The sequence below is a fragment of a genome, unplaced genomic scaffold, assembly GCF_019419815.1.
Source record: "Pyrus x bretschneideri cultivar Hongxiangsu unplaced genomic scaffold, Pyrus_bretschneideri_v1 Contig10, whole genome shotgun sequence".
In the NCBI taxonomy this organism is placed as follows: domain Eukaryota; kingdom Viridiplantae; phylum Streptophyta; class Magnoliopsida; order Rosales; family Rosaceae; genus Pyrus; species Pyrus x bretschneideri.
The window spans coordinates 6,282,811-6,354,899 of NW_025999391.1; the positions used below are offsets into that span (position 1 = coordinate 6,282,811).

The 72,089-nt window shown below is 36.6% G+C and overlaps 5 protein-coding genes, 2 long non-coding RNA genes and 1 pseudogene across 10 annotated transcripts; 5 read left to right on the forward strand and 3 right to left on the reverse strand.

Moving 5' to 3' along the window:
* Window positions 1-6,827: 6,827 nt before the first annotated feature.
* On the forward strand, window positions 6,828-8,561 carry LOC103961409. Its single transcript, XR_007250691.1, has 2 exons — window positions 6,828-7,704; window positions 7,865-8,561. It is a non-coding gene; the product is annotated as an uncharacterized LOC103961409 (long non-coding RNA).
* A 4,756-nt stretch (window positions 8,562-13,317) lies between these two features.
* Window positions 13,318-16,337, forward strand: LOC103960044 (MDIS1-interacting receptor like kinase 2-like). The gene is made up of 3 exons (XM_009372431.3): window positions 13,318-14,542; window positions 14,624-15,676; window positions 15,755-16,337. The coding sequence occupies exons 1-3, from the start codon at window positions 13,387-13,389 to the stop codon at window positions 16,123-16,125; spliced, it is 2,580 nt and encodes an 859-aa protein (XP_009370706.2). The 5' UTR covers window positions 13,318-13,386; the 3' UTR covers window positions 16,126-16,337.
* On the reverse strand, window positions 16,051-20,123 carry LOC103928752. Of its 4 annotated transcripts, none has more exons than XR_007252014.1 (6): window positions 18,965-20,123; window positions 18,427-18,559; window positions 18,003-18,237; window positions 17,850-17,888; window positions 16,981-17,114; window positions 16,051-16,893 (listed from the first exon to the last, which is right to left on the reverse strand). It is a non-coding gene; the product is annotated as an uncharacterized LOC103928752 (long non-coding RNA). The 4 variants fall into 4 exon arrangements; XR_007252015.1 differs by having other exon boundaries at window positions 17,998-18,237; XR_007252013.1 differs by having other exon boundaries at window positions 16,981-17,157; window positions 17,998-18,237; window positions 18,965-20,122.
* A 7,721-nt stretch (window positions 20,124-27,844) lies between these two features.
* LOC125480440 lies at window positions 27,845-28,837 on the forward strand. Its single transcript, XM_048591330.1, has one exon. It carries the CDS (start codon window positions 27,845-27,847, stop codon window positions 28,835-28,837), a length of 993 nt encoding a protein of 330 aa, XP_048447287.1.
* A 242-nt stretch (window positions 28,838-29,079) lies between these two features.
* Window positions 29,080-32,235, reverse strand: LOC103959963 (WD repeat-containing protein 70). Its single transcript, XM_009372349.3, is given in 9 exon segments — window positions 29,080-29,515; window positions 29,569-29,621; window positions 29,624-29,885; window positions 30,097-30,221; window positions 30,224-30,347; window positions 30,463-30,607; window positions 30,754-30,857; window positions 31,032-31,253; window positions 31,390-32,235. Coding segments are annotated over 9 exon segments (2,034 nt in total). The 5' UTR covers window positions 32,221-32,235; the 3' UTR covers window positions 29,080-29,347.
* A 4,906-nt stretch (window positions 32,236-37,141) lies between these two features.
* On the forward strand, window positions 37,142-43,904 carry LOC103959952 (pleiotropic drug resistance protein 1). Its single transcript, XM_009372341.3, is given in 25 exon segments — window positions 37,142-37,550; window positions 37,642-37,762; window positions 37,876-37,964; window positions 38,053-38,137; window positions 38,240-38,399; window positions 38,495-38,571; window positions 38,708-38,761; window positions 38,844-38,934; window positions 39,018-39,319; window positions 39,411-39,692; window positions 39,782-40,098; window positions 40,179-40,339; window positions 40,426-40,529; window positions 40,617-40,773; window positions 40,851-40,913; window positions 41,018-41,172; window positions 41,269-41,601; window positions 41,731-42,021; window positions 42,128-42,211; window positions 42,294-42,427; window positions 42,533-42,760; window positions 42,848-43,019; window positions 43,125-43,379; window positions 43,504-43,699; window positions 43,702-43,904. Coding segments are annotated over 25 exon segments (4,386 nt in total). The 5' UTR covers window positions 37,142-37,224; the 3' UTR covers window positions 43,851-43,904.
* A 3,428-nt stretch (window positions 43,905-47,332) lies between these two features.
* Window positions 47,333-48,726, reverse strand: LOC125480448. The gene is made up of 3 exons (XM_048591336.1): window positions 48,180-48,726; window positions 47,747-47,874; window positions 47,333-47,617 (listed from the first exon to the last, which is right to left on the reverse strand). The coding sequence occupies exons 1-3, from the start codon at window positions 48,724-48,726 to the stop codon at window positions 47,333-47,335; spliced, it is 960 nt and encodes a 319-aa protein (XP_048447293.1).
* Window positions 48,727-51,184: 2,458 nt separating this feature from the next.
* Window positions 51,185-56,913, forward strand: LOC103961370 (annotated as a pseudogene).
* The last annotated feature ends 15,176 nt before the right edge of the window (window positions 56,914-72,089 follow it).

A 72,089-nucleotide genomic window follows, 5' to 3' on the forward strand; every position in this document is an offset into this window, starting at 1 on the left:
TTCTACGAGCATAATGTGGTCCTTAGGAAGTTACGGGTCCAAAATATGATGTGCGAATCTTCCGGATTAAATTACTAGGTTGTGGAACGCACCTTTGACTGAGAGTTAACCTTTGGTGAACAGGACTTGAATCATTTGAATTACTAAAAATTAGTATTACTAGAGACTCAGTGAGACTTACTTATCTCGATGAGTGACTTTAATATACGTGGTATGGTTATTACCCTGTTTTCCTATATTTGTATCTTGTGTGGATATGACTTGGTTTTATAAATATGTTTTCTGTTATAATGTGGTTTTTATAATTGGCCATTGATGTGTTTTTATTAAATGTGATTTGATTCATGGATTGGAAATATTTGTGAAAAAGTGATTCGAAGTGCATATTGAAATGTTTGTTAAACTGAGGGCTAGTAAAGGACCGTAACCCTAGTGTCATGAGGTTAGGTGACACCGAGTCTACACCATGTAGCAGTGGTACATGGATGGTCCTGCTTGTTTAATCAGCGATAGGGGACCATACTATTTATGGATCGCGCTTGGTTAATCCGCGATGTGTGATCACTGCCTAACAATTCCGTAGGTGTGACTCTGCTTGGTTAATCTGCGATGGGGGTCACTACCTATTTGGTTATCTTGGTCTTGCTTGGTTAATCTACGATAGGGGTCCATATTTTCTATAGATCGTGCTTGGTTAATCTATGATAGGCGATCCTTATATCTTTGGGATAGCCACACACACACACACACACACACACACACACACACACACACACACACACTTAGGGGTGATCATGCTTGGTTAATCCGCGATAGGTGATCACTGCCTAACAGATGCGAAGGAGTGACTCTGCTTGGTTAATCTGCGATAGGGGGTCATTGCCTACTTGGTTACTGCAGGGGTGGTTCTGCTTGGTTAATCCGCGATAGGGGGCCACTTCCTGTTTGGTTACTTATGTAGGCTTCGGCCGAACTGCGTCCCTTTAGCCCTAGATTTTAGTATATTTGTGAATGATAGTTTTTAAGAATCTTTGTGGTTTAAATTGGAAAAGTCGTTGGATGTCTGGGTGACTCCTTCGGAGTTTTTAGAGACTTGACTGTGTTTTCATAATTACAAACTTATATTTGAGGTTTATAAACTGTGATCGATGGTCTTTCTTTTTATTGATTATCACAAGTATATTGATTGATTAACATAGTTAAAGTTAAAATCGTGCATCTTTGATTCATGAATGGATTAATTGACGGGATTGTGGAATGACGTTGGATATAATTGTTAGTAATATGATTAAATTAGTTAATGAATGTGACTAGAGGAAAATATTGTGCTTGGTTGATTCTTTGATATGTTACATGCTTTGGATTGTGATATTACGTTGAAAATATAGTGATTTTATGATTGATGGAATGGAAATCTTGAATTTCATGTGGGTTCGTTATGTAGCTTGAATCAATGAATTTGTGCTTGTCAAGTCCAAATAATTGATTGAAGAATGATACGCTTTCCTATTAAAACGTATTGGAATAAGTGTCAGAGTGTAGTAAATGATGAACTATGAATGGCTTGATCTCTATTTAAGGTACGTAGGCAGTCTAACGAGGAGGTTAGATGCAGTTATAAAGTATACGAAAAATACTATGAAATTCAAATCTTGAGCTATGCTTTGTACATATCCCGGAGATGGGGTATGATAGATATACGGATACTTGATGACGTCACGTGTCGATTTTGGACGTATATCGGGATTGGGGCGTGGCAACATGAGTACATATAATGCTTGAGGGACAAAGAAATTTCTTTCATGAGGAATTAAGAATATACTGTCGGTGTTTTGTGAAAACAGTCTAGGGTATAGACGAAACGCTTTCGAGATAACCTCTTCAATGCAAGAGTTAAATGTTTTCTGTTCTATGATGTGCATGTTTTCGTAGGGCCGCGCCATAATCCATTCTTTGTGAACGTCAGAATGTTGGGATGATGAAAAGTGACTGAATGTGTGGATACCTTTCCTATTTGGGTGAGTGGGAGATGTTAGTTTTATTTGACGTAGTTAAACAATATAATCGACTCAAATAGGAGGTGGATTATGATAATATGTATTTGGTAAATTTTTTTAATTATTTATTACTTGAAGGATATGGAATATGCTTGGTAAATCATTATCGATTTCTAACTTTTATATCATGCATGTCTCAGGTGGGCGTCGGGAGGGCATTTATGCTGAGAGACTTAGGTCAAGTGTTTATATAGCAACTAGACTAAGATTCCTATGACATAATAGTGTTTGTTTCAGACAAAGTGATGCTCATATTTGAAGTAAGAGAATACATGATAGCATACATGTTGGAGACTACAACATATGTGCTTTAGTCAACCAAAATAGTGGAATTAATGAATGAATCCCTTCTTCATTACTGTGTGAGCCATTGGATTTTCGAATCCAATATTTGTACCCTTCGGGACTAAGTCAGAAAGAAGATACTTGACGACTGCTACTTTAGCAACTTATATATGGTGATCAACAATCATTATCATCTAAAGGAGTGTGTTTAAGAAAGCGGTCAAGTCTAGTAGGATTGGTATGAATGTTTAGGGAAAGCAGTTTGTCATTACATCACATTTAAGTTAGCTCATTAATTGGCCAACGTTCACATAAAAGATGAAAACATGAGCACATATAACGCTTGAGGGACAAAGAAATTTCTTTCACGAGGGATTAAGAATGTACTGTCGGTGTTTTATGAAAACAGTCTAGGGTATAGACGAAACGATTTCGAGATAACCTCTTCATTGGCTACGCAAGAGTTAAATGTTTTCTGTTCTATGATGTTCATGTTTTCGTAGGGTCGCGCCATAATCCTTTCTTTGTGAACGTCAGAATGTTGGGATGATGAAAAGTGACTGAATGTGAGGATACCACTCATATTTGGGTGAGTGGGAGATGTTAGTTTTATTTGACGTAGTAGAACAATAGAATCGACTCAAATAGGAGGGCGATTATGATAATATGTATTTGGTAAATTTTTTTTAATTATTTATTAATTGAAGGATATGGAATATGCTTGGTATAGTGGCTTTGGCTTAGCCTCCAAAGCCTCCAACCTAACCCTAGCCAGCCAATTCCAAGCCACATCCGAAAATCCTCAGTGGAATTTCCTCTTCGATCACTACAAATCCCTCGATCGCAAACGCTCGGTTCACCAAGATGGAGGCGGAGACTCAAGGGATAACTCTTCAAACCAACTCTAGGTAGCTAATTCACCGCCTTATGTCCCAAACCTGTACACGAAAGCCCCAATTCATGTGTGTTCGTAGTTCCTTGCTCGGGACGGTTGTAAGAACAAGACGGTTGTTCGACTCAAGGTTTTTCGCTATGTATAATATCTAAATCTTGAGTATTTATATATGTTGCACGCTCATATATTTCTAACAAAACAAAATTGTAACTTAAAAAAACAGAGTTAAAGAAATCAAGTTGAATAGTGATAACCCAATTGAAAGAAACTGGAGCAAAGAAATTTTAATGAGAAAATTCTAAAAATTCTGAGTCACAATGATAACCCCAAATGAAGGTAACTGAAGCCCAACTAAAATCATAATCAAAACCCAATAGGAAGTATAGGCAGTCAAACCCCTTTTAACGATATCGAGTTCATGCAAGGAAAAACCAAAGAAGATCCACTGACCGAGAATTTGGAGGGTATTTTCAAGTAAGTTTGTCGGATAGGATTAGCATTAATTTATATTTGATCTGTTAACTAACCGGTAATCGAATTTGGATCATAAACGGACGCTTGGGTGGAAATCACAAACCTATATCCTACTAATTACACCGGATCCATTGATTGGTCTAGTTAGAGCACCCCTAAAACTTTAAACCCTAACCCTCTTCCTCCCCCTGCCCACTCTCTCTCTCGCATATATAAAGAAAACCTAGAAATTACGTAGGTTAGGGTTTTAAACACTGTTTCTCGTTGAATTCGCTGTTATAGTGATCATGGAGGTGACAATGGCGAAAGTCCTGTGGGTTGCTAAAGCAGCAAACAGGAACCACATCAAGAGCGGTGTTTCACAACTCATAGTAAGATTGATGGCGTCGGCTTCTCATAGTTATACAACTGTTACTCCATATCACATGCAAGAAACTGACATGGCCAAGAAGGATGAAGAGGAGAAGCAAGATTTGAACTGGCCGTGCAAGGCTTTTTGTCCAAAAGAATATATAGAAGATATTCCCGCGCGACATGTTTTACTCATGCGAACAGGTCGGCATCGAGATCTGTCCGTTGGATCCCGCCAAGTTTATTGGAAATAAGGATGCATTGAAAGTTTTTGACCCTTAGGTTAAGGTTCAGAGGCCTTGTGGTTTTTTACCGTTAGGAATGATGATGTTTGTGCTTCTTTTCTGTATGCGAGAATTTGGATGCAGTAATAGCCTTCATTTTTTTTTTTTTTTTGGTCTAATGAGAATTTTATTAAATTCTAATATAAACGTTTGCATTTTCAGCAAGAATATTAAATAGGAAAGCATTCCAACTGAAAGCACTTCCATGCAAGGTAACACATGAGGCTACAACATGAGTAGTGACATTTCCTTTTCGCTTTACAAACAAAAACCTCACGTCTCCTAATTGAGACACCAAATAACCAATATCATGGATAAAACACACCAAAGTAGCATCTATAGCTTACTCAACATTAATCATACTAATTATCACCTGAGAATTAGACTCAATATCCACCGCACCACAATGCATCTCGATACATACCATTAACGCTGCTCGAATCATATTAATTAAAAACCAATAAGCTTCCAATGTTCTTTGATTGGAACCTTATTGGTTTTTAATTTTTTTTATCAAAGTCCTTGATACGCCTAAAATTTGTTTGTATCATTTGGTTTGTAAATTTGATTTAAAAATTTGGTCTCCCTAGCATTACCATTATGGTTAAGTTAATTAGCACGTGACACTGCATTAAGGTGGTGCACACATTCGGACTTAGTTTAAATGCTATCATACCAGTTGAAGATATAGATAATCCTAAATTTTAGGGAGAAATAGAGAATCCTCAACTTTAGGGATTGTATTAACTTAATTACTCTCTTAAGTTTAGGGTAAACTTGGTACGAGAAAGGAAAAAAAGACTGCTTACTTTTTTTGTCAAAAAAAAAAAAAGGGAGTTTTAATGAAAATGGCCTAGCACTATTCATTTTTAATCAAAATGACATTTTGTGTATGAAAAGTCTATAATGGATCAAACTCTTTTCTTTATTTACTCTTATGCCATTAAAAGGTGTCCACAATGATGTTGACATTTTTGTTTGGAAATACATTATTTTACACGATGCTATTCAACTTATGCTAATTTACTGCCAGTTCTTCATGCTTCCATTATGTTGTTGATGTTATGTAGCTCTTCTTCTGTCAAATTATTCCAGTACTGTCCATCACCTTCTACTAGCTCTGCATTTCTTTCTCTATCTTCTTTCACCTTGTAATACATATCTTATGTTTATTTTTTGAAATTTTGGAGCTTCCAGTATGACTGATGACGCGCTTTTGACTTGCTATAAATATACATTTCTTCTTCTTCTGCTATTAATATCATATCATATCATACCTAAAATCTTCAAACTCATCTAAGGCTAACATTTGGATCCCTCGAAATCTTAAAATATTTTTGAATGAAGGAGTCCACCTGTGTGGGGAGATATGAGATAGTCTAAAGGACTATTTATTAATCATAGTTATATGCCTAGCTTTCTCCTTATGCATATGTACATACCAATCTGGAGGACTACTAATAAAACTTATGCAAATTTCTTTCCATTTTTCTTTATAATCTTCTGCTACTTTTATAAGTTTTTTAGGAAATAATTCTAATTGGGAAATATGCTTGATGAATATTTTATCAAGATAACCAAATTCTAATAGTAAGGCTAGGGTAACTTCTATTACATTATGCATTTTCTGATGCTCATAACTAAAATGTCATGGTCTAAAATCTCTCATGTTAATCCTGGCTACATCTATACTAACTTTTGGTTTACAAATACAACTCTTTGTATTATCACAAAGACATGATGGATACATCTTTGTAATAATATCCATCCCTGGTTTTGGATCAAAGATGGACTGATACAAAGCACATTGTAATTGTAATTGTAACTCTGTCATGGATTGTGATGCTCTGCTCAGGATCTCATTTTGCATATCTGGTGTCATTATTCTTAATTTTGCTTTTGAAATTTCTTCTAATAAGATATCATCTATTATCAAGTCTAAAGATATATTCATAAGAAAACTTTCATATCTTTCTTGTTTTTCTTTCAATTCTCTTTTTAGGGTGTCACTTGCCTTTTGTTGCATTCTAAGGGATTGAAGTTCTTGGTTCATTTTGATAAACTTACTAAGTAATGACTCATGGTCTCTAGAAATGACTTAAAGGTTGTGCTTAAGAGAATGAATATGATGTTGTCTTTGATGGAAATTAAAATTAAAACTATCAAACTCTTGTTCTAAGGTTCTAATTAGTTTTTCATGACCTAACCTCGTATTTGGCTGTTTGATTTGGATATTCCAAAAATTATCTAAGAGAACTTGTTGCCTATCAAAGAGTTTTGGTACCCTTAGCCTATACCTTAGAGTTGGATTTCTAATTCCTTCAACAATACTGTCATTAAAGTTGAAAGTAGGTACTGGTGGTGATGTTGATCTGCCTAAAACGGGTGGAACGTGCTATTCCATGGGACGAGTTTTGGGTGAATTTTGGTTCTGCCTCATCCCTTGGAACGACTCGTTCCACATCCGTAGAACACAAATTTATAACATTTTAAGACAAAAATTCCCATTATCTTTTTCAATATTTACACCATCCAAAAAACAAACCCTAAAATTTTCTTCTTCGTTCCATCTTCTTTGCATGCTGCTGCCTTTTCCCATAGTCTTCCTCCTCATCCTTTCCCATAGCAGTTGCATCTCCAGGTTCAATCTTGATCTTTTCCCATAGCCGCTGCATCTTCAGGTTCAATCTCGATCTTCTCCCGTAGTCGCTATATCTCCAGGTTCGTTTTCTTGATTTTTCCATGGAAAATTTCAATTTTCTGGGAAAATAGGATGGTTATGAGAAAATAAGTTAGTTTTCTTGGTTTCTCTGGTTTAACTTATTCTGGGGAAAAAGAACAAAGTCTGAATATTAAGGTTTATTATGGTTATGGTTTGTAAAGATTGGATCTGGTTCCGAGCTGTGAGATTTAGTGGGTTCCGTTGTGAGCTTGGCTTTGAGAATGTGGGGGAAAGTAATTGCAATTTTAATCTTGTTCTTGGTTTTTTTTTTTGTTTTTTTTTATTTTTATCTTTGACATGCTTAGTTTTAAGTAAATTAATGGAGGATTAATGACAAATGTGTTTTGTTTTTGTTGGGTGGGTGTTGAATTGCACAAAAATGCCAGAGATTTGTTGCTTTGAAATTGCAAAAGAGTTATGTTGACCACTACATCGAGGCGGCCATAGATGAGATAACCATCTTGAAACAGATTGCAGAGGGAGACCCAGATGATAAAAAAATGCGTGGTGAAGCATCTAGACCATTTTAAGCATTCTGGTTCGAATGGGCAACATGTTTGTATGGTTTTTGAGTACTTGGGTGATAATCAGTTGACGCTTAAGTACAGTGATTACCGAGGAGTGCCACTACATAAGGTTAAGGAGATTTGTTATCATGTTTTGGTTGGATTGGATTATTTGCAGAAACAGCTGTCTATTATACACACTGACTTAAAGCCAGAGAATATCTTATTGATGTCAATGATAGACCTGCTCAAGGATCCAACAAAGTCAAGAGCACCTCTTATTCTTGCAGGTGGTAAAGACAAGGATGCATCAGAATCAGGGTATGCAAAAGCGTTAAATGGGGAAATGAGTCGGAACTAGAAGAAAAAGATTAGAAGAAAGGCGAAGCGTGTAGTTCAATAGTGCGTGGATAGAGATGAAGCTGATGCTGATGTAGAAACATCCACTGCGGTAGAGGCATCTTCTAACACAAGATTGAATGTGCGTTCTGTCGAAGACCAATCTACTAGTTCTGTCAATGCAAATAGATCATCAGATGCTGGTGGGCCAAATGGCTATCGTCCAGGAAGTCAGGGTAGTAAGAGAGGCAATTGCACTACAAGGCATAAGTTGTTGGCATCAATTGATCTGAAGTGAAAATTGGTTGATTTTGGGAATGCATGTTGGACGTGCAAATTGGTTGATTTTGGGAATGCATGTTTTTACCCATTGTGATAGCGCTAGCAAAGATGACACTAGAGAGGATGAATACGATGATTGATGCTCTCTTTAGAATTGTGACAACTCAGTATGGCTCTACAGACACATCAGCAAGGCAGTTAGTTTGTTGAGATTGTAGGAAGGCTGTTAGTTTGTTGGGATTTGTAGGGATATAAGGAAGTTGGTTAGTAGCTCATGAGTGAAGCAAAGAATACTTGTATAAATAACAAACAACTCCCTCTCTGTAATTCATTCATTGTTCAAGGAATACAATCTTTAGTCATTCACTTTCTCTCTCTAAATTCTCTGCCATTGTTTTTCATTTTGCTTCTTCTGCCATGTCTTCAGTCAAGAAATGGCATAACATATCTTCAGCCATGTACTACTGTCAAAAATATATCATAGATAAGCATATATGTGTTCAAATATGAACAAGTTTAAAAAAAAAAAGAAAAAAAAAAAAGAAAAGAAAGAAATCCTGTCCCATCCCCCACATAAACATTGTACCAAACAACAGACGGAACATGAGTAAGTTAGTCATTCAATCTTTTGGTTTCGTTTCGTCCAGCGCGTACCAAACGCAGAACGGAACAACCGTCCCGTTCCATCTTGCACGTACCAAACATAACACGAAACCTTCGTTCTGTCCCGTCCTGTCTCGTCTTGTCCTGTTCCGTTTGCGTACCAAACAGTACCTTATATCATAGATGATGAAGAAATAAAGAAATTAAATGCCACTTTGGATGAAAAGTTCATGTTGATGAAAGTACTATTGCTGATATCAAATGTTTATATATATATATATATATTAGGGTGGTGAAGTGCCGATTTAGTCACCTCAGTGAAAATTAGGTTCCTGAATTATTTTTTCGGCAAAATAAGTCCCTAAATTCATTAGAATTGCTAATTTCATCCATACTATTATATTCAAAGCTATTTTATCCAATTTTTCATCAACTTAAGTCACTTGACACACTTTAGAGTGTAATACCATCATTTTCTCGTCTATAAGTGCTTAATATTTCATATAGGTTGCGAATTTAATGTCTAATTTACCCTCAAAAGTTAACTTACACTATTTCTTTATGAAAAACTACATATTTCTCCTCCAAAGTTAACTCCATACACTATTTCTTTATGAAAAACTATCAATCTACCCTCCAATGTGTACGACATACAAGTAGCGTGACTTAAATTGATGGAAAATTGAATATAGTAGCTTCGAATATAACATTAGGGATGTAATTGGCAAATTTTTATAATTCAAGGACTATTTTTTTTTCAAAAAAAATAGTTTAGGGACCTAATTTTCACTAAGGTGATAATGCAGGGACTAAATTGGCAATTTTCCCTATATATTATGTAACAAGTTTTCTATCAGTTTGTTAATATGCATAAACAATGCAGGTTTTTTAACGCTCACACAGGTTTGTATTTCGATGAAAAAAATTCTAGGAAAAACAAAAGGAGGTTGAACCGATCTACATAGTGGGTCGAAAGAAAAATTAAACTCAAGAGCTATAGAATGAGAACTGGTCTGATAAAAAATAGGAGGTGAACACATATCATGATAATCTCACAAGGTTTCAATATGAATTTTTCATTGCCATACTGATTGCTACTTTTAAACCAATCGGTATAGATTCTATTTTTAGTTTCCTTTTGTTTTATCAATTTACCTTACTTCTTTGAACCAAATGCAAGTTCCAATATTGCATTGTTAACAAAATAAATTACATGAAACTGAAGCTTTCTCTAATTGAGAAATCTCTTTTTGTTTAAGTAGTGTTACATGTTTGTGTTTATTTTTTTCCCAACAGGTGGCCTTAAAAGGAATCAAGTATGCAGGGGAATGGTAGGATCAACATATCAGAGGTAGAGATCGACTCCTTCTCTGATGGTAGGATCAACATGTTTGTGTTTAAGTAGTGATGTTTTTTATTATTAAATTTTGGTAAAATCATTGCTTGTCATAAACCTTATCACAATACCAAATAACAGGGAGAGGGATGAAAAATAGAGAGGTGTATATTTGAACATATGCTTACTTTGGAGATTTTGGATAATGATCATGAATTGTGGTGTTAGTGCATCTCTAAATGATTCGTATTTGGGGTCTTCCAAATTCTTTAACTGTTACTCTGTATGAAGTTTTATTAATTTTTGATTCGTTGGTTTCAAGTCTTCTGTTTCGTTGTGTCTATCTTTTTTCCTCCCCTTCAATGCACCAAAAGATGTGCCCTTTTCTGTAATGTTGTTCTTACCCATGCTCTTAATAAGCTGCTGAGCTATTTTGGTATGTTTTTGTGCTCACCTCTCAGGTTTTAGACATTACTTTGTATACAGGATGTTTCTTTAATTAATCTTTTTTTTTCTTTTCAGTTTGGCCAAGATGATTTCTCTTTTTCTTTCGATTCAATAAAAGAGGGCATTTTAAGCTTTTGTGATGTTTTGGTATATATGTTTTCATGAAGGGCCCTGAAGAAATATTATAGGACCAATTTCAGGAATCACATCATGCAATTTGTTTTCAAATCACTACGGTTGTTTTTTTACAACATTGTTGAGAGTGTTGGTGAAGGTGTTAAAAGAGAAGTGTTCTTTGTTTTGCTGAAAATTCTTGCAGATTTTGGTGTTTAATTTTATTTGAATTTTTTAATTTGATCAAAGGATGCTTTGGTTAGTAGCCACTTTTATTCATTGGGTTTTTATTCGAATTTATAACACTGAGGGTATAGTTGAATGATGAAGCAATTTGTTTGGTTTCGGAGACGGTGGTTTTAAGATTATGTGCCTTTTTATTCAAGGTGAGCAATTTCAATTACTTGAATTATTGAATAATTTATGCGAATTATACGGAGTTGGTTTGAATGATTTTTGCGAATTTACATTTAGACCTTCTGGAATTTCAAATTTTTTCATGGTCTGTACCCGTCTCCCTTCTTTATCGTTTATGAAGCTTTTTAATTTTAGTGATTGCCCAAGTTATTTAGTTTTGACTGTGTTGGTTTTTTATTTACTAATTTTTTTTTTAATAAAGTCGTGTATTTTATTGAGTTGTAATATATAAATTCTTGCTGGATTAAGGGTTTATTTGTGTGACGATTACAGAACTACAATTCGATTGGTTGAGCGTCAGTCTTTTCATCCTTGAGTTGTTCTCCGAGCATTTGCTTTATCAATGCTTCCCTGCCTTCTTTTGTCCAGGTAGAAGCAATTGTGTTGCTGAGCTTCTCCCACATTCCACCACCACGCAGGTAGACTTTTCCAAACACGTGAATTACCATCGTCTCAAGCTATGTTGTATTTTTCACAATACTCACTTTGAAAAGGTATATTCTATAGCTTCATTCTATTTCGTATGAAAAATTAGTGAATGGTTTGTTGTTTTTAGGTTTTTTTTTTTTTTTTAAATGGATTTTTTGTATAATTAATTTATTGTTTTAACTTGACAAGCGTAACTCATACCTTTGCAACCTGTCCTACATTGGCATCAAGTATGATATTCATTTCTGTATTGCAGCTTCAGATTATTCTAGAGCCATAGTTATGGAAGGAAAAAGGATTTTCCACCTATGACACCCAAGAAAGGTAGTAGTCTTGTCTTTCTTTGTTAATTTATTAAGAAATGATTTCCTAAGCATTCTTCTTTTAACTTATTCATTTGAAGTGTAGAAAGGTTGATTATCTCATTGACCCTGGCCTTTGTTGCTAGCACAAGTAGTGGAGATCCCTAATCACTTTATCTAAATAATGTCTTTGTCTTGGTGCACATTTCACACTGAGTTGTTAATGAGATTGTTCTTTAACTAGACAATTGTTTCCCGAAATCTGTTTTTATGTCGTTGCCATGCATTGAGCTATCTTGTGAATCTTATGTTTTCAGTAATTCTTTTGTGTTGCCATGTGACCTTCAAACAGATGCACCTGCATTCTTTTCCGGATTTATGGAACATAGAGAAAAGTTCCAGGTTTTCCTTTTTCTTTGTTAACAAAGATAATTGTTGCTTACTGTTTTCCTTGGCTATCCTACTTTTAGTGTAGGTTGTGGGAAAATTCCCAAATTACTGCTTAGGATATTAGAATAGGCATCATGATTCTCATTTTTTCTTTCATAAATATCTATTCGATTGGAAAATAGTCCAGTGTTTTCCTTACCTACTCATTGTTCATAGACTAACCCGAGTGTTTTAAGAGTCGGTACTTTCTATGACTTTTTGTGAAGTGAGCAGATCAAGCTCCACTCTCAACTTGATCAGCCTTCAATCTACGAGTTACTTTAATAACCTGTTTTCTAATTTGTGTTTGTTCAGGATTTCAAAATGAAGGTCTGATTTCTACCATTTTCATTATTGTTCTATTATTTTAAGCTACAGATGAAGTGTTAAGTGTTATACATGTTCGGTAGAATTAATAAATGAATTAGGTCCTCTTGAGGATGCAGGGGATAATTCTATAGGTGTTAACTTGGTTTTTAGTTTGATTGTTTAGCTATAATATAAAATCTCAATACTTACATTTACAATATTAGAATGCACTGATCTAAACAAGAGACTATTAAATCACTGAAAAAAGTCCTCTCTAGCTGGTATAAAACCAGATTATTTTCCACCAAAAAAAGACTATGTAACCATACTTTATACTTTTTTTTTATAGTATAAACTTGTTGATGTGTAAATTAATTGCATGTATTTTAATATTTCATATTTTTTTTTCCTTGCCTAGGTTGCTTTTTTGACAATCAAGAGTACCGGACGGAAACTTTAGGTGCTTCAATGAACTTTGATTTTTTTCCCATGCTTAGGTTGCTTTTTCGATTTTATTTTTATTTTTTTTATGTAGAGACAAAAGTTCTACTGTTGTTTGTATTTGGACTATATTGATTAAATCATTTTTGCGCAGGCTGAACAAAGTTCAAAGACATCTTATTTTTGAAAAATTCTTAGGTGGACGGCTAAAGGATATGGCACGCAAAATGATTGGTCACATCAAGTCATTTTAGCAAAGTCTAAGTCTAATAGCGTGTGGATTTAAGACATGGAAACGTGTTTCAAGCAAACACGACAAACAAAAAGATAAGAACATCTAGTAAAGTGAATCGAGTTGATCATCATGCAACTCAAAACCATGACATTTCATTATATTCTCCTGCTGCTGTTCGCATTGCCACTGATCAAAACGACATCAATATCTCCAGGAAAACAAGCAGAATCACTCATCAAATGGAAAGACGACTTGTCTTCATCATCATGGCCACCTTCGCTACTCAATTCATGGTCCCTCACCAACCTCAACAACCTCTGCAACTGGACTGCCATTGTCTGCACCAAAACCAGAAGAGTCTCCAAAATAAACCTCTCCGGTATGAAAATATACGGAACACTGGCTCTTTTCGACTTTTCCCTATTTCCAAATCTCACCCACTTGAACCTGAGTGGCAACTATTTCCGAGGGCCTATACCATCTGCCATTGGAAATCTCTCCAGGCTCACAACTTTGGACTTTGGCAACAACCAATTCTCTGGCCCAATTCCGGACAGTATAGGTTTGATTTCTGGTCTTCAATATATTGACCTGAGTTCGAATGTTCTGGAACGGAAAATTCCACCCTCTACAGGCAAACTCAGGGAGCTCCAGTACCTTGATCTTTCAGCCAACTCCTTAAACTCTTCTATCCCTTATGAGCTTGGTCTTTGTACAAACCTCACCCACTTGTCCCTGTCTTCCAATAACCTCAACGGGGAACTGCCTCTGTCCTTGTCCAATCTGAAAAGCCTCGTTCAATTGGATTTACATAATAATCGATTTGTTGGTCATATCCTTCCTTCTCTGGTCTCCAACTGGACGGAATTAGTCTCTTTGAACCTTCAACAAAATAACTTTAGCGGAACCATTTCAGCAGAAATTGGGCTGTTGACACAATTGCAGTATCTATGGCTTTATTCCAACGAATTCAGCGGAGAGATTCCTCAGAGTCTAGGCAATTTATCTAAGCTTAATGTACTCTATTTGTTCGATAACCACTTGACAGGAGAGATTCCTCATAGTCTAGGCAAATTGACTCAGCTTCAGCTACTCGATTTGTCTGGTAACCACTTGACAGGAGAGATTCCTCAGAGTCTAGGCAAATTGACTCGGCTTCTGGGACTCTATTTGAAGCATAACCACTTGACAGGAGCGATTCCTCAGAGTCTAGGCAATTTATCTCAACTTAGGCGCCTCGATTTGTCTGCTAACAACTTGACAGGAGTGATCCTATTGGTTTCAGGTATGTTGGACCTGAAGCATCTTTCATTGTCTAATAACAATTTGACAGGGGTAATACCAATTCATCTGTTTCTCGCCGCAGGCTTAACAGGTTTGTTCGACTTGGATCTCAGCAGCAATTCACTATCGGGTGCAATACCATCAGAATTGCGCATGCTCACAAGATTACAGTATTTCAACGCCTCACATAATAATCTCTCAGGCGAAATCCCATCAGCATTAGATCACATGTTTACTCTAAGTAGCTATGACTTTTCTTATAACAAATTGACAGGGCCACTCCCAACTAGTGGCATTTTCAATAATGCGCCAAAAAGTGCTTTTGTTGGTAACCTTGGCTTGCGGAGTCATGAGGGACTAACTGAAAGTAAATCCTCCAGTACAAATTCCAAAAGTGCTAAAAAGAATATAGTATCTGTTTTCCTTTTTTCCTTATTGGGTTTCGCAACGGTTGCAATTGCCATTGCTTTCTTTCTTACGTTTCACAAGAGGTCCAAAATCCGGCCTCAGGTAATCAAAACTTCTCAAAACTTTGAGGATTATGAGTCAATGATATTGCAAGAAGAAGTGAAATTCACATTTCGGGAAGTTGTCAAGGCCATAGACGACTTTCATGACAAACACTGCATTGGGAGAGGCGGATTTGGAAGAGTATACAAGGCAGAGCTCGAATCAGGTCAAGTTGTTGCAGTGAAGAGGCTTAACACGAATGACTCTAATGACATTCCAGCAATTAATCTCCGAAGTTTTGAGAATGAAATCCGAACTTTGACAACTATCCGACATCGCAACATCATAAGGCTATACGGCTTCTCTTCAAGGAGGGGTTGCATATTCTTGCTTTACGAATACTTACAGAGAGGCAGCCTTGGAAAAGCATTGTATGGGGTGGAAGGGGTTACTGAACTTGGGTGGCCAACAAGGGTAAAAATTATGGAAGGACTTGCTCATGCACTTTCTTACCTGCACCATGACTCCTCACCACCAATTGTTCATCGTGATGTAACTGTCAATAATGTATTGCTTGAGCAGGATTTCGAGCCTCGACTCTCAGATTTTGGAACAGCAAGACTGTTGAGTATTGATTCATCCAATTGGACCAACATTGTTGGTTCGCTAGGATACATGGCGCCAGGTAATGTAAAATTTTAATGTTGCACAATTTTGTACTATCTTTTGTAGAGTTGACAATTTTTCTTCTCTTTATACGCAGAGCTTGCATATATTATGCAGGTGACGGATAAGTGTGATGTTTATAGCTTCGGAGTGGTGGCACTAGAAGTCATGATGGGAAGGCACCCCAGGGATATGTTAGAGTCCCAACTATCAGAATCATCAACGTCAATGAATGAAAATGCAAAGTTGCTTTTGAAAGATGTGTTAGATCAAAGACTAGAGCCTCCAACCAATGAATTGGCAAAGGCAGTGGTGCTTGTAATGAGTATAGCATTGGCTTGTATACAGACGCGTCCTGGGTTGCGTCCGACAATGCATTTTGTGTCACAGAAACTATCAGCGCAGAGTCTTCCTTGCCTTCCTGAGCCATTTGGTATGCTTACCATCAAGAAGTTATCGACCCTATAAAACTAGGAGAAATGGGTAGCTCCAACTTCAGATTAGAATTCTTGCTACGAGCAATCTATCAAATAAGGAGATGTTGGGGAAATTTATTTTATTATTTTTATTTTTAATGTTTACAACGAGCTTCATAACATGTATTTGATATCTACACCGCCCTCATTACTAGTGTGTTTCAAATTGTGTGGCTGAAACATATAGCGTTCAGCTTTTTGAAATTCGTACTTGCATAAATAACCAGTTACACAAGAGTATTCTGTCGAGATACTTTCTTAATTATTTGGTTCGATTTGCCATTCGTTATAATAATTGATATTGTGATTCTAGTAATCTCTGTCAAATTTTACGTAGCTGAATTTTAGGGACCATACTAGCAAAAATGCCCACGTTTTGCTGCAGGTTTTGAAATTGTAACCCACAATTTAATAAATCCAGAAATCAATTAGAGAAAACTTCAAGTAGAATTAAAATGAGTTCTCAATCACAGAGAACTTCAAATTTCATGCAAGCTTTTTTGTTCTAATTTCGGGGCTTAAACAAAATGAACTAACAAAAAAAAAAAAAAAAATTAAAAAAAAAATAGAATCTATTCCAATTTGATTATCCGTTCAGTTCAAAAAGACGAAACGAAAAATATTTTTAAGCATCCAAACATCAATTAAACTAAACAATTAAAAGTAATAAGTTCATTGAAGACGTCGATAACATATTTGGTTCTTTGTACCCCAAATGGAAAACATTGCTTTCCTGTATGCTCTGAAGTTTGCATAAGTGCTGGAAATTTGCAAAATATAAAGAGAGAATCTCAGAATAAAACACATTTAAAGGAAAGGTAATAAGAAAAGAAAATAGTTGTTTTACCTATAATCCATGTGAGTAGTAGTCACAATTGACAACCCAGGAGCTCTGTAAATCATTAAAAACCATAAATAATCTGGTCCAATTTGGAGGAGTAATTCTTCCTGATCGAAGAAACGGTCTGAAATACATCTTCACTGTCAGACCGCAAATCACAATGAATTCAGTTTTCTCATTTGCCTGAATAAGATAATACAAAATCAAGATTAGGAAGCATAACACAGGAGCAGAAAACTCTAAAATTTAGTTTTCTAATTCCCCTCCACTACAGCCGCACCATCAACACTTCCAAAATCTGGGTTTAATGAAATTACTGAAATTAATCAGTCCATTAGTTTTCTCATTTAAACCATCGTGGCATGGACAAATGCAAACACATTCCAAAATTTATTCCCAACTTCTGAAATTAATCGATAAGATTGTGAATTTGATCCAAATTAAAAAGAAAAGGAAACGAATTGTGTAAAAATTGTATCTTTATCGTTAAGCACCGAACCCCTTTCCCGTTGAATCAATCATATAAGGGGGAGAGAGAAGATAGAACTGAACCCAAAAGGCGAAAGCCTTCACTAACAAAGATACACATTTGTTAAATATGTACAATTATAGCCCTCTAGTCTTAAACATCTCTGCTCAACCTCATTCCAGCTGCAAGTTATTTGATCTTAAGCATTGTGCTTTTCCCTTATATAATAAATTGTGTAGATGTCTGTTGAACAAACAATGTTCCATGTATGTTATTTTTTCCCCGAATGACTGCAACCATGGTAATCTTATTGTTTTGCACTCGATGTTATGATATTATGATTCGCTAACGCGTTGGTATCTATAGAAACCAAATTACTTGTAAGGAAAAGAAATAACAATGTTACCTTGCCCCATCCTTTGAGTCACATAACTCGAGTTGATGACTGCCATATGCAAAGAAGAGAAGATATATGTTATCACCCATAAATAAACGGTATAAACCACAATAAACAACATAAGCTGGAAGGGACAACATTGGATAAGTAAAAGTACCTCACCTGCCATCTCAAGGGCCTAATGGGGTTGTCACTTGTCAGAGGAAATCCCGGCAAAAGGATATCACCTCAGACCTTATTTCAACATAACATTATTAACACGACTATAGAATGGAGAAATAACAATACGTACTGTTCCCTTGCCAATAGCTGACGCATTTGATATTAACAGATCTTGGTTTTTTTGAACAGATTTGCAGCTTGCTTGTAGGAGTTCTCGTCCAATGACAAATACCTTCTGTAATCAGAAGCATATAAATCCACAGAAACTAAAATCAACAAATGACAACATAAACACAAAAGAAATTCAAAAAGTAAATAGAAGCACGGTTTATAAACTAAACTTTACAAACAAAATGACATTTACAATAAGAACGAACAAAAAGATAAATTCGATCACAATCGAAACGAGGCAAAAAGCGCCAACCTTGCACAAATCAGTAAATCGATCTTGGAGAAGACCATAATCGCGGCTCTCGGAATTTGAATTGTTGGAAGCTGAACTTCAGGCTTAGCATCTTCCATCTTCACCATAGCAGGTAGACTCATCTAGACCCTAGCTGAACCAAACCAAAATCAAGATTACAAAAGTTAATTCCAACCGTTAATTTCTATAAAACCATACCTCAAAAGTTAAAACAAAACAAAATTGAAGGGTTTTACATGGATTTGCCAATGCAAGAATTTGAATTTCCAAAAACCCACTACTGTAAAAACCCAAAATCCCGAGATTTATACCCAAAAAAGAAAGAAAATTTGCAAAACCCAGAACTCAAATTCTCATTGTACGTTTCCCAACTGCTGTAATTGATCTCTTCAGTTACTCGATCTAAATTTCGCTCCAAAAATCAATAAATTTACTTTGCAGAGCAGTCAATTAATAAGTGAGAAAATAAATCACCCTAAAGGTCAGAGATATCCAAAGCCAAAAGGAAATTAAGAGAGAGAGAGAGAGATCGGAGTACTGTTAGTTAAAGCGTGTCGGCGTCGGTTCTCCGAGCACTGTAATCCCTGAAGATCTCTTCCGCCGTTCGCAAACTCGAGCCCATCTCCCTGCTCCTCCCTCTCCTTCCTCTCACCGAATCTCACACCCATTCCTCCATCTGACCGATAGCAACTCTACCCTCTGTGAGATGGAAGCAGAAGTCGAGAGCGACGAAAGCAGATTTGTGAGAGAGAGAAGTGGAATTGCTCAGCTAAACCTCGTTCAGGAGAAGCGTTGGAATTCTTCAGGCTCTCTCTGGTAACCCATCCCCATCTGATGGTCGACCCAACACGTGTATAGGAGGAGAAAATTTTCAGAAAATAAATTAAAAATAAAAACAAAAAAAGTTAATTAAAGAAACCGTCCCACATATTCGTCGGAGTCTCCGACCTCCGCCCTACCCCCACCCATCTCTCCCTTCGCCTCTCCCTTTTTCTTTCTATCTCCTTCTACCTTCCTTTACATCGAAGAGGGGCACTATAAATTATCGTCGGACCCCCTGAACTTTGATCAGAGGTTGGGGACAGCAGATCTGAAGGTTGGAGTTGTCGCCGATCACCCTCGGGCTCCATGACGAGGTAAGAATGGAAGAGGAGAAAATTAAGAGTAGGAAGTGAGAGAATTAATGTGGTGTCGCTGTTGTAATTATCGCCATCAATGGAGGTGGTAGTTGTCTTGCCGTGAGTTCATGGCGGCGAGCAGTGGGTGATTGGATGCTGTGAGTTGTTCGGCGCGGGGAGGGTGGTTTTTTTTCGAAATTCCGTTCCACTTTTAGGGGTAAATTAGGAATTGTATTGACAAAATAAGTTTACGAATTTTAAAGAAAACGACTTCAACTAAGTTTATTTTAACCAAAAACTATTTTATAATTTTTTTTAATATAAAAAGCTTAAAATTTAATAAAAGTACAAAATATAATATAATAAAAACAAAAACTTCTTATTCCAAATTTAGGAAATAAGCCGACATGCAAAACCAAAATTTCTTATTCCAACCAATGCCCCTGACGGAAACTCCGTTCCGTGAGTCCAATTCCATCAGAAAATTGAACTTTCCCAGGTTTGAACTGAGTGAAAGGTTTGTCGGGCCACACCACACTCCCATTAAATCTTAGTTTGGTTGTGTTTGTGTCTGCATGTCCACGGGTTTTAGCCTCCAACTCTCTTTCCCCAGTTTCTTAGCCAATAAGATGTGTCACATGCCCCACCGCCTTCTCTCTAATCTTAAAAATTAGAACCTTCATCCCCAATTATTACTCCGTTGTTATTTTTAATTATTAATTTATTAGCACTATAATTAGGCATATATACGTAGGTATATCCACCACAAAAATATCACTCATTTTTTCTTTTTACTCAATCATTCTTTCATTTAACCCGATTTTTGACACAACTTAAAAACGAAATCGAAACCGAGAGAGAAAAGTATTTGTTTTGTTTGTGCACAAACAAATACTGTATCTGAAAAGAAAAGAACGAAAATCTAGAAATAGTGACTTAAATTTCAGAAACAGTGACTTAGATTCCATAAACAATCTATGTTTTAACCTTTGACTGTTTCTTTTCTTCCATTCATCAGTTGATTATATTCAGGATGCTTATTTTGCTTTGAATCCAGATACAATAAATTTCACTATTTCTTTTCTAGCTTACATTTAAGAAACAGTGTGTCTATTTCACTTGGATTCAAACACAGTGACTTAGATTACAAAAACAGTTACTTAGATTTCAAAAACAGTGTTACTTAAAATCCAGAAAAAATTTATTTTTACAGTCCAAAAACAATGAACCGTCGTTATTATTGAATAGCATGCAGATCTCAAATTTATTTTCTAGAGAAACAAACGATGAACTTCACTGATGAAGAAAAATTGAAAAACAGTACCTCAAATAAATGAATAATAACGACGATCACATTTCAACGAAATAATACAAAATATAAATTAAATAGGATGATGATCTATATTTTTGTTTCAAAGAAAAAGAAGAAGGTCTGCAAAACAAAAATGAACTCCATTAACGATGAAAATTTGGAACTCAACCTAAAAACGTTAGGGATAAAATTGACAAATAATAATTTATTATAGTTGGACCATTTTTTAGTTGGACTACTTTAATATAGGTCTTGTACTAATCATTAGAGGATTGAAGAAATAGCTGAGCAGGAGAAACTAGAGATGACAGCACAACAGGAGATTAAAGGATTATAGGGTGGTGGCGGCTGGCCCTCAACAGCCGCAAGGGAACCATGACACACCTTTTATGGAACTGCCGTGGTCTAGGGTCAGACACGGTAGTTCGGGCCCTTCATGGGCTAATACGAAAGCATAGACCCGCTATGATTTTTCTCGCTGAAACAAAAATAAAAGATCATAGAGTAGATGGAGTAAGACGAAGAATGGGGTATCTGAGGGGGTTTCATGTTTCCCCTATTGGGAGAGCTAGGGAACTAAGTATGTGGTGGGATGGCTCTTTAGAGGTGGAGATTGGGTATTCTTCCAAACATATTATTGATGCACGAATTAGCTATGTGGGCTCGGATCGCTGGGCTCGGGTTACATGGGTGTACGGTACTTCTTATCGGACCGAAAAGTTGGAATTCTGGAGGTGGATGCACAATTGGTTCCAACCGACTAATATACCATGGCTTTGTGGAAGAGATTTCAATGAGATCTTATGGGATTATGAGAAGTTAGGAGGAACAAATTTGAGCTATAATCGTTCGAGGTACCTGGAGGTAGACCTGGCATTCGTGTCGTGTTTCTCGTGTTCGTGTCGTTTTCGTGTCATACCCGATAGCTTAACGGGTCGTGTCGTGTAATACCCGTTAAAGTAAACGGGTAATATGACCCGACCCGAAATCAACCCGTTAATATTTTCAGGTAATATGACCCGACCCGTTACCCGTTAAGAAAAATATATTTTAAATCAATAAAAATGAAAATGAAAAACATAATTTGACCCAAAAAAATGTAAAACATAATACTAAATCAGTATATGCATACTAAATTTCGGAGTTGACCCCTTAATGAAAGTTGTAAAGCTTTTTATTACGAGTGATTACATTTTTCACACTTCTACAATAATTATTATTAATTTTATTAATTTTTCACTAAAATAAATAACATTGTTCATGAGATTTGGAGGGTTTTAAAAATCTAAACGACCATGTAACCTTGCCAATGGAACTCAAAGCTTACATGTTATTCCTTTTACAAAATCCTCAATTTTCATAGATCATCATGACATAAGATTTTGTGGTATATATCCACTTCTGTAAATATTTTAAATTGACGATCAAATTAGTTCATTGTATTCATATAAGATCAAGGAGTGTAGCTGTAAAAAATCATCAAAATCAGAGTTAAAATAACCGTTAAATCGTGATTTTTCGTTTATAACCGTCGAAACATTTTGTCTCGTTACTTGATCTCTGAATGTTTGTTTTTTGCAATTTCTGGCGTATGCGATCTCGAAGCATATATAAACACGTTTGATGGTTGGATCATTGAAATTAGTTTCATATGATGCGTATCCCATCAAAACGATACATTAACTAACACTTAGAGTTTATTTATATTTTCATTAAGTATAACATAAGATTTTGTGGTATCCACTAATGTAAATATTTTAAATTGAAGATCGAATTCATTCATTGTATTCATATAGGGTCAAGGAGTGTAGCTATAAAAAATCATCAAAATCGGAGTTAAAATAACCGTTAAATCGTGATTTTTCATTTATAACCGTCGAAAAGTTTTGTCTCATTACTTGATCTCTGAATGTTTGTTTTTTGAAATTTTTGGCGTATACGATCTCGAAGCATATATAAATAAGTTTGACGGTTGGATTGTTGAAATTAGTTTTGTAGGATGCGTATCCCATCAAAATGATAAATTCACTAACATTTAAGAGTTTATTTATACTTTCATCAAGTATAACATAAGATTTTGTGGTATCCACTAGTGTAAATATTTCAAATTGAAGATCGAATTCATTCATTGTATTCATATAGGGTCAAGAAGTGTAGCTGTAAAAAATCATCAAAATCGAAGTTAAAATAACCGTTAAATCGTGATTTTTCGTTTATAACCGTTGAAAAGTTTTGTCTCTTTACTTGATCTCTGAATATTTGTTTTTTGCAATTTTTGGCGTATACGATCTCGAAACATATATAAACAAGTTTGACGGTTGGATCGTTGAAATTAGTTTCGTAGGACGTGTATCCCATCAAAACAATAGATTCACTAACACTTAAGAGTTTATTTATACTTTCATCAAGTATAACATAAGATTTTGTGGTATCCACTAGTGTAAATATTTTAAATTGAAGATCGAATTCATTCATTATATTCATATAAGGTCAAGGAGTGTAGCTATAAAAAATCATCAAAATCGGAGTTAAAATAACCGTTAAATCGTGATTTTTCATTTATAACCGTCGAAAAGTTTTGTCTCATTACTTGATCTCTGAATGTTTGTTTTTTTCAATTTTTGGTGTATGCGATCTTGAAGCATATATAAACAAGTTTGACGGTTGGATCGTTGACATTAGTTTTGTAGGAAGTGTATCCCATCAAAACGATAGATTCACTAACACTTGAGAGTTTATTTATATTTTCATCAAGTATAACATAAGATTTTGTGGTATCCACTAGTGTAAATATTTTAAATTGAAGATCGAATTCATTCATTGTATTCATATAGAGTCAAGGAGTGTAGCTGTAAAAAATCATCAAAATTAGAGTTAAAATAACCGTTAAATCATGATTTTTCGTTTATAACCGTTGAAAAGTTTTGTCTCGTTACTTGATATCTAAATGTTTGTTTTTTTCAATTTTTGGCGTATGCGATCTCGAAGCATATATAAACAAGTTTGACGGTTAGATCGTTGAAATTAGTTTCGTAGGATGCGTATCCCATCAAAACGATAGATTCACTAACACTTAAGAGTTTATTTATACTTTCATTAAGTATAACATAAGATTTTGTGGTGTCCACTAGTATAAATATTTTAAATTGAAGATCGAATTCATTCATTGTATTCATATAGGGTCAAGGAGTGTAGCTGTAAAAAATCATCAAAATCGGAGTTAAAATAACCGTTAAATCGTGATTTTTCGTTTATAACCGTCAAAATTTTTTGTCTCGTTACTTGATCTCTGAATGTTTGTTTTTTGCAATTCTTGGTGTATGCGATATCGAAGCATATATAAACAAGTTTGACGGTTGGATCGTTGAAATTAGTTTTGTAAGATGCGTATCCCATCAAAATGATAAATTCACTAACACTTGAGAGTTTATTTATATTTTTATCAAGTATAACATAAGATTTTGTGGTATCCACCAATGTAAATATTTTAAATTGAAGATCGAATTCATTCATTATATTCATATAGGGTCAAAGAGTATAGCTGTAAAAAATCATCAAAATCAGAGTTAAAACAACCGTTAAATCGTGATTTTTCGTTTATAACCGTTGAAAAGTTTTGTCTCGTTTCTTGATCTCTGTATATTTTTTTTTTTGCAAATTTAGGCGTATGCGATCTCGAAGCATATATAAACAAGTTTGACGGTTGGATCATTGAAATTTGTTTCATAGGATGCGTATCCCATCAAAACGATACATTAACTAACACTTAGAGTTTCTTTGGCTTAAATATTAGGCGGGAAATGGATGGATATAGGCTGCAAAATTTCCCAAACATTAGGTGGGAAATGGATGAAACTCTTGAAATATTAGGTGGGAAATTAATTATTATAATTTTTTATGTGTTTGGTATTTTTATATTACTTGATATTTTTATTTTAATGTGTTTTATGATTTTTAATCTCAATCTTTGCCTATAATATACTATAAAAATAAATAAATAAATAAAACTTAAAATTTAAAGTTTATATAGAATAATAATTAATAAACAATATATACATATTCATTATATCTATTGCATTTTATAGTAAGTTTTTTTTAGTAGTTTAAAAAATTAAAATCATCAAAATAGCATTTTTCTTATCGTGTCGAAACAGGTTACCCGCGTGTCACTCTCGTGTAAACCTGTTAAGGACCCGTTATTAACGGGTTATTATCGTGTGACCCGATAATGACCCGATTAATTATCGTGTTGACCCGAAACCCATTATTTTCGTGTCGTTTACGTGTCGTGTTAACGGGTCGTGTAAGAAATTGCCAGGTCTACCTGGAGGAGTTCTTAAACGTTACGGAGCTTATGGACCTGGACTTTAATGGGCCTCGCTTTACTTGGCGTGGCACAAGAAATGGGCAACTTGTGGAGGAACGGTTGGACAGGGGTTTGGCAAATAAGCAGTGGCAAGACTGCTGGCCAAATACTATGGTTATTCATGAAACTGTTATCGGGTCAGACCATTGCCCACTAATTATTTAGTGTCAACCACGTGTTAAGAGATCGAAGAAACCCTTTCGCTTTGAAGCTTTCTGGGCCAAAGAGGAGAGGTGTAAGGAAATTGTGGAACGATGTTGGAGGCAACAATGTAGCGGAGATGGAATCACGAGGTGGTAGAAAAAAATGGAATTCTGCCGTTTACAGCTAAACAGGTGGAGTCGTCAGGAATTCAAGTCGAGAGGTAGAGAACTTGAATGCCTTATCTACAGGCTGGGGGACCTTCAACATAATTGGAGCAAAAATTGGGAGGAGATCAAAAAGTTATCTTTACGTGTAGACAGATTGTGGGAGATTGAAGAGCAGTTCTGGCAACAAAGATCTAGGGTGAAGTGGCTACGGGAAGGTGATGCGAATACTGCCTTTTTCCACCAATCTACGCTTCAACGACGAAGGAGAAATAAGGTAGTTAAGATCAAAGATGGGAATGGAGTATGGATTGATAATCAGGGAGAGGTTCAGAAGTTTATTGAAGATCATTATGCCAATCTTTTTACGACCTCTGGTCCAAGGGAGTAGGGACGGACTTTGGATTGCATACAGCATAAGGTGAGTGATGAGATGAATTTGGCCCTGATAAGGCCGGTTATGATAGAGGAAATTCAAACTGCTGCCTTCCAAATGGGAGGCATGAAGGCCTCGGGACCTGACGAGTTCCAGGGAATTTTATACCACACCTTTTGGAACTCTCTTATGGATGAAGTTAACGGAATTGTGCAGGACTTTATGCAGGGGGTATGTCTCCGCAACGTCTCAACTCGACACATATTGTGTTGGTTCCAAAAGTCATAAACCCGGAATCTGTCGGGCAATTCAGACCTATCAGCTTATGTAACTACTCCTATAAAATTGTCTCAAAAATCCTTGCTAATCGTCTCAAGCCTCTACTATCGGAGATTATATCTCTTATGCAAAGTGCTTTTGTGATGGGGAGACAAATACAAGATAATATTGGTATTGCACATGAGATGTTCCACTTCTTGAAACTCAGAAAGGCAAAGCGTAAATTTGAGATGAGAGTTAAGCTTGATATGCATAAGGCATATGATCGGGTTGAATGGGACTTCCTCGAGGCAGTCATGGACAAGTTGGGATTTTGTCCTCAATGGAGGAATCTGGTCATGGGGTATGTCAAGACTGTGGATTTTGCTATAATCATAAATGGGTAGCCAGGAAGACAATTTATCCCGTCTAGGGGCATCCGTCAAGGAAACCCTTTATCTCCGTACCTCTTCATTCTCCTTAGTGAGGAATTGTCTAAACTTATTCAATAGGCTGTTGATAGGCGGCAGCTCACGGGAATCCAGTTGAACTATGGTTGTCCAATTATCTCTCATATGTTCTTCGCGGATGACACCCTGATTTTTATGCGAGCTGATAAACAAAACTGTGGTAATCTGATGAAGATCTTATAAGCTTATTGTGGTGCGTCCGGTCAACAGGTGAATATTCAGAAGTCCTGTATTTTCTTTGGTGTTAATGTGCCAAGAAGCTTATCAACTGAGTTAAGTCATGGCATTGGTATGCCAATGGTGGATGATCCGGGGAAGTATTTGGGTCTCCCTTCTTTCTGGGGTCGCTCCAAAAAGCAGGGGCTTGCTTATGTGAAAGGTAGGATTCTGGAAAAAATTCAGGGATGGAAGCAATGCACTCTCTCACAAGTAGGGAAAGAAATTATGATTAAGGCTGTGATTCAAGCTATCCCTGCTTACCCAATGCATCTTTTTAAATTCCCCACTACGTTGTGTTCGGAATTTGATGCGTTAATTGCTGATTTTTGGTGGGGACAAAAGGGGGGGAGAAGTGAATCCACTGGGTTTCCCGTGATCGGTTGGGGCTCCCGAAGCAGGATGGAGGTATGGGGTTTAGGAATTTTCAAGATTTTAATGATGCTCTGCTTGCTAAACAGTGCTGGAGAATTATACATGATCCAAATACGTTATGGGCGCAACTTCTTAAGGCCCGCTATTTTCCTCAGTGTTCTTTCCTGGAAGCTAAACACGGAGGTAGGGCTTCTTGAGGCTGGTCCAGTCTTCTGGTTGGCCGTGATATTTTACTTAGGGGAGCACATTGGCAGATAATGAATGGTAGAAGTGTTAGGTTATGGCAGGACAGGTGGTTGCCGTCTATCCCTGCTGGAAAACCTACGCTCATTGGGGATGTGCGAGTGTCTAGGAATATGTAGGTGAGCATTATGATTAGTGAAACATCCGGAAACTAGGATATTGATGCCATAAAGCCTCTTATTTCTGTGGAGGACTGTGATGCCATCCAGGACACTTGCATTGGAGATATTTTGAGGGATGACAGAATTGTCTGGCCGGCCAATAGGAATGGGAAGTATTCAGTGAGGTCTGGCTACCATTGGAAGCATGCTTGCTCGATGCCTCTGAGTCGTAGGGCCTCCTCATCTTCCTCTGTGATTCCTTCCCAAGTCTGGAGATGTATTTGGAAGTTGATGATTCCTCCGAAGATTCGAAACTTTATGTGGAGGGCTTTAGTTCGCGCTTTGGCCACTATGGAGGATTTGTTCAAGCGTCATTGCCCCCCTCCCCTTGTTGTCCTATTTGCCTTGCTCAGGTTGAATCTTTGGAACACCTGCTTCTTTCGTGCCCGTGGGTTGAGCCTATATGGTTTGGCGGCCCTTTAAATTATCGGGTGAATCGAACTAATGTCTCAAATCTGCCCGCATGGGTGTCTTCCTTCTTTGGGTCTAACCTGGGATCCAAGGAAGAGCTTGTTCGGATTTTGTCATATGTGGCTTTCACCTATTGGCACATCTGGAAGCCCAGGTGCAACTTTGTTTTCGACAACAAAAGTATCTCCCCTAATCAGGTCATTATGTCTATCTTTACATCTGTGAATGGCTTTCTGGGGGCTTCTCGTACTCCTGAGGGTTGTTCTCAGAGAGTTCAGACGGCCCTTGTCCCTCCAGCTTGCTGGTTTCCTCCTAGCCCTTTTTTCATGAAGTTGAACGTGGACGCGAGTTGGGTGGCTACCTCTAAATGCAGCTATGCTGGAATTGTGGTTAGGAATCATGAGGGGAATTTTGTGGCTGCTAAAAGAGTGCAGATTTGTGCGCCTAATGTGGCAGCAGCGGAGGCCTCTGCGATTTTGCTTGGTTGTGATTTGGCCAGTTCGTTGGGGTTGGACAGAATTATTGTGGAGTTTGATTCCAAGGAGAATATCTATAACTTAGTAAATGCTTCTTCTTCGGGCAGCTGGGAGGTTTTCCCCATTCTTTCTAAAGCTTTGCGTCTAAGGGGTTCCTTTCAGGATTGTCGCTGGTCTTGGGTTCCGAGATCGGCCACCGCGGCGGCACATCGGTTGGCGTCGAGGAGTAATCCAGAGATGTGCGGTTTAACTTGGGTTAATCACCCTCCATCTTCGTTGGTCCATGTTTTGAACAAGGATGGGTTACCCTGTCCCCATTAAATTTTGGTTTGGTAAGGGAGGGGGTGACGCCTTTGCACTTGGTGCTGCGTCGTTTGCTTTTTTACCCTCCTCCTCTGCTTGCTGCTTGTTGTCTTCTTTGTTGCTTGTCTTTTGTGGGCTTTTGTGTTTGCGTGGCTTCGGCCCTGGTTCAATGGTTTCCAGTTCTTCAAAAAAAAAAAAAAAACTAATGTCACAACGCTTGAATAACGAGACAACAGAATTAGGGTCCTCTTTAGTAAAAATTGTAGCATGAATTTTCTTTTTCCATTAACAATCCATTAAATTGTACTGTCTACGTATATGAAAATCAAGTTACACTTTCTCATGTTCTAAATGCTTCATTGTACAATGACTCCGAGTTGAAACTCGAAGATTTCTATGTCAGATTCTGTAGCTGTTTTGACGAATCACAAGGCACAAGTAAGTTTAAAATATGGGGTGGATTTGCTTCTGTTTCTGTTGGCGATGGCCTGCGAATTAACTTTTCTAGTAACGGCAACCTTTCTCAGATCATTTCTCTTCATCCTCAGGGTCTGATTTTGCAAAAACTGTTTCAAGTTGGGTTTGCGCATAAGCTGGTGCAATGTACTTAGGTTCTTTTGCTGCAACATCTGCATACTTCAGTATGGCTTCTCTTGGACCTTCGTCCATCCACGTCTCCTTGATCATACCCCCTTGCTGAGATGGAACTCAAAGGATCAGTATACATTTTTATGGGGAAAAAACATTACCTTCATGAGGTACTGGGTCAATAAGCTTCCTTTACTTGCGCCGGCTCTTCCAAACCTGGTCCCATCATGGGGAGTTCGGGCTTATGGGCTTTCAGTGGGTCTTTCAGTGCTTTTTCTCGCTCACGCTTACGGCTTGGCTGATCTCTGAATAAGGGTAGAGCATGAGGGTTGTGTATCACTGGTTTTGCCTCAATATCATCAATGGACTTTTTCCTGGGGGCATGCGCAACACAAACGAGGGCTCCTCTTTCACTAAGTGTTGGATCATATAACACATGAATTCCTCCTTGGCCTTTATCTCCTGATGTTGCAAAGATCTTCAAAAACACAGGCGTGTAAGATTTTTCATTTTTCATTTTTTTGATTTTGGAATATCAAGGGCACGTAACTTCTGAGTATATTTCCATTCTTCATAAATTGTGCATGCATGCATATGAATGTGTTGTGTGGTTCCCAAATAATCAATGTGCACGCTAGAACAGTTCAGGAAAATGGACTAAAAAAGCATGTTATCAGTGAGAGCATTACCTGATTGAGTTTTGGGTGCCAGGCACACTGCACAAAACTGCACGTGGGGGATATCCCAACCTTTGAAACAAGTTCAAGTTTTGCTCGATCAAAGAAGCATAGCAAACCTCCAGTGGTGGTCTCCTTTCAACAGATGTTCCAGTCAGGAAGAGTTGCTCATCGGAACTAAACGCTATATTAGTTTGGGCATAGTTGTTTGGGAGATCCTCAAACGCCTTAAGAGGATCCTTCATCTGATGCAAATCCCAAACCTGGCACACATTATGGAGTTAGTAGGGAAATACATAACAGAGAATAAATCTTGATGAAGCACATCTTAGACTGGTAAATAACAGCAGTATATTCTTTAGACACAAAATTCATTACCTTCAATGTACCATCAAGGCTTCTTGACAGTAAAAAAATTCTCCCATCCATAGAAAATTTAAGCTCGGTAATATTGTCTGAATGACTATTCTGAACGTGTATATCTGGCCGACTTCCACATCCAGGCTTAAGGTTCCATCCATACCTGTCAGAATGATACATGTAATGTGAGAAGGAGCTGATGCAAACAGCGAACAACATAAATCTATCTATCCAACCAATGAAAACTTCCATTTGTGAGCTAATTCACTACTGTGGTTATTGAAGTAAGAGATTCCATCCAATACCTGCATAGAACCATCTCCTATACCACCAGCAATGCGTTTTCCGTCGTGATCCCAAGCACAGGTGGTGACCGGAACTCTTCCAGGCCTAGCAAGTTTTGGCTTGATTACCTATTCATTGATATATAACATAATTTAGTCTTAACACATCAAGTTCAGTAATATGCATTCTCAATAACAAAAGCAAAACAAAGTCTCAACATTAGAAATCAATCTAACATTACATATAAACAATGTTTGATTAGTAATCCAATTCACTATTATATAAAGCAATCAACAATGAACAAAAATCAACTCTCTAGTGCCATAGTTATGAGTTTTGTAGTCATTGACATCCCAAATACGCAGCGATCCATCCTCGGACGAAGTCAAAATCGTGTCTTTACTTTTAGGATTCCACTCTCCACAAGTCAATCCCGAAATGTGGCCCTTGGTGTTCTTGAGATCACGAATATACATGTCCCCTTTGACAAACTCCCCCAGAGTAAGTCCATCACGATCATAAATCTGCAAAATCCGCACGAAATGGAAAGGGTAAACACAATGCAAATTGCCCATCATACACCAACCCGAAATACCCAAAACCCAAATCAAATAATGTAAAACAATAACAGGAAGATGAATTGTAAGGGTTGAGCACTACCTTTGCCGTAGCTGAGCCCGTAACACAGAGAAACCGGTACGCAGTGGGGCTCCAGCTGATGGTTCGAACTTGGTGGCCTTCCGACGGCTCGAGCTGCCGGAAAGACTGCAACTTTGAACTCATTCCCTGGAAATCGTACATCCGCACGGAGTAGTCGTAGCTGCCGGAAACAACTCTAGACCCAGTGTGATCGACGGCCAGGGCAGAAACAACTTTTGTGTGGCCCTTGAGAACAATCTCATTGCTCAGCGGAATCCGAAACCTGTTCTCGAAATTCGCCTCCGAATCGGAATCGGAATCGGAGTCGTCCCTACTGGACCCCGCCGGCGGCCTCGGTGGTCCAATCATATCACGCTCGTCGTCATTGTCGTCGCCAAGATCGGACTGCGGCCGCGGAGGGGGTGGTCCAACCATGGCATCGCCATCGTCGTTCTCGTTAGAGTTGGGGTCAGGGTTAAGGTTTTTGGGGGCGCGGAGGGAGCTGAGCCAGGTTTGGGAGGAGGGGGAGAGAGAAGGGAGGCCATTCGTTTTGACAGCGTCGTAGGAGGGTTTTTCCGGAGGTTTGTTGGTGACGGAACGACGAGTCGTGTTATGAATGGCTTCGAGAGAGGTTTGAGACTTGGATTGCTTCCCGAATGAGAGAGGAAACGCAGCTCTAATTCCGTCGTATATCTCCGCCTCGTCGTCCGCCACTGGACTTTGTCTCTGTATTTCTTCACTGCACTTTTCTTTTTCTTCTTCTTCTTCTTCTTCTCGTCGTCGATGGCTGAAACTTCGACGTTTTTCTGGTGTTTTCCGACGAAGACTAATGCGTCCAGGCTCCACCGCCATTAACCGGGAGAAATAGCTGGTGGGCTAGCTCAATGTTTGTGTTTCTCGGACTGAGCCCAAATTCTAAAGCCCAATGTACTTTGGTACCCATTCCCTAAAATTTAACATTACAACATGATGTGCTATTCACCCATTCCATTTTACTTCTCACACATCCCTTAATAATTTTTGTCCTTTGATCTTCTTCAATTTATCCGATCTGACGGCCGAAAATTAAAAAGATATGTGAGAAGTAAAATAAGGTGTGAATATCACACCCCTATAACATAATTCTAAAAGGTAATGTTACGAACACTAAATTTTTTAAATCAAATGATATGGTTGTGGATGATTGAATCATTAACTAAATATCAATTAATTAATAACTTATTTTCCAACCCCATAAAATAAAATTTTATTATTGTTAACTAAAGTGTTTTTAAAATAGAATATTCTTGTTATGGTATTCTGAGTCAATATTGGTACACATAATAAATTACTAGTATATGGGCACACACAAAGTGTGTGAGAAATTTTTTGGGAATTGTTATTGGCACTCAAAAATTATCATTTTACACTCAAAACTTTCTATATTTAGAAAGAAAAATACACTTGTGAGGAGTGTAGAATGAGATTTTTGGAGTGTCAATAATACTTCCCTAATTTTTTTATTTTTGTTTTTGAAATAGAAGGGAGTGATAGAGAACGTGGAAGTGGGAAGTTTTTTTTTTTTTTTTTAATTTTTATAATTAGAGATATGTTAGGATTATATACATGCATGTGAAGCTTTGAAAAAAAAAAAGCAAAATTTGGTTGTTTGAAATTACATTTCTATCTCATATTTCTTATTCATGTTCTGTTTTAATTAGAGAATTAAACTGGTAATTTCATAAAATTTTAGTTGACAATGAGTGTTTTATTAATTAATAGAGATAATTTACAATATATGATAATGAGTGTTTTATTAATTAATAGAGATAATTTACAATATATGATTTTAAACTATGATGATAATGTATTTGTTACATATATTTTTCATTGATTTGAAAGCCCTAATGATGACGTAGTCATTACATGTCTTTTCCTTGATAATAAAGCGGTATTTCGGATGAAGTAGTCTCGATTAGACAGGCATGTAAGGCTTTTAATACTTGGAAACCGTTTTAGTAAAATTACTCACTAGTCCTAACTTTTTGCACTTGTAAATCAGACCCGCTTAGTTTGAAAGGCTCAGCAAGAGGCGGTCTCTATTCTAGTCTAGCGATTATGTTTGAATCCGAACTAGTTGGAGATTCGCATATGACTCTACGCAATTTCATGATGCAAAATGAGAGAATTGAAACTTCATAACTGAGTGTGAAATGTAGTTAGCCAAAAAAAAAAAAACTCTAATCGGATAAATGATGTTTCTGGTGATAAGTATTTGGAAGTTTGCCTCATGGTAAAAAAAAGTTATGATTTAAACCTTCATGGTGTAATCCGTTAGCAAATTTGTCCAAATTTGATATTTTCGTTTTGAGGAAATTGTAGCAATGGTCCATCAACTAAAAATTCATGATTATTGGTCCCTTAACTCCTTAAAATGTGCAGGTATGATCCTTTTCGTCTACTCCGTTAGAACTTCTGTCAAAATGAGTCACATGTAACACACATAAGAATGAATCAAGGGGCAAATATGGAAAACTAAATGAGAAAAATTGTAGCAATGATCCCCCAACTTTAACTCAATTGGAGAAATGGTCCTACAATGTTAACCCAATTGGAGTCCCTCAACTTTAACCCAATTGTAATAATATTCTTCCAACATAACTCATTTTGACGGAATTAACAAAAAGGATCATAACTACACGTTTTGATGAGTTAATGGATCAATAATCATGAATTTTTAGTTGAGAAAGAGACCATTGCTCAAATTGAATTAAAGTTAATTATCGATTAAAAACAGATTTTTACTCGCTCTTTCTTTCTTTCTTTTTCCCTTCGCTCTCCATCTCTCTTCCTTCTGTCATTTATACCTTCACCTTCTTCACGCCTTTCTCTCTATATCCGACTATTTTTAAGGGGTTTCTATCCAAATCAAATTAGTAGGACCACAAAAATAGAAAATTGGTATAGCTGATTTTCTCCCCCAAATGCTCAATGCTTTTTTTTTTTTTTTTTTTTTGTCAGACGATAGATTTTGTTAGATTAGATGTTAGATTAGCCATCAAAGGGTTTGAACTCAAATTCTTAATGCTTTTGAGGTGCACACATATATCTATCACAAAATACTTCAGTACAATCGAGGAACTGACAACTTTTAAGTTAGCTAGACTTTTGACGCCGAACACTGTTAATCGTTCAAAAAATAGAAAATTACACCAGAAGTATTCAAGGACATCAACAATCATATCAACAAGCGGAAATTAAGATTTTTTAAGAACTTAAATTCGCTATTGTACTCATGAGAATGTTGATTGGGACTATAAGAATACAAGGGACCTTTTCCGAGACCTAATAAGTGGTCAAGAAACATATACATATCATTCTCATAACACCGTATCTTAAAAAGAATTCCAACTCAAGTTTTTGAACTACCTTTTCCATTCCAAGAATCCAATTCTATTAAGATGGTAGTTAGCATCAAAGTTGAGAGTCATAGTAGACATCCACACATACTATCACCGCTTTGAAAGAATACTAGTCGCTGCTGCTTCTTTTAACGGCAAAGGAGACAATATATTAACAAGAATTTTATCTGGTATCTCGCTGACCTATTCTTATCTATCTTTCCCAAGTTCCTCATTTTTATTTTCTGTCTTGTGTCCGTCTCTCAATCTGTACTCATACTTCTGACAGATGAATAGACCCAAATAAAACAAGAAACTTAATAAGAATATGTCTTTCTCAAGATACAGCCTCCTTTATGTTATCGGGATCCCTCGTTATATCGGGAAGATAAAGCATATAAATCTTAATCAAAGCTACAAATTTAAAAAATAAAAAATAAAAAATTAGGGTATGAAAGTTGCATGCATCTTAGTTATAGGGGTATGATATCCACACACTTCTTGTTAATTTTTGTCATTTGATTTTTTTCAATTTATCCGATCCGACAGCCGAAAATTAAAAGGGTGTATGAAAAATAAAAAGGGGTGTGTGGATATCACACCCCTAGTTATATCCAAACCACTAAACTTATACGTTTATAATTATACCCTAATAAATCTCTTAACCAAGATCAAAGTCAGTCCTTCAAAATATATCAAGTTAGATCCATAAAGTGCCACTGCAAATCTGAGATATATGTTACTGAGTAATCTTAACTCTTTAATTTCATGCTTCCTTTCAACTATTTTATTCTGTTTACGAATGGCATAACCAAAATAACCATGACAACAAGAAAGAAATCCAACCAAATACAATTTAAAAATCCAGTGAAGTTGACCTCATTAACTTTCGTAAATATAATACAGGGACTAATGGTGAAGAACGTGTATCATTGGTTCATGTCGTTTACTTTCATAAAAAAATTCTGCTGGTCTTATAACGTAGCACACATGCTGATTTCACATATTTAATCCTAAGTATATTCACAGATCAAATTTAAACTATAGTTAAACTTCAAAGATTAATTATGGGTCTTATGTCTTATCATGTAATCAAATTGACGGAAAATCTCGCGAAAAAAATGAATGATGGTGCGCGTTTATTACATTTAGGAACCTTTGTTAACGAAATTTTAATTCATAAATCAAATCTAAATTATGATGAAAATTCATAGATCAACGATGTAGTTCGATATTGGGTTTATTTTTTTCCTTTCTTGGCAAATTAAGTTTAGAAATTCTGTCATAAAGCTATTTGGGGGAACTTGGCCCAATTTCTGGACCATTGGACTCTGTAATCCATCTCGAACCCATTTAAATCCTATGCGCGCCGCCGGGCCCCAATCCAATAATTCGGCTGAGAATTGACCTGCATTTTATTATTTGGAGGGTAAATAGATGTGACATCCCATATCCCTCCCTCCACTTATCTTGGGCTCTCACATGATTGACTTTTGCTAGTGCTCGTCTTAACTTTAGGGAGCAGGAATCTCCTCCGTTTAAATCATCTTCTTTTTTCTTCTCTCATACTTTTTTTTTTGTCTGTCTTTCTATAAAATTATCAATACAAAATATTAACGTAATTTAATCGTGAACGTTTAAATAGAATATATTTGAAAGAGAAGAAAAAAGAAAGAGGAGAGAATCTAGATCTTAAATTTAATTAGTATAACGTTGCTCACAAACAAAGTAAATAAAATAAGAAGTCAAAAATTCGTTGTGTTTTGTTCAAACACATTAACCGCTTGACATGTTTTACCTGTACTAAACTCTTGATTTAAATAACACTTCTTCTCTCTACCTATCTCAACTAATAATGCGTTTTAATAATTTGTGTGCTTATGTAACAATATGAACGAACCCGAAAGTGAACAAATACAAACCAAAATTTTCTTTTTCCTTTTGGATTTTCATCACTTCCAACTGCAGTCGCGTACATTGTTGGAACTCACATGATGAAATAGAAATAGGGGAACAATTTTGACCAAAAATATAGGGGAAACAACTTAACTGTACATGATATCATGATTTCATCCATGATGTCATGATTTCATCCTCTGTTTTTTTTTTTTTTTTTTCAACCCCATAATCTTATTAAGATAAAAATAGAAATACACATAAGGGGGACATTGTCATGATCTCATCCATGATGTCTAATGCCAGCACTAAACTTAGGATCATGACATGGAGCAACCCCACTGAAATTAACAGCACAAATTAATATATTATCTTCCTATTAAAATTAATTTCTGCAAAAGCTACAGAAGGTGGCCGACTAAAACATAGCCAAAAAGCCTTTTTCCACCATACTTTCCATATATATATATATGTGTGTGTATATATATCCACACATATTTTGGAAGGAAAGGGGACTTGGGTTTTTGTTGGTTTATAATTTCAAGCTAGTAGCTACCCAAGTTCAAGCTGTTCTTCTTCAATGGAGATCAGTTGTAATCTTGAGAAAGCAGGCCACAGTTTTACACGAAATTCTTCCTTCTGGATTGACAAGGGAAGCGAAGTTTTCTCAACGTCTTCTCATGGAGAGGACGATGAGGAAGCTCTCAAATGGGCTGCTCTTCAGAGGCTTCCGACTTTTCAGCGCTTGAACAAAGGCCTGCTCTCTACTCCTCAAGGCCATGCCAACGAAGTTGACCTGAGCAATCTTGAAGTGAAAGACAGGAAGATATTGATCGAGCGGTTAGTTGGAGTAGCTGAGGAGGATCATGAGAACTTCTTGTTGAGACTCAAGAGCCGCATTGATAGGTAAGAATACGAAAGTTTTTGCAACTCTGCGTGTTGCCATCTTCTCGGTTTTTTATAATAATGGGGTTGTTTTACTTGATTTTTATCTCAGAGTTGGAATTGATATTCCGAAAATTGAAGTTAGATTCCAGAATTTGAAAATTGCAGCTGAAGCTTATGCAGGAAGCAGGGCTCTGCCAACAGTTTTTAATTACTGTGTTAATATGGTGGAGGTAAATGATTAACTACTAGAGTTTGCATATATAATCTTTGGACCCGTCTTGTAACCATTTCGTTTTTAGTTTGGATACATTCTTAATGAACTATTTATTTTCGGGTTCCAAAGGGTTTGTTGAACTCCCTTCATATTCTTCCTAGCAAGAAGAAGCACTCGTCTATCCTCAAAGATGTTAGTGGGATCATTAGGCCTTGCAGGTGAGAGAGTGTTGCAAATTGGTTCATCTGTGTTTTATTTTTTGGTCGAAAAGAAAATGACTTGGTTGATCATCTGTTTGTTGTACAGAATGACACTGCTTTTGGGTCCTCCGAGTTCTGGAAAGACCACGCTCTTGTTGGCTTTGGCTGGAGAACTTGACCAGGATCTTCAGGTTAAACAACACGAAATCTGGATTTCAGGTTTTTCGATTTTAGCTTTAGGGGTTGCTGTTGGTTTTTGTCACTAATTTATCTGAGTAATAATTGTTGTGCAGTTTTCAGGACGAGTGACCTACAATGGTCACGGCATGCATGAGTTTGTGCCTCAGAGGACTGCTGCCTATATCAGTCAACATGATGTCCATATGGGAGAATTGACAGTCGGAGAAACATTGAACTTCTCTGCAAGATGCCAGGGGGTCGGAGCCCGTTATGGTGGGTTTAGATAACTGACTTTTGTTCAATATTCAGAATCAAACCGATGACTCTATTAATCGAAGGTTATTCGTGGTTGGTTTGACTTATCACAGAGATCCTAGTAGAGTTAAGTAGACGAGAGAAAGAAGAGAATATTAAGCCGGATGCAGACATAGATATCTACATGAAGGTGAGAAATAAGAAAAGCTACTTAGCAGAACTTAGATATCTACTTGAGAGTTCTACTAGTTAGTTAGTGTTTTGTTAGTTATGTTTTCGATATAATCAACGATACATGTGGTAATTCACTGTTTCTGTTAATATAGGCAGTGGCATCAGAAAGCCAGAGGGCACAAGTGGTGACAGATTATATACTAAAGGTAAAATCACGTTTATATTTTGTACTAGAAGGATTTTCTGAAAATTACACTTATTGATCAGTTATTCATTTGATTTTTCCAGATTTTGGGATTAGATGTATGTGCAGATACCTTGGTTGGGGATAACTTAATAAGAGGCATCTCCGGCGGACAAAAGAAACGAGTCACAACTGGTAAAAACATAATTCTAGTTCTTAAATTAAAGAGCATGATTTACAAGTTTGGGAGAATTGATAAAACCATGAATTGTATGTAGGTGAGATGCTGGTTGGACCAGCCAAGGCTTTATTCATGGACGAAATATCTACGGGTTTGGATAGTTCCACAACATATCAAATCGTGAATTCGATCAAGCAATATGTTCACATTCTGAATGGCACCGCATTCATCTCACTGCTGCAACCAGCACCCGAAACTTATGAACTGTTTGATGACATTGTTCTCCTTTCCGATGGTCACATTGTGTACCAAGGTCCTCGCGAAAATGTTCTTGAATTTTTCGAATCCATGGGGTTCAGATGTCCGGAGAGGAAAGGCGTGGCGGACTTTCTGCAAGAAGTAGGTCACTACATAGCTTTTGTTTGAGCATTACACATAAAAGTGTCACATATATAATTTTCCGTGTGTGAATAAATCATAAATGTTGCAGGTGACATCAAGGAAAGATCAGGAGCAGTATTGGGCAAGCAGAGATGAGCCTTACAGGTTCATTACAGTTGAAGAATTTGTCGAGGCATTCCAATCATTCCATGTCGGACGCAAACTTACAGATGAACTCGCAACTCCATTTGACAAGGCCAAGAGCCACCCAGCTGCATTAACAACAAAAAAGTATGGCGTTAGTAGAACTGAACTGTTGAAAGCTTGCTTTGCAAGGGAGTTCTTGCTCATGAAGAGGAACTCATTTGTCTACATTTTCAAGCTTGCCCAAGTACTGTTTTCACTTTATTTGACTCATTCCATGCTGCGCTCAAACTTACATGTTTTTAATCTTTATTTATTTTTCCTTATTTTTTTTAGCTCTCAATCATGGCTATGATTACAATGACATTGTTCCTACGAACTGAGATGCATCACGATTCAGTAGATGACGGGGTAGTTTATGCCGGTGCTTTGTTCTTCTCCCTGGTTGCTGTTATGTTCAATGGACTGGCGGATCTTTCGATGACTGTTACAAGGCTCCCTGTATTTTATAAGCAGAGAAACCTCCTCTTCTTTCCACCGTGGGCATATGCCCTTCCCACGTGGATCCTAAAGATCCCTATCACCTGCATTGAAGTTGTGGTTTGGGTATTTACCACCTATTATGTCATCGGATACGATCCAAATGTTGGAAGGTAAAAATAACTAGAAAATTCTCCCACTTTTTTCATGTTTTCTCCATCCGAAATGACAGATATTCATGCCCATTATGCAGGTTGTTCAAGCAATACTTTCTACTCTTACTCATCAATCAGATGGCTTCAGGGTTGTTTCGATTCATTGGTGGAGTTGGTAGAACCATGACTATTGCCAACACATTTGGATCATTTGCTCTTCTCGTGCTTTTCGCCTTGGGTGGTTTTGTCCTGTCAAGAGGTATAACAGTAAAAAAAGACACTTCATGTTTGATTACTAGCTGTTATTTGAACTTGTGTATTTATCTTTTGGCTTGCATGGCGCAGAGGATATAAAGAAATGGTGGATATGGGGCTACTGGATTTCGCCTTTGATGTACGGACAGAATGCAATAGTAGTCAATGAGTTCCTCGGAAAGAGTTGGAGACATGTATTCCTTTGACCATTAACCATTTCAAACATTCTAGTTTGTGTTTTGTTCCCAATTCATAGTCTAATTTTCTATTTTACCTTGAAGGTTCTTCCGAACTCAACGGAACCATTAGGAGTCGCTGTTCTGAAGTCGCGGGGATTCTTCACAGAGCCTTATTGGTATTGGATTGGCGTGGGAGTATTGGCTGGATACATGCTTATATTCAACATTTTTTTCACTTTGGCTCTCACATTTCTAAAGCGTGAGTACTTTCATCTTAATTATTTGCACCCATATCTTCGAAGCAAGAGTTACTCATAAATATAAAACATTGTGCAGCAATTGGGAATCCACAGACTGTTAAGTCGGAAGATCCTACCTCAACTCCTCAAATTAGTAGAGGTAATACATCTAACATTCGTGTATGTCGGTTTTGTGCGCAATAGTTCTATCCGGCATTAATTTTTTGATCATTTTGACGAAAATTAAATTTTTTGAATGTACAGAAAATAGAGATGGAAGTAACTCCTCCAGGTCCTCCTCAGTTACAAAAGAAGCTACTAATGACACAAATGGTAACAAGAAAAGAGGAATGGTTCTTCCGTTCGAACCACATTCCATCACCTTTGATGATATCACATACTCCGTGGACATGCCACAGGTGATGTATATGCAACCAAAGTTAAAATGTGTTTGACACTTGACAACCTTGTGCAAATCCAATATTGTGAGACATTTTCTTGAATCGAAATTGCAGGAAATGAAGAATCAAGGTGTTCCCGAGGATAAACTGGTGCTCCTTAGGCAAGTGAGTGGTGCTTTTAGGCCAGGTGTTTTGACAGCTCTAATGGGAGTGAGTGGGGCTGGTAAAACAACTCTAATGGACGTACTGGCTGGTAGAAAAACTGGTGGATATATTGAGGGAAATATCACAATTTCCGGGTACCCAAAAAAGCAAGAATCGTTTGCACGGATTTCTGGATATTGTGAGCAGAATGACATCCACTCTCCTCATGTTACTGTCTATGAATCATTGATGTACTCGGCATGGCTGCGTTTATCTTCAGAAATCAATTCTGAAACCAGGAAGGTTGGTATATGAACTTAATTTGTGAGCTTAAATTTAATTCTTTATGAACTGATGGAAAATTTGGTCCTGTTTTAAGGCAATTACCGGCCTCATTGTCGATCATTAACTTTCAATTGGACATGATTGCAGATGTTCGTTGAGGAAGTGATGGGACTTGTGGAGCTGAATCCGTTGAGGCAAGCATTAGTAGGGTTGCCTAGTGCCAGCGGTCTTTCAACTGAGCAGCGTAAGAGGCTGACCATTGCGGTTGAACTAGTGGCTAACCCCTCCATAATATTCATGGATGAACCGACTTCAGGCTTGGATGCAAGAGCTGCGGCCATTGTTATGAGGGCAGTTAGGAACACCGTTGACACTGGAAGAACAGTCGTCTGCACCATCCATCAGCCAAGCATTGACATATTTGATGCTTTCGATGAGGTGAAAATCAAAATCTTCTATGATATAAATTGTTTGAACTTTGAACTCTATTTTGATTGGTCTTTTCTACTTGAGTATGATATACATATATAACATGTCGTTGCAGCTATTCCTACTGAAGAAAGGAGGACAAGAGATCTACGCAGGGCCATTAGGCCGCCATTCTTGCAATTTGATCAAGTACTTTGAGGTATAGTGAAGGAAGAACTTTCAAGTCTCGGTAGCCTTATAATTGTTGAAGGTTTTTCTAATGCATGCACATTTATATATAGGGGATCGATAACGTCAGTAAAATTAGGGATGGCTACAATCCAGCAACATGGATGTTGGAAGTCACTTCGTCAGCCAAAGAAATGGCTATGGAGATTGATTTTGCTGAAGTGTATAAGAATTCAGAACTGTACAGGTTTGCTTATTGCCTATCGGCCTAAAAAACCATTTACGAAAGAATGTCTCTCTTTGCAAACAAGATTTGTCGACGAAATGTACTTATATATGCCATAAATTGCAGGAGAAACAAAGCACTTATTAAAGAACTAAGCACCCCTGCTCCTGGTTCCAAGGATCTCCATTTCCCTACTCAATACTCTCAGCCATTTTTAACCCAATGCATAGCTTGCTTATGGAAACAACATTGGTCCTATTGGCGCAATCCGCAGTACACAGCCATCAGGTTGATCTACACAACCTTTGTAGCATTGATGTTTGGGACAATGTTCTGGAACCTTGGCTCCAAAACGTAAGTCACACTGCCCAAACAAAAGATAGATGTATTCTAACCAATATGTTTTGCTTCCAAATGTAACTTTGAAAATTTTGAGTACAGAAAAAAGCAAAAGGATCTCTTCAATGCAATTGGTTCGATGTACGCTGCTGTTCTCTTTCTCGGTATCAAAAATTCTACAACTGTGCAGCCTGTTGTGGATGTCGAAAGAACAGTCTTCTACAGAGAACGAGCTGCTGGAATGTATTCTGCCTTGGCATACGCCTTTGCGCAGGTGGCTAATCATACATTGTGCTAAGATTAAGTTATATTAAGTTCTAGTTATAGGACTATTTGCAGTATTTGTCTTATCTTACTCCGTTTCTATATTTCGTTGCAGGTTACAATTGAGATCCCGTATGTTTTTGTACAAGCTCTTTTCTACAGTGTCATAGTTTACGCAACGATTGGGTTTGAATGGACCGTGGCTAAATTCTTGTGGTACCTATTCTTCATGTACTTCACATTTTTGTACTTCACCTACTATGGCATGATGGGTGTGGCCTTGACGCCGAACCAGCACATTGCCGCTATAAGTTCCAGCGCATTTTACGCAATATGGAATCTCTTCTCAGGGTTCATAATCCCACGAACTGTTAAGTGTTGCTTGCCCCTTAGCTCCTAATGCAGGCTTTGGTGTCCTTAAAAGTTAGGACCTATACTTATGTTTTTTTTTCTGATCCTACGATTCTGATTCGTGTTCATTTTGCCAACGGCAGAGGATTCCTGTATGGTGGAGGTGGTACTACTGGGCGTGCCCGATGGCTTGGACCTTGTACGGACTGGCTACATCGCAGTTTGGAGATATACAGGACAAGCTCGAGACGGGTGAAACGGTGGAAGAATTCATGAGGCAATACTTCGGCTTCAAGCAAGAATTTATCGGAGTGGTTGCAGCTGTGGTTGTTGGATTCACTCTACTCTTTGCACTCATCTTTGCCTTGTCCATCAAGAAGTTGAGCTTCCAGAGGAGATAAAAAGGTTTTGTTGCTTGTACATCAAGAAAGCAGGAACTGCTTTGATCTTATGTGTTGCAACTATTTGTAATTGGTCAATCTTTTCCTAAGTTTGTAAATGTAGTAATTAATTTAGTAGTAATTTGGGCTCTTTGTTTGGCAAACTCACGGTGGACATTTCTTCTTGATAGAGCCCTATTTTTTTTTTTTTTTATACACCTAGCATAAATATAAACAATTAGTATTTAAAATTGAAGTGTTAGATTTAGTATTTAATCCCAAATCCATAAAAACTTGGGGTTTTTAGATCCAGATCCAAAAACATAGATGGTTTTTAGGAGTGAGTCCAATTACCTAATTATATGTATTTTTTTTTTTAATGCTCATTTTATATTTTTTAAAAATATTAAAAATCAATTAAAATCTTCTAATATTATGCATTTTCAACCCCAAAAAATATAATTAATATCTTATAACAAAAAAAAAATTAATTAATATCTTATAACAAAAAAAAAAAATATATATATATATATATATATATATATATTGACATAAATCTATCTGCAAATTATTATACCCTAACTCAAGTAACAAATATATGAATGTATATCATACCTATAAGTAAGATATGAAACCTAACTAAAAGGTAGCAAAAACATAATATATCTACAAGCAAAACACATGAATCTTACTTGATTATAAAAAAGAATATGTCATATAGGTAGATAAATATAATTAACCTGTGATATAGGTTGATTATATAAATAAAAAACAAAATATAAAAATGGGGTTTAAAATGGGATAAAGAACAAGAAAGAACAAAAAAAAAAAAATAATCAAAGAGATAATTAGGAAGAAATTTGATTTTTATAATAAATCTTATCATTGAAGAGATAAATATTGATAATAAAATAATAAGATTTAAGGAATTGGACTTATTTTAATAAATTGGACTATTCCTACTATTGGCTCAAAAAATTGGACCTATATCAAGTTTCCCTAAAAACTTTTATATCTTTTATTCAAGTTAAATGTTGGATATATGTCAACAATCTGTGATAAAATTATACATGCTAATAAATAATAAATGCGAATAGGAAATTAACAAAGTATGAACAAAACAAAAATATAAAACAGACAACTTGAAGATCGAGGCTTGCGTACCGCAATGTCCTTGAAATAGAAATTTCGTCCCTACTCAATGTTTGTAGTTCTACAGACATCTACTTCACCAGGATTTAACGATTAAGTTAGAATTCCAGCACCGGAAAACTTAACTTCTGGTGAATTTATGTGTGATTCTCTCAGTAAGAAGGTTTAGGAATGTAGAAGAAGAATTTGATAATTTCTGTGTTCTAAATGCCATACAGATGGATGTATATATAGTGGGATTATGCATGTTCGCAATAGGTATGAGAATGGGATGTGACTGTTGGGAGACATCTCTTCAGAGGGGTACTGTGCTCTCTGCGTTTTTCCATTGGCTTCAGACTTCATCTGAAAAGATGAGTCTGTTCAAAAATAATTTAATTAAATTCGAAATTAATTAAAAAATAATAATTAATTAAAGAATTTAATTTTCAGAGCTCAAGAGCCCATCTTTTGATAATTAATGATATATTAATTATTAGTTAATTAGTACACCCCAAAACCCAACCCCAAGGTTGAGCCCAATTTCATTCTCAAAGGTCCATTACTCCAATCACTATCTATAAGAGACAAAACCTTATAAAGTGAGGAAACCTTTTAGGAATGGCCAATATGGGACAATGAAATTTCTACTCAAAATTTTCAATATTAAATTCGAAGTTAATTAAGTTGTTAAAGAATTCAGACTTAAGCACATATTACTGAATATATTGTTCTAGTTAACGCCGCTCAAGTACGGAACAAACTGTTCTAGCTAACACCTTAATGAAGCACATACTTAACTGTGATGAGTAGCCAACTCAATTTGTATGTAACCTGAGACCAACGTAAAAGTCTCATTTTAGCAAGGGGAAATATTATGGGCACTCCAAAAATCTCATTTTACACTCCTCACAAGTGTATTTTTCTTTCCTAATATATAAAGTTTGGCGTATAGAATAAGATATTTAGAGTGCTAATAACAATTTCCTTTAGCAAATAACAAATCAAACTTTCCTTCACCTTCGTGTGTTGTTAAATTTTGATTTTTTACGCTAATTTTGGGTTAAAAGGAATCTATATAAGGAAGTGCTTTCAAATGCCACAGCTCACGAGTGGTTAAATGCATGGGTCACGTTGCTGGTGACGTCATATGATACTACAACAATTGCCCTCTCCCCATAAATGGAAAATTTGGAAAAATAACAAAAATTTAGACTCTATAGAATTATAGCTATCTTTTTAAATTTAGGGGAAATTTGATTACTCTCACTACCAGCGTCAAGGCGTACCGATAATCTCGAGTTGCAAGGATTTAGTAGTACCCAACTATCAGCTGCCACTAGTATGGATTTACGTAAAAATTTGCAAATAGTGCATCAACGAGGATTGCAGGCAGCATAACTTTATGCTATCATTCTTGCTATCGAGTTAGCTCATGCACGTGGTTGGTAAAATTTATGGCTTGAAAATGACTCTTCTAGTGTGGTATCTTGCTTTGCTCATGATTTCTTTTTCCTCGTAGGTCGCTTCAGACTTGTTGTGGAAACTGTATTTCTCGATTGCAGCACATGGTTTTTTGTTGTACCCATACATTTCAAGAAGGGAATGCAATTGCTGATAAATTAGCCAATTTAGGGCTTTTCTCATCTTCTCTTGTTTGGCATGTCGATCCTCCTCTTGAGATTCTTCCTTTTCTACAATAAGATTTCTTAGGCATGCCAGCCTACAGGTTTAGCTCTCCTTTTTGATAATGAAGTTTTTGCCGATTGGAGTTGGAGTGATATATGGAAGCTTAAGCTACCTACTCGAGTGCTTCATTTTTTATGGTTGACTCTGCATTGGGAATTGCTTTGCAATGAGCAGAGAGGTATGACTGGTAATTCCTATTGTGACTTTTGTGAAATTTGTGTTGAACCTATTGATCATATTCTTCGATGGTGTGATCGTGCAAAGTTAGTGTGGAGTTAATTCGGTATGCATTCAAATTTACTGTACTAGGTTGTTATTGACTTTCATGATTGGATCAGAGTGAATCTTTTTTCGAGAATATTGCTATGCCATAATCTGGTTTGGTGGTGTATTTTTGCCTTTGCTTGTTGGGTGGTTATGGAAATGGTGGAATTTAAGCATTTTCGCGTCTGATTTTGTTTTCCCAATTCAACCTCAGATTCTTATTTTCAAAGCTACTAAAGAGTGGTTTGAGGCAGGGCCATCTCTAAGATTTCGGGTACCATGTGCGAAATTCATAAAAGGGACCCTTCTTATAAGACATCTTAACAAAATTGAACAATGTATTGATGCTAAAAAGTAATATCGAAATAAACTTTAAAACTCACTAACCATCTGTTTCTAAATATTATTAAATGTAAAGAAAGCTACAAAGTAACCATAGTACTAATAACTAACAATAAGTTCAATCTAAAGAAACCAACAAAACTTAAAAAAGTCTAGCACTGAAGTTTCACTTAAAGATGGCTCTTCGTACAATCGGGAAACAACGCATCCTCTTCAAGTAGTTCAATATGTCAATGGATATCTTTATTTCTTTTGGCAAATGCTCTTGTAAAAGCTTCAACTCTATTAATAATGCATCCCCATCAACATCAAAGAGCTCGTCTTTCTTGAGAAAGTTTTGTAGCCGATGACAACAATCTTTCAATTTATCATTGTCCATCAAATTCAACTGTTCTGAAGTGAACAAAAACCCAAATATATCATCATACACTTGATATTCTTCAAACCTTCTCTTCAGTGAACCAATAGCTTGATTTATTATATACAAGAAGTAATGAACCCTAAAAGATTCCTCCGTTCATTGTTCATTTGGTTGGGACGATTCACCTTCATTCTCATCAAAATGTGTTTTTCTACGAACTTGACACTTTTCTGGTAATACAGGATCAATTTCCATTTCAATAGCAAGTTTTTTAGCATTCATCATAGCCTCCACAAACCTAGTTTTTATGTACTTTTCAAAATAAGTGATCAATCCTTGTACTTGTTCTATAGCAACATTAATAAGCATGTCATTAGATTGCAAATCTTTACTAAACTCATTAACAACAACCAATATTTCATACCAAATAGTCATGCCCAATAAAAATTCAAAATTCCCAATGTCGTATGTTGCCAAAGATTTGGTTGCATTTCTTGTTACTAAGTCACTATCACTTTCTGCTAATTGGAGTAAAGCTTTTTTTATTTGTAGAGGTTGTGATTGAATTGCTTTAGCACTCGCAACACGGCTTTCCCATCTTCTTTCAAAATCAACCATCGTTTTGTAGAATTTGCGAACAAGCTGTAAATACGTTGTACTGTTCCAAAGAAGTCTTTCGCTTTGCCACAAGAGTTTTCCATATTACAAAGTGTTAAGTTAAGACTATGGCAACCACATGGAGTGTACATTGCCCTAGGATTTATATCCAAAAGCCTCTTTTGTACACCTTGGTGTCTCCCTTTCATATTTGATCCATTATCATAACATTGCCCTTTCACATCATCAATATCAAGATCAAGAACTTTTAATACATTATGCAACTCTTCAAGAAGTCCTGATGTGTTACTCACAATCAAATATTGCAAAAAATATTCTTCTACTTTTACTGGAGTACTGTTCACATTCACACATCTTATGATCAAGGTCATCTGTTCTTGGCGGCTAAAATTAGGAGTACAATCAAGTATCACGGTAAAATATTTAGCTTCTTTGACTTTTTGAATGATTGCAGCTTCGATTTCACAAGATATCAACAATATCAACTCTTTCTGGATGGTAGGACTAAGATAATGATAACAAATCTCATTATTTTGGAAGCGTTGAAGATGATTCTTTATCAATGGATCGGATTCAGCCATCATTTGAACTAGGCCCATAAAATTTCCATTACTTTCTTGATAAAGCGTATCGTTATTTCCACGAAAAGCCAATGTGTATTTAGCTAGATATTTCACAATGGAAATCAACCTTCATAGTAACTCTCTCCAATGCTCTTTTTATTTCTTGATCTGGTCTTGCACAACTTTGTCAATTGTTTCGTTTTTCTGCAATCTAGGACGCAAATCAATCCAAGTGGTCAAGTTCGAGATGTGATCAAAACTGTTTTCATGCTTTTTTAGTCTCACATTGAGATGTGTCCAATCTTTGTAGCCCTTATTTGCTAATTGGCCTTTGAGATGCCCTTTCTTGAACAATTTGCAACAAAAACATAACACTTTATCAACATCCTTTGAATAGACTAGCCAATCTCTATCATGTTTCTCTCCATTGGATAAGTATCGAGTGTAAAATGCTATATTTAAATACCTATTAAACTGATCTTTAAGATCTTTCTCAATTGATAGATCTCTTGCATGACTTTTTTCTGCCAACAAATCAATCCATTTAGGCTCAAGACTATCCCAAGTTTGAGGATCATAAATGTTTGAGGGAATGGACTCACTCAATTGATCAGTGACAATAGGAGCATCCTCATGATTATCATTCTCATCAAGGTCGTCATCAATTTCATCATTGCCCAAATCATCAACTAATTTCTCATTGTCATCCTATTGTTCCGAAATTAAATCATTCACTGAACTTTGTGGTTCTTTTTCTTTCAGAAAGAACCTATCAATAGCTCATTTTTTAGAATGAGTCAATTGTTCAACTTTTCTTCTTCTTCGACGTTTCAAGTAGTCAAATAGATATTTTCTAGAAGGTGTCATCTTTTATATCTCAAACAAGATCCCAATAAAATTGTAGTAAGTATGAACAATGAAACCTGATAGTCTGCAATACGTGTGCATCTAGTGATTTTTTGTGACTGCTCTCCTCTTGATTCTGCCCTAAAAAGTACAAAAGAAAAAAAAATCATTATAGATGAGAAATGCCCAAATCCTCAAATTCCAAGTCAATATACTTAAATTAGTAAATATCTTACTTTAATCAAAGTCTACATCACTTTGATCAATTGAATTGTCTTCATGATTCAGAAGTTTCTCTTCAATTTCATGAATTTATAAATTAGGGTTTAATAATTTGTGGGAACAAGGACAATGGCACGAAGAGAGAAGGGAAGCAGACTGGGACATTGGCGACAACGTCTTGGATTCTAACGTCTAGGACTCTGTTGTGAAAGAAGAAAAGTGGGATACAACGATGGGACTTTGGTGTGAGAGAAGAAAAGTGGACTCTGAGTCTCTGACACTGAATTATTTGCCTCGGTAGGGTTCTTCCCTTTTAATTGATTAGTTTTGCCAACATAGCATTGTCAATTATAATTTTATATAATTCCGTACATATTTTACGCAAGTATATATTATTTGATTAGCATTTTTATATATTATTATATTCAATAAAAAATATTTTTGGAGCTCCCAAAATTTTGGAGCCCTATGCAATAGAACTGGTCACACTCCCCAAAAGCTGGCTCTGCTTTGAGGTGCAACATTTTGGTAATAAGCCCGTGAAGAGTAAGATTTTTTTAGCCTGGGTTCCTCCAACTCCAAATTATGTCAAGTTGAATGTGGATGGTATTAGGAAGAGTGGCAAGGAGTGCTCTAGTGCTGGTGGGATTTTACGTGTTGCTGCAGGTGAGTGGATTGCTGGTTTCACCATAAATATTGGTGTGGGGAGTGTGCGTAATGCTGAGTTATGGGGTCTTTTTCGTGGTTTCTGTCTTGCTTGGAGATTGGGTTATAGAAAAGTGCTTATTGAAATGGACTCTGTTGTGGCTATTACTTTAGTAAAGGATTTTAATTCCTCTCTGCACCCTCTTGCTCATCTCATTACTGCTTGCCGAGAGTTATTACGCAGGGATTAGATTTGCATGGTTTCACATGTTTATCGTGAGAAGAATAGAGTCGTCGATGGTATGGCAGATTTAGGCCATAAGTTCGACATTGGTCTTTGTACGAGGCTCCTCCTCTTCTGGATAGGTCGATCTTTGAGGATGCTGTTCGGTTTCCTTAGACACGTTTTGTTAATGTTAGTTGTTTTGACCCCCAATTTTACCACCAAATTTTTTTTTATTTTTTTTAACATGATATCCAAGGAAATTAATAGCACCAATTAATACCTCATCTTCCTATAAAATTAATTTCAACAGAAGCTAGAGAAAGTGGCCAACCAAACAACACAGCCGAAGTCTTTTTCCATCATACTTTCTTTTCCATCATAATTTCTATATATATGTACGTGTGGGTGTATATCAACACAAGTAATTTGTTATCTTAATTCATAAAGTTTGGAACTTTGGAAGGAAAAGAAACTTGGGTTTTTGTTGGTTTTTAGTTTCAGGCTACTAGCTGGCCAAGTTCAAGCTGCTCTTCTTCAATGGAGATCAGTTGTAATCTTGAGAAAGCAGGCCATAGTTTTAAACGAAGTTCTTCCTTTTGGATTGACAATAGCAGCGATGTTTTCTCAACGTCTTCACGTGGAGAGGACGATGAGGAAGCTCTCAAATGGGCTGCTCTTCAGAGACTTCCGACTTTTCAGCGCTTGAACAAAGGCCTGCTCTCTACTCCTCAAGGCCATGCCAACGAAGTTGGCGTGAGCAATCTTGAAGTGCAAGACAGGAAGAACTTGATTGAGCGGTTAGTTGGAGTAGCTGAGGAGGATCATGAGAACTTCTTGTTGAGACTCAAGAGCCACATTGATAGGTAAGAATTTGAAAGTTTTCGTAACTGTGCGTGTTGCCATCTTCTCGGTTTATGATAATAATGGGGTTGTTTTACTTGTTTTTATCTCAGAGTTGGAATTGATATTCCAAAAATAGAAGTTAGATTCCAGAATTTGAAAATTGCCTGCTGAAGCTTATGCAGGAAGCAGGGCTCTGCCGACAGTTTTTAATTACTGTGTTAATATAGTGGAGGTAAATCATTAACTACTAGAGTTTGCATATATAATCTTTGGACCCATCTTGTAACCATTTCGTTTTTAGTTTTGATACATTATTACTGAACTACTTGTTTTTCGGGTTCCAAAGGGTTTGTTGAACTCCCTTCATATTCTTCCTAGCAAGAAGAAGCACTTGTCTATCCTCAAAGATGTTAGCAGGATCATTAGGCCTTGCAGGTGAGAGAATGATGCAAATTTGGTTCATCTGTGTTTTATTTTTTGGTCGAAAAGAAAATGACTTGGTTGATCATGTGTTTGTTGTACAGAATGACACTGCTGTTGGGTCCTCCGAGTTCTGGAAAGACCACAATCTTGTTGGCTTTGGCTGGAGAGCTTGACCGGGATCTTCAGGTTAGACAACATGCAATCATGATTTCAGATTTTCAATTTTAGCTTTAGGGGCTGCCGTTGGTTTTTTTCACTATTTTATCTGAGCAATAATTGTTGTGCAGTTTTCAGGAAGTGTGACCTACAATGGTCACGGCATGCATGAGTTTGTGCCTCAGAGGACTGCTGCTTACACCAGCCAACATGATGTTCATATGGGAGAATCGGAGAAACATTGAACTTCTCTACAAGATGCCAAGGGGTCGGAGCCCGTTATGGTGGGCTTAGATAACTGACTTTTGTTCAATTTTCATAACCAAACCGATGACTATTAATCGAAGATTATTTGTGGTTGGTTTAAATTGTGGTGACATCCTAGTAGAGTTAAGCAGACGAGAGAAAGAAGAGAATATCAAGCCGGATGCAGACATAGATATCTACGTGAAGGTGAGAAATAAGAAAAGCTACTTAGCAGAACTTAGATATCTACTAGAGAGTTCTACTAGTTAGTTAGTGTGTTGTTAATTATGTTTTCAATCTAATCAACGACTTGCGTATTGTTAATTCATTGTTTCGGTTATTATAGGCAGTGGCATCAGAAGGCCAGACAGCAAGTGGTGACAGAATATATACTAAAGGCAAAATCACGTTTATATTTTGTACTATAAGAGGACTTTCTGAAATTACACTTTATTGATCGGTAATTCATTTGATTTTTCCAGATTTTGGGATTAGATGTATGTTCAGATACCTTGGTTGGGGATAACTTAATAAGGGGCATCTCCGGCGGACAAAAGAAATGAGTCACAACTGGTAAAAACATAATTCTAGTTCTTAAATTAAAGAGCATGGTTTATAAATTTTTGAGAAGTTTTGATAAATCAATGAACTGTAAGTAGGTGAGATGCTTGTTGGACCGGCTAAGGCGTTATTCATGGACGAAATATCTACGGGTTTGGATAGTTCCACAACGTATCAAATTGTGAATTTGATCAAGCAATATGTTCACATTCTGAAAAAAAACTGCATTCATCTCACTGCTGCAACCAGCACCTGAGACTTATGACCTGTTTGATGACATTGTTCTGCTATCCGATGGTCACATTGTGTACCAAGGTCCTCGTGAAAATGTTCTTGAATTTTTCAAATCATGGGGTTCAGATGTCCCAAGAGGAAAGGTGTGGCGAACTTCCTGCAAGAAGTCGGTCACTACATAGCTTTTGTTTGAGCATTAACACAAAAGTGTCACATATATAATTTTTCATGTGTGAATAAATCATTAATTTTGCAGGTGACATCAAGGAAAGATCAGGACCAGTATTGGGCAAGCAGAGATGAGCCTTACAGGTTCATTACACATGAACTCGCAATTCCATTTGACAAGGCCAAGAGCCACCCAGCTGCATTAACAACGAAAAAGTATGGCGTTAGTAAAACTGAACTGTTGAAAGCTTGCTTTGCAAGGGAGTTCTTACTCATGAAGAGGAACTCATTTTTCTACCCTTTCAAGCTTGCCCAAGTATTGTTTTCACTTTATTTGACCCATTCCATGCTGCGCGCAAACTTACAAGTTTTAATCTTTTTTAATTTTTACTTATTTTTCTTAGCTCTCAATCATGGCTATGATTACAATGACATTATTCCTACGAACTGAGATGCATCGCAATTCAGTAGATGACGGGGTAGTTTATACTGGTGTATTGTTCTTCTCCATGGTCGTTGTTTTGTTCAATGGACTGGCAGATCTTTCGATGACTGTTACAAGGCTCCCAGTATTTTATAAGCAGAGAAACCTCCTCTTCTTTCCACCGTGGGCATATGCCCTTCCCACGTGGGTCCTAAAGATCCCTATCAACTGCGTTGAAGTTGTGGTTTGGGTATTTATCACCTATTATGTCATCGGATATGATCCAAATGTTGGAAGGTAAAAATAATTAGAAAATTCTCCCACTTCCTTCATGTTTTCTCCATCCAAAATGATAGATACATGCTCCGTTCGTACCACATTCCATCACCTTTGATGAAATCACATACTCCGTTGACGTGCCACAGGTAATGTATATGCAATGTGTTTGACACTTGACAACCTTGTGCAAATCCAATATTGTGAGACATTTCCTTAAATCGAAATTGCAGGAAATGAAGAATGAAGGTGTTCCCGAGGATAAACTGGTGCTCCTTAGGCGCGTGAGTGGTGCTTTTAGGCCAGGTGTTTTGACAGCTCTAATGGGAGTGAGTGGGGCTGGTAAAACAACTCTAATGGACGTACTGGCTGGTATAAAAACTGGTGGATATATTGAGGGAAATATCACAATTTCCGGGTACCCTAAAAAGCAAGAATCGTTTGCCCGGATTTCTGGATAGTGTGAGCAGAATGACATCCACTCTCCTCATGTTACTGTCTATGACTCATTGACGTACTTGGCATGGCTGCGTTTATCTTCGGAAATCAATTCTGAAACCAGGAAGGTGGTATATGAACTTAATTTGTAAGCTTAAATTTAATTCTTTATGAACTGATGGAAAATTTGGTCCTGTTTTAAGGCAATTACCGGCCTCATTGTCGATCATTAACTTTCAATTGGACATGATTGCAGATGTTCGTTGAGGAAGTGATGGGACTTGTGGAGCTGAATCCGTTGAGGCAAGCATTAGTAGGGTTGCCTGGTGCGAGCAGTTTCAACTGAGCAGCGTAAGAGGCTGACCATTGCGGTTGAACTAGTGGCTAACCCCTCCATAATATTCATGGATGAACCGACTTCAGGCTTGGATGCAAGTGCTGCGGCCATTGTTATGAGAGCAGTTAGGAACACCGTTGACACTGGAAGAACAGTCGTCTGCACCATCCATCAGCCAAGCATTGACATATTTGATGCTTTCGATGAGGTGAAAATCAAAATCATCTCTAATAGAAATTGTTTGAACTTTGAACTCTATTTTGATTGGTCTTTTCTACTTGACTATGATATATATATATATATATATATATATATATATATATAACATGTCGTTGCAGCTATTCATACTGAAGAAAGGAGGACAAGAGATCTATGTAGGATCATTAGGCAGCCATTCTTGCAATTTGATCAAGTACTTTGAGGTATAGTGAAGGAACAAATTTCAAGTCTCGATAGCCTTATAATTGTTGAAGGTTTTTCTAATGCATTCACATTTATATATAGGGGATTGATAACGTCAGTAAGATTAGGGATGGCTACAATCCAGCAACATGGATGTTGGAAGTCACTTCGTCAGCCAAAGAAATGGCTATGGAGATTGATTTTGCTGAAGTGTATAAGAACTCAGAACTGTACAGGTTTGCTTATTACCCTATCGGCCCAAAAAAACCATTTATGAATGAATGTCTCTCTTTGTAAACAAGATTTGTCGACAAAACGTACTTATATATGGCATAAATTGCAGGCGAAACAAAGAACATATTAAAGAACTAAGCACCCCTGCTTCTGATTCCAAGGATCTTCATTTCCCTACTCAATACTCTCAGCCATTTTTAACCCAATGCATAGCTTGCTTATGGAAACAACATTGGTCCTATTGGCACAATCCGCTGTACACAGCCATCAAATTGACGTTTGGGACAATGTTCTCGAACCTTGGCTCCAAAACTTAAGTCACACTGCCCAAACAAAAAGATAGATATATTCTAACCAATATGTTGTGCTTCCAAATGTAACTTAGAAAATTTTGAGTACAGAAAAAACCAAAAGGATCTCTTCAATGCAATTGGTTCGATGTATGCTGCTGTTCTCTTTCTCGGTATCAAAAATTCTACAACTGTGCAGCCCATTGTGGATGTCGAAAGAACAGTCTTCTATAGAGAACGAGCTGCTGGAATGTATTCTGCCTTGGCATACACCTTTGCACAGGTGGCTAATCATACATTGTACTAAGATTAAGCTATATGAAGTTTTAGTTATAGGACTACTTGCATTATTTATCTTATCTTACTCCGTTTCTATATTTCATTGCAGGTTACAATTGAGATCCCGTATGCTTTTGCACTTGATCTTTTCTACAGTGTCATAGTTTATGCAATGATTGGGTTTGAATGGAATGTGGCTAAATTCTTGTGTTACTTATTCTTCATGTATTTCACATTTTTGTACTTCATCTACTATGGCATGATGGGTGTGGCCTTGACGCCGAACCAGCACATTGCCGCTATAATTTCCAGCGCATGTTACGCAATATGGAATCTCTTCTCAGGGTTCATCATCCCACGAACTGTAAGTGTAGCTTGCCCTTAGGTCCTAATGCAGGCTTTGTTGTCCTTAAAAGTTAGAACCTATACTGATGTTTTATTTTCTGATCCTGCGATTTTTATTCTGTTCATTAATTTCGCCAATGGCAGAGGATTCCAATATGGTGGAGATGGTACTACTGGGCGTGCCCGATGGATTGGACCTTGTACGGACTGGCTGCATCACAGTTTGGAGATATACAGGACAAGCTTGAGACGGGTGAAACGGTGGAAGAATTCATGAGGCAATACATCGGCTTCAAGCAAGAGTTTATCCGAGTGGTTGAAGCTGTGGTGGTTGGATTCACTCTACTCTTTGCACTCATCTTTGCCTTGTCCATCAAGAAGTTGAGCTTCCAGAGGAGATAGAAAGGTTTCGTTGCTTGTACATCAAGAAAGCAGGAACTGCTTTGATCTTATGGGTTGCAACCTTTTGTAACTGGTCAATCCTTTCCTAAGTTTGTAAATGTGGTAATTAATTAAGTAATTTGGGCTTGACAAACTCATGGTGTACATTTTTCTTGGTACAACCCTATTTTTTTATTGATACACCTAGCATAAATATGAACAAGGGAATTTTAACGAAATATTTTTGGTACTGTTCACTTTTAACGAAAAACTACATTTTTATCTTTCTCTGGTACTATTCTCTACATTTTTATTTGTCATTTTTCATTAAAACTAAAGTTTATTTGGACTGTTCGTTAGTTTTCCTTATAAACAATTGGTGTTAGATTTAGTATTTAATCCCAAAGTCATAAAAACTTTTATATCTTTTATTCAAGTTAAATTCAAATTGAATTTAAACTATTGGAGAGAATTCAAATTTAAGTGCACAATACGGAATATATTATTCTAGCTAAAGCCTTGATGAAGCGCATCCCCTTCAAACTTTGATGAGTAGCCAACTCAATTTGTCTGTAACCCGAGGACAAAGTAAAAGTCTCATCTTAGCAAATAACAAACCAAACTTTCCATCGCCGTCGCGAGTAATTTAAATTTTGATTTTTCAAGCTAATTTTAGGTCAAAGGGAAGCTAAGGAACTGCTTTCAAACGCCGCAGCTCAAGAGCGATTGAATGCATGGGTCGACGTCACCAGTGATGTCATATGATACCATGAACAATTCCTCCCAAACTGAAAATTTAGAAAAATAACCAAAATTTTGATCTCCTATAGAATTATAGCCATATTTTTAAATTTAAGGGAATATTGGTTACTCTCACTACCATCGTCAGGGCGTACCCACAACGTTGAGCCCTAAGAACTTAGTGGCATCTAACTAACAGCTGACCAGTATGGATTTATGTAAGAATTTATAGATCACGCACCAATGAAGACTGCAGGCAACAAAACTCAAACCTTGGTGAGGCAACACACAAGTTAAAGATCTTACCAACTGAGCCAACCCTCGTTGGCTTACATTTCTAAAAGTAGCAAAACTGTGAAGTTTCTGACGACATCCAAAGTGAAAACTAAGAACTAAATGCAAATTGGTTGTCAAGCGCTTTAAAGTAGTTTTTAATTTTTAGTTTTAATTTTGCGTACTTTTCCTTGTACATTTGTTCTACCTTTCTCCTCCATCATTCATCCACTCTCTTATATCCCTCCTTCATCCCATGTGTTTTTCCCTTCATCTCTAACACAAAAAATGGAAATTAATAACTATAAACGAAATAATAATCAAATAAACCTTATTTACTTTCTAAGTTACCAGCATGTAAATTCCGAAACTGAAGTAGAAAACATTTTCTAAGTTAAGAGAGAATTAAAAGAGTATATGAATGGATTTAAAGTAGAATTACCTTATATAATGCTCTTAATAAAGGAACAACTCTTCATTACAATATACGAGTAAATTTGAGATTTCACCTTCTTTTTCTTATTTTATTGACAAAGAGAATTAGGGGTGCAACTTGAGTTGCGCCAATCCGAACCCGCTCATATCCAACTCGACTTTAAACCCGACAAGCGAGTTTTTTTTTTACTTATAACCCGCCCGAACCTAACCCAATTTCAACCCGTTCATTAATTGGGTTGAGTTGAGTTGATCATTTGCCCATCCATCCCCAACACAACCTAACCCGACTAACCAAACACAATCTAACCAGATTGTAACCCATATCATTTAATGCTCATACCATACCCTAGTGTGCCAAGTCCAAAAACCAACGCTCTTTCTATTTTTTTCTAATACATTACCCTTTTATAATTACTTAAGCTTTTAGGGAATAAGAGGCTTTGATTAGTCAACCCATATTCATAGTCTCTAAATTCTAAAGCTTTATAGTAGATTGATTTATGAAATTAGAGTAAGCTAACTTTGATGCTACTTAGTTTAATTTTTTTAGGAATTCTTGGGAACTAAGTTGTTATAAGATAAAACTTGAAAAAGTTGGGCAACCCAAACCCAACCCAAGTAAACCCTAATCCAATTAAACCCAACCCCAAATGAACCCGAATGAAACCCAACCCCAACCTCAACCCGAGCCCGAATTGTAAAAGTTCGGTTAGGATTAGGTTGATCTTCCAACCCACCCAACCAGTCCAAGTTGCAACCCTAAAGAGAATACTCTTAATAATTGTGTTATAAGTCTCGTTTGAAAGTGTTTTTAAATGACTAAAAACACTTTTGTTGAAAATATTTTAGGAACCAATCATTAGTAAAAATGCAAGTGAATCCTAAAAAAACACTTGAAGTTCTTTCTACAAGAAGCACATAACTTGTGTTTCTTACAAAAAACACTTCAAGTGCTTTTGAGACCCAAATTTTTTCTCTTAAAGCTTTTTCAGAATTTTTTGCTCACCCGATATGTTAAATAATAATGTCATTCTATAATATTTTTCATCTCTTTGTGGGGTCCAATTATTGAGATCACCAATCAAATACTTGGAACACACAACAATATTTATTATGTATTGCATCACATCAATCGAAAAATTATTAAATTAATTTGACAGCAACTGTCAAATTTGACAACATATAGCTTTGCCTGCAATTAACTCAGCGTCATGTAAGAAAGTGAAGGCTTAGTTGAAAAGAGTTTGCTATTATTTTTTACGTTATATATTTATGTGGTAATTTCGACCTCTTTTCAAAATACTCTCAGTAATTTTAAAGATACTTCCAAATCAACCTCTAGTATATTGTGAATTCCCTTCCCTTAGTTAATATAGACTTCAAAATTTAGTATAAATCAATATTCTCTTTTGTCTCAACTTGCAGGATGAATGGAATTTGTTTCATGACATTAGCCGACACACTTCTAAATTCCAACGCACACATTCGTTTTAATTATCGTCTCCACGTATATTTCACGTGGAAAGAATCTGATTTATTCATTTTTTTATTCCTGTTAGTACTGTGTTGCAGGGTGATGTTAAAAGTTTATTTTTCAGGTGATGCAATCATTTTTAGACTAAAATTTGACTTAATGAGTAATAGAATTAAAATCATAAGTTATATTTTTAAGTTAAAATAAATAATTAAAAGGAAAAATTAGTATCCGATTCCTAGTTCCAAATATTCATTAACTGATACTTTAGTTTTCAAATTTTTGTTTAAGTTCCTAGCATTAATATGATAATAAATTTACATGTTTATTACATATTTTTTAAAATAAAAATTAGTAATTGATTTAGGTTTTAATACTCACACCTCTATTAAATTCCTAATTAACTTTTAATTCAAACATTTCCAAAAAAAAAAAAAAATAGAACAAGTTTGTACCCATTAGTTCTTATAAAAAGGTTCTCAAATTTTTGATCTTAAATGTCACATCCCGGTCCGGGCCCCCACCACATCCCAGACTCGACTTCGCCGTAGCACGATATTGTCCGCTTTGGGCCCCTACCACATCCTCACGGTTTTGTTTCTGGGAACTTACACTAGAACTTCCCAGTGGATCACCCATCTTGGGAATGCTCTCGCGTGCTACTCGCTTAACTTTGGAATTCCTACGGAAACTGAAGCCAGTGAGCTCTCAAAAGGCCTCGTGCTAGGTAGAGATGCGAATATACACATATAATTAAGGCTTTTGAGGATATACTCCCCTGGGCGATGTGGGATGTTACATTAAATTTACCCATTCATATAATTTTCAATTTTTTTTAATCTTAAATGTACCCATTCTTAAATATACTGAATTATTATATGTAAAATGTACCATTTTTTATAATATAAAATGTAAATGTACCCAATTTTTTAATAAAAATCTATTCAAAAATTTTTAATCCATTTTTAAACTTATATGGGTACATTCTTTTTTGTTGATTCGAGAATGTATCTATATCAAGTTTAATTGAAGAAATTTACTAATGTTATTAAGCCTAATATCTTCTTTTTTTCTGTGTTTTGAAGAATGTACCCATGTTTTGGTACAATAATTTTTTATGAATGTACCATATAATAGAGAGTATAATTTATATTTTATTATTTTTAATCCCACAAATTATGGGTTATCATATAAACAAATACAAATTTCAATTTTTAATTTAAAAAATATAGTTGTACACTATTACATTAATGTCAAGGACTTTGATCAAAAATTAAAAACAGAGAAGATTTCAGTCAAAGAATATTGATATCTAGGGACCATATCCAAAGTGTCTCTAATTAAAATTACATTATCGTGATGCACAACTTTAATGTGGCCATGCATCATATTCATTTTTTTACAAACAATAAAGTTAATGGGTTAAATTCTTAGTTGCTAGGGGGAATCGGTGGAGATCAAACCCGTATCAAGATACAGAGGCATGATTACTTTTCGTCATTGCAATAAATTTAAGAGATAAGAGGGGCTGTGGAAATGAGGGGAAATAAACAAAGAAGAATCAATGCAACCTTCTCGAAAATCAAAATAACTTATAGTCTGTTTGATAAATATTTCGTTTTTATTTTTTGGCCTTCACTTTTCGTACTTGAGATATGAGGAAAATATATATAAAGGAAATGAGGGACAAAAGGCTGATGGAAGAGAGTTGAAGACTCAAAAAGAATAAAGGAAAACAAAATCATGGAGGTGAAAAAGTTTTTAGTTTTTAGGTTTTATTTTGTGTGCTGTTTCTTATACATTTATTAAAAACTTATGCGTGGAAGGTGGCTTTGAACTAGTAATTGAGGAGGTTGATGGGAGGTCTAGAGTTTCTTGGAGAATCAAAACAATTATTGAAGATATTAGAAGTCTGGCCGTCAGAATATTTCATGGAATATGTTCTCGCTGGTGTGATTACAAGTGTAGGGATCAGTAGTGCAAATATTCTTATCTGGGATTGCACTCTTTCTGCCTATTCGACCCAAGCTTTACGTTTCGATTTTACTGGTACTGGTTGTTCTTGGGGCAGTTCCTTTCAATAAATTTCTTTTCTTGATAAAAAAAATATATAATTCATAATAAATGTTGTTGCGTGTTCTAAATATTTGATCGTTTGTCTCAATAATTAAACCCTACAAAGAGATGAAAAAAATTATAAAATAACATTTTTATTTAGCATATCAAGTGAAGGAAAAAATCGTACAAAATGTCCAATTATCGCATAAGTCATCAAATATCATTTTAATGTTTTACATTTGACATTTTTTTTAAAAATGCTCTAATAATACTAGGATTAAAGTATATTGTGAATTCCCTTCCCTTAATATAGATTTCAAAAATGTAGTAGAAATCAATATTCTCTTTTGCTGCTACTTGCAGCATGAATGGAATCTGTTTCAGGCATTAGCCGACACACTTCTAAATTCCAACGCATACATTCGTGTCAAAATATCATATCCACGTACACATTACACGGAAAGAATCTGATTTATTCATTTTCGATTCCTATTTGAACCTGATTACAGGGTGATGGTAAAAGTATATTTTTCAGGGTAATGCAATAATTTTTAAATTAAAATTTGACTTGTTGAGTAACATAATTAAAATCATATGTTTGATCTTAAGTTAATAGAAATAATTAAAATTACACATCGCAATGCGCAACGTGCAACTTTAAACTGACATCATATTCATATTGTTTTTATTTAGAAATAATAGCATTAGTTGGTTAAATTGTAACTTATTAGATCAAATCCGCATCATGATATATAGACATGATTGTTTTTTACTACTGCGACAAAAGTAACATCTGCGTCATCATATTCACTTCAATTATTCAATTGTTGTTGTGTCATGAGAAATTCTTTCAGCAGTGAAAACTATCCACATCATTTCTTTTCGTTTGGTAGGTTTTGTGGAATATGTTGCTTCCATCTTAGACAAATGAAAACCATAAATTTCGTTACCAACTTTCACAATCTTAATCACGAATGAGAATATCCCTCGTGCATATAACAAAATTATTGTTAGTTGTTTGAGATTGGTATTTGAATAAATTCGGCATGCACGGCCGAGAAGGTCCCCACGTTGGTGATAATCGTATGAAAAACTATTTTCTAGCTAGGCATTCGCGACATGTAAAAATGCAGTGTGTGGAAAATGTTGTCCCATATGAATGTTGAAGAACCCAGTGCTAAACCATCACATGTGGTATTTTCTTAATCTATATGCACCAACTTTATCCTTGGACCACAAATGCACATACATACATTTCATAAGCCTTGGTGGGTTGGACGGACTTTATGGTACCCTAACCCTACCCTTTTCCAGCCGTACATAAATCGGGGTCACCCTGATCATGGTTGGCATCGCCGATAGTGGATTTGATCTTTTATCATTGGTGTCGTTGTGTACTACTACTACAGAGAGAGCTCGAAGCTTGGATTTTATGATCATCTTGGTGAGATTGAATCTCACAGTATTGATGGGAGGAGGGATCTTGCATGATCTTATAAATAAGTTGGGTTGAGTACTTTCTATGCTGTCATCTGGTTTTATGGTAAAACCTCAATTTTCATGGGTAAAGTGTTAAAGCAGGTTATCACACGTGTGTAGTTAAAGGACCATACAATCTCTACGTAACTTTTTTGTATTGTATACGTGTTAGGCTTAAAAATTCGCCACACGTAAAGGGGCATGTTGAGAATGAAGCCTATATTGACGGAAGAAGGGACTTTCCATATACTTATAAATAAATTGAACTATTCTCTATATTGCTAATTAGTTTTACCGTAGAATTCACATCTAAGCTTAAAATGGCAGTGTCTACCAGAATGAGTTTCGATAATCACCATCTTAAAATTTTGGGATTTGATGGTCTACAGAGGTAGATATCCAAAAGGTCTCGTAGATTTCGACATCAATAATGACGTAGAAATGAGTTATTCTGCAATAGAGCTGAAATTAACACCGAACTTTTAACATATACATAGTTTTACACACATGTAAAAAAAAAATATTGCGAATTTATCATTATTGAATTTTCAACAGAATAGAACGACTGAGGTTAGAAGTGATCAATTTCTCTTGTTAATTTTGGTATTAACATGGATTTAGTTGTGCACAGGAATAAATGAATGGCATCGTAACGAGGTCATCTTCAACCGAAGAGTTTAGAGGACAAAAAATAGCCTGAAAATTGTCTCCAACCGAGAGCTAGGCCAAAGGGTTTGTGGGCCTCACGGGACAAAAAATGGTAAAAGGGCCAACCTGCTAGCCTAACCCAGCCAGCCAGCTAGTCTCAAGCGGGGCTGGATTTTTCATTATTAATACATTTTCTATCGGATATATCTGACTATATTGTACTCTTTAGTGTCAGATATATCTAACAGTATTGTCCTCTTTTTTTTTTTTTCTTTTTTTTTTGGGCCAAAGTTTTTTAAATTCTCCTTTTTTTTCTTATAAATATTAGGATTAAAACGAGCTTTCTAACTAAACCTTTGGTTGGAGATGACCTTATACTCTTCAGAGAAGAACATGATACACCGTCTGACGCAATCTCTGTCTGCACACGGATCAATACTTTTGTTTTGATGCTTTTGACCATTACTAGGCTCAACCATTTGGATAACTACGTGCCCAAGCAAAGTCCAAAACCAATTAATGAAGGTGGGTAAAACTGCAGACAGGCATGCATGCCTAAAAACAAGCATCAAATAAGTGTAAGTTGAAAAAAAAATTAGATTCAAGCGTATCAGAATGATATGAAGTGCCTAATGATGCAAAGGCTTCAGAGTTTCTTAATGTAACGGAACCAAACACCCCTTTTCTTCACTCTTCCACGGCAAACCTGGGTCCATGGCAGGTCTTACCCAAATTACTCCCTCCTCCGTCGACCCACCCCCATCTTGTCCAACATGTCCCCTTCGCCGACCTTACTTAATCCCTCCTCCAACCTCTATCCTCCTAGTAGCAGATTCAAGAAAAAATATTTGGAGGATCACATGTAAAAGTTCACCAATATTCCTTATATAATAACCTTAAACATTCAATCATTCATAATTTGGTAGAACAAATGATAACCCAAGTTACAATTGCCCACGACATGTTTTCATATTTTGAAAACGCGCTTCATTATCAACGGAAGAGAAAACATTGTTCTTAGTATAAACCATCATGATATCATTCAACTATTGATCTTCCATTCAGTTACATAATGGATCCATTTATAGCGAAAAAGGTTCTCTTCACTAAAGCAATAGCAACCGATAGAATCAAAACCAATGTAATTAATTAGCAAATAAATATGATTATATACTAAGTTCCTCCCCGACTCCACCACTTTTTCTTTTTCAAGACCACCAATTCCTTTCATTTTGAAAAAAAAAATCACTACTTAAATGCATACCAAGAATATAATGCCCAAGTTGATGTTTTAAAAAAAAAAAATTATAAGAACGGCAACTCCTCTTTGAGCCATTTTATCAAGATGTCGAGGGCATGTATTAAGGACAACTCCAACCTTCAAGGGGGTAGCATCCAAATCATCCATAAAGATTCAATGGAATTCAGGGGATCAACTGACCTCCTTCACCCCTTAATGGATCCACCAGTGTATCCTCTATCACAACCCATGCCCTTCCCACCACCACCCCCCACCCCCCCCCCCCCCCGAGGACTTGCTCATTTAGCCTCTTTCCTCTGTAGCGATGCATGAAAGTAATCATAGGTGTGGATGAAAATTTCCGCCAAAGATATGTAACAGAAATCACACCTCTAAACGCAATTAGCACTGTCAAACTAATTGACGAACACCCAAGAAAGAAGGGAGCGTGTCCACCAAAGAGTCTTTGATGTCTAAGTTAGAAAAAGAGTTTGAGAGAAACTAAACTAAGAAAATTTTGAGTAGTTAAATTGCGATAACCGATTGCGACCATTCTAGGCATACATGTGTTGTTCTGCTAGCATGGTACAGACTTTGCTAAGTATACCCCTTGAGCATATACCTTTGGTGTTGTCTTTGACATATGGGCCCACTGAAGTTGGGGACATCCAAGGGAGACTCCGAATAGGATATCAGCCCGAAAGTCTCCTTGATACATACCTTGCTTGAAGGCTCATGACCTATAGGGTAAGCAATCCACATGTCGTTTAAAGGTATGTAAATATGTCGTATTGAACTCACAGTCCACTTGTTGTTCTCCTATTGGGTGTGGTTAATTTATGTCTCCATAATTATCACCAGTGCCATCTTCATTGTTGCCACCACCCCTATCACTATATATTGCTACCTCTACACCTCCAATCACTACACATAATAATCATCAAATTGGTTATAAGTCCCGTGCCCTTGGTCATCTAGTAACCAAGGATTCATAGATAGTCACTTTGGATTAATACCAAGTTGAGAATAAAAAATTGAAAACATATTCATTTATTTTCCACCCTTGATATCAAATCCCAAAGTGAATAAACATACATTCTTTGATCACCTGGTGACTAAAAGAACATTTCTGCTTACACTAATTTCCACATTAAATTTCATTGCTAATTTCACCATTTATCATGATTGAAAAATTAAATTTCATTGCTAATTTCACCATTTATCATGATTGAAAAATAACTCACCAACATAATGACATACAAGAAATTACCATTTAGCCGACGAACCAAATTTCGTCAGGCAAAGTAACTTTACTTGACGGAATAAAAAAATTTGGAGGCAAAAAGTGGTCAATGCTAGTTTTTTCAGAGATTTCAAGCTACAAAACATTTCGACGGGCAAAGTTTTTGCGCCAAAAAAAAAAATTGGAGCGTATTATGCCACATTTTGTGTAACAAATGTTTCAAGTTTTGTCAAGCAAAGGTATATTTTGTAATTTAGGATTTATAGTTCATCGGGCAAAATGAAATATTTTGTTGAGTAAAAGTGAGGAACATTTTCGCATATTCAATCCCTTTGATAATTTTTGCAATTTGCGAAATTAATTTTAACAATCCAACTGCCTATGTAGTCGGTATATACTCTGAGATAAAATATGCCAAAAATCCCCCAAATGCAAGTTTCCGGATTAGGTAACGAGACAAAATTCTTTGACAATTAGAAACGTATCATCACGACTTAACGGTTATTTAGCTCTGATTTTGATGATTTTGTATAACTACACTCCTCAACCTTAGAAGAATACAATAAACGAACCCGATCATCAAATATTTACACTAGTGGTTATCACAAAATTTTACTTTCTACTTAATAGAAGTATAGAATAAACTCTTAAGTGTTTGTCAAATTTATTGTTTGACGGGATACACAGTCTACGAAACTAATTTGAACGATCCAACCGTCACATTTTTTTTTATTATAGTAAGAGGTTGCATACGCCAAAAATCATCTAAAACAAAATTTCAGGGATTAGATAACTGGATGAAATCCTTCAATGGTTGAAAACGTATCATCATGATTTAAAGGTTATTTTAACTCTGATTTTAATGATTTTTTTGTAAGGACACTAATTGAAGGTAAACCACACACGGAATTGACATGGTCATCAATTTCGATGATCTTTTATCCGTTTGAACATAAATAAATAAAATAGGGAAAGTTTTGAATTTTTATGGGTTTGCCCAATTTCGCCCGGCAAACTTACCTAACTTTGTTGGTCAACAGTTCTAAATTTGTTAGGCAACCATCCAAATTTCTCCCACATTTTTTTTCCAAAAAATAAAAATTCCCTCCAAATTAAATAGTTTGCCTGACGAAATAGTATAAAATTTGTTGAGCAAAGGTATTTTCTCACCATTTTTTCACCAAAAATTAAAAAGGGCAGACATTTGTATGCAATTTTTTCCCGACAAATTTATTAGGTCAAAATAATGTGACATAATTTAAAAACCTTTGCTCGACAAATGGGTTCGTCAGGCAAAGGTCTGATAATTTTATATCAGCTCGAGAGCTTTCTTCTATTTCTTGCATCGTTGCTGATCTCTCTTTATGTGCTCTCTTTCTCTCTCTCTGTCCTCTCCGTGCTTTCTCTTTGCCTCCTCGCTCACTCGCCCTCTCGCTCACTTCCCTCTCTCCGTCATGTTCAAATTCCCAAATAACCAAAGGTGTGTTTGTCCATCTCTTTGATTTATATAAGTTGCATGTGTAGAATCTTGGGGTTTTTTATTTATATAAGTTGCATGTATAATTTGTGAAAATTTATAGGAAATTTGTGGAATTTGAAGGAAATATTTGTAACATGTAGGAAATATTTGAAATTTGGAAATTTGTAGGAAATATTAGGTGATTTTGTATGAATTTTACGAAATAATGTATTTAATAGTGTATTTTTGTATAATGACTCAACGGCAGAGATGGCGAATATTCCATTGGCAGGACTAGTGGCACCCAACTAGCCATCGCCAAGTCGGCGACCGGGCTCACTCCATCACTTCATCGGTCTGGGAGCCTTGATATGCCCGACGAATGCACAGTCGAAAATGGCATGGCATTGTGTCATTCCCAACCGCCACTGGTGACACAGCGGAGGCAGATGCTGATTCGACATTCATACGCCCAACAGGAGACAAAGAACTCCCAGCGAGGGTGGAAAGAAGGTGAGATTACAGGGATCTGTAGAGGCCTGTCCACGAACTAGATCACCCACATAATGCAAGCCAAGATTGTGGTCGTTTATGACCCACAACATCAATGAGCGGACGTCAAAGTCAACAGCATGTTGACTCATGACATGGTAGCCATCATCCACACCAAGTGCCCCTTACTTTCCCTTACATGGATGAAGTTCGCCCCAAAAGTGCATAAAGCGACGATGAAAGAGTGTAAACACGAAAATTTTGTATCGAATGAAACGAGAACACGTGTACAAAGTAGATTTGTATTGATTTGAATTTGTAAGTTACAATCTCTGTTTACAATTTTCCTCTGATTCAGTCTTCAAATTTGATGTAGATGTGTATGTTGTTGATCTAAGGGTCTTGGCAACTTGATTTCGAACGAACGATTGAACGATTGCTCCAAGTTTTGAGCTTGAAACAATGCGTGGATGGTCTTTACCTCAAGGTGCGGCAAAGATGATATTGATGTGAGATTTCGTTGATTCAAGGGTCTTAGCGACTTGATCTTGAAACAAACGTCATTACAAGTTTTGAGCTTGCAACAAAGTCTTGAAAGAATCGGCACAGGTGCTTGTTGATTCTTCAAGGAGTGTTTTGGCTTTGGTTGACAGAAAGCTTCGGCTTTGATTGTACGTTCTTCGAAGAGAGCTTTGACAAACGTATTAGTCTTCAAAGATTTGGCAGAGGTTCTCCTTTGGTGAGAATTTCAGCCCTTTAATGTAGAAATTTTTTACCTTGAATGTAGAAATTGTCGACCCTTATGTGTGTCTTGGGACCTTGTATTTATAGACTTCCAAAGCCATGCCTTTGGATGGATTTGGCCTTGATTTGTGCCTTGATTCATCCACGGAAGAATTTAGGCATGTTTTGTGTATTAATTTCAGCCACCTTCCTTATATTGACCGAAATTTATAGGCCTTGTTGCCTATTTGTGAGCAATCTTCAATTCTTGCTTATTTTGTGAAGATGCTTTGGCTTTCTTTCTGATTTTGAGAGATTTTGGGCATGTTTGCCGATTTTAAGGGATACTTTCTCCCTTTTGCCGAATTTCGGGATTTGCTTGATTTGTGCCACATGTCATTGATAACTTGTCCATTTGTCATAAGTCATATGCCACGTGAAGCTTTGGGATACATCATTTGTATGCAATGAAATTTACATGTTTACAAAGAGATCTCGATAAGTGTATTTTTTAAAATTATTATTTTTATTATCTTTACTTATTTAGTGTAACTTTAAACAAATACACTTGCTTTTTGTCTATTTCAGGTCAACTTTGAGGTCGACATGGAAGTGCCAGGTATGTCTAAGTATATAAACCAGATATGGACTAATCGGTACAAGGGGGTCAAAATACGAGCTACACATGTACTACCAGACTTGTGCATCTCCTGTTGAAGCTATGACTAGTCTACCCCTGGAGTTTGCAGGAAGGATAGACGAGTGTCACTAACTCTGCGGTCAATTTTAGAGTTCGAAAATTCTTGTAAATTTTTAAATTTTATTTCAATTTTTTGTTTTATTTATTTATTTAAATTTGTTTGAATTTAATTAATATTTTTTTATTCACATTGAAAATCGCAGCAAATAAGGGTAACTAGGAAACGAGTAGTAGAACCTCCATCATCCTATTTCTCGGTCCCTCACTTCCCGAATCAATGAACATCATGATGTAGAACCTCCATCATCCTATTTCTTGGAAGTCAACGCCTGGGTGGATACACATGTCAATTATGGCAACCATGTGACTGATGACATTTATGTAATTATTCTGTTTAAAATTTTAATTTCAAATTTCATTGCACTTAAAAATTTTAGAATTATGATTGATGATTTGAATTAATTTCTCCCTTTTTTTGTAAGCTTGTTTGTCGTAGAATGATAAGTACCTCGACAACCTCTCCCAATAGCAACCGGACACGCCACTGGAGTAGTTGACATCTGATCCATATGTGTCTATACTTGCTGATGGACGGGGTTGGGCAATAGAAAGGCCGATAGCTTCATGGTCTAGGAGCAGGTTGGGTTGGGACGTCAGGGGATTTTCTTCATCTAACTCTCATTCTCCAAGTGGGACGTTTTCCAAACCATAGCAGTTGGAGATGGAGTTAAAGGCCTTGCGCCATCGAGAAGAAGAAACGCGTCAGCAAGAAAAAGCTCAGAAAGAAGATGTACGCCTATGGGATGATGAGTTTCGGTCGTACATTGCTGGGATGGCGTAGACAATGGCAACCTTTGGCAATCTCCTTCCCGATCCTCCAAGCAACCTTCAGCCATCACCCTAGGAATAGTTAGTTTAGGATATATTCCATACATTTGTACGAATATTTCAATATCAATATAATTAAATACACTTTTTTTATATTGTAATTTTTTTAGATTAATATAATTAAAACTAATTAATGTATTTTAATTTAATTTAATTTAAAATTTTAATTAAAATTATTTAAAAAGTCGGGCTAAGTTTGATCAATGCACTTCACTCAACAATATTATTTCATCGGGCAAACAACATTTGCCCAACAGAGTCCTACAATTTACTGGGCAAAAATTTCAGCTGCGATCTTTGCCCGACTAATTTTGCCCGACCAAATTCTTTCCTTTGAGTGGTGTTTTTTATTGTAGTGTGGGATGACTGTTAGTTGTTCAAAAAGATCATTCGTACGAATAATTGTATGTCAATGAACGATTGAAAGTCACCGACTTTTTTAATAATTGAAAATACAACTCTTTAGTAGCTAGCTAGTTAGCTAGACATTTGTGACATGTGAATGATGCATGTGCATGAAAATGTTGTCCATACTTCATGTCGAACCTATCACCATCGCATTTGGTCCTTTCTTGATCCCCTCCACTTTATCCTTGGACCACAAATGTACCCACAATTGTACATCAAACCTTATATGGTTGGGAAAATCAAGGGCAACAATTCAGAACCTTTCCTTTGGGGTTGGACCGACTTTATGGTATCCTACCCTTTAGTTTCCAGCCGTAGTAATTGTAGAGAGTAAGAATGAGGATATATAGCTGCTTTACAACGGAGGTGAGTCATATATTTTTCAAGGAGGTCGAGCTTGTAGCTTAAATTTTTGAAGTTTGATGGACTGTATAATTAGAAGGGGTAACATCCCATGTAACCTACGGAAGTGATCCTTATATGTATATTTTCATCCCTACCCAGCACAAGGCCTTTTGTGAGTTCACTGGTTTCGGGTTCCATTGGAACTCCGAAGTTAAGCGAGTAGCGTGCGAGAGCAATCCCAGGATGGGTGATCATTGGGAAGTTCACGTGTGAGTTCCCAAAAACAAAACCGTGAGGGTGTGGTCGGGACTCAAAGCGGACAGTATTGTGTTACGGTGGTGGAGCGAGCCCCGGATGTGGTGGACCCCGGGCGGGGATGTGATAATTTGGTATCAGAGACAATCCATGGCCGGATGTGTGCCGACGAAGACGTCGGGCCCCTAAGGGGGGTGAATTGTGTCATCCCACATCGGGCCCCTAAGGGGGGTGAATGACACTAAGGGGGGTGAATTGTGTCATCCCACATCATCCAGGGGAGTGATCCTTATATGTATATTATCATCCCTAACTACCACGAGGCATTTTGGAAGTTCACTGGCTTCGGGTTCCATTGGAACTCTGAAGTTAACCGAGTAGTGCGCGAGAGCAATCCCAGGATGGGTGACCCATTGAGAAGTTCTCGTCTGAATTCCCAGAAACAAAACCGTGAGGGTGTGATCAGGAGCCCAAAGCAGACAATATCGTGCTATGATGGTGGAATGGACCCGAGATGTGGTGGACCTCGGGCCGGGATGTA

What these genes read in the sequence shown, in the direction of transcription:
- LOC125480440 (XM_048591330.1), top strand. Translation starts at nt 27,845, where the DNA reads ATGTATTTGGAAGTTGATGATTCCTCCGAAGATTCGAAACTTTATGTG.
- LOC125480448 (XM_048591336.1), bottom strand. Translation starts at nt 48,726, where the DNA reads ATGGCTGAATCCGATCCATTGATAAAGAATCATCTTCAACGCTTCCAA. An exon ending in CTTCTTTGGAACAGTACAAC is followed by an intron (nt 47,875 to 48,179) that starts GTATTTACAGCT and finishes ATGTTGCTATAG; the next exon opens with AACAAGTACAAGGATTGATC. An exon ending in TATTACCAGAAAAGTGTCAA is followed by an intron (nt 47,618 to 47,746) that starts GTTCGTAGAAAA and finishes GGTTCACTGAAG; the next exon opens with AGAAGGTTTGAAGAATATCA.
- LOC103960044 (XM_009372431.3), top strand. Translation starts at nt 13,387, where the DNA reads ATGCAACTCAAAACCATGACATTTCATTATATTCTCCTGCTGCTGTTC. An exon ending in AGTGATCCTATTGGTTTCAG is followed by an intron (nt 14,543 to 14,623) that starts GTATGTTGGACC and finishes TTCTCGCCGCAG; the next exon opens with GCTTAACAGGTTTGTTCGAC. An exon ending in GCTAGGATACATGGCGCCAG is followed by an intron (nt 15,677 to 15,754) that starts GTAATGTAAAAT and finishes CTTTATACGCAG; the next exon opens with AGCTTGCATATATTATGCAG.